The following is a 72,089-nucleotide window of genomic DNA, read 5'->3' on the forward strand; positions in this document are numbered from 1 at the left end:
CTCAATCTATTCAGTCCTTTGGATTTATTTCTCAGTATATGTGTTTGCTGCTAATGGTGGCATTACATGCCAGAGTGACCTAGTTTAGTAATTGATGTTTGTCATAAATTTCAGTATCTGGTAAGACATATCTTCTCATATTTGCTGATTAGATTTTAGACTTGATTAAATAATATCTAAATTTCAGATCATATTTTCAATATCTGGGAAATGAACTTAAAGATATGTTAGCCATGGATTTAGTTTAAAATATAATTCATGATCACTTACTTGTTAGATTATGAATCTTTAAGCCACATGTCTTTGAAATTGTTCAATTCTTTTGTTTGCATATGAAACACCATTCAAATACAGTCTAACACTTATTTTGCATAGTTACTAGAAATTATTGCATAATTTACTGATATATTGAGTTTTCTATATAAAAAAGCAAAGTAATCTGTTATATTCACTTCATTATTTTTATGTCACATAGTGATTTTAAAAAATAGGGTTACTTGTGGGTTTCTGATTTTTAATTGCATCAATTTGTTGGTGTGCTAGTGATTCCACAACTTTTCTCAACAAAAGTTTGCTATTATAATATCCTTAATATGTAGTATATCAGAAAAAATATGTTTTATAAGTTATTCTTTTAAGTTTCATTTTGCATTTCATCCACAGTTCTCCCTCCTATCCCTCCTCCAACCCATCTCCCCTTTCGTCCAACCCACCCCAGTCCACTCCACCTCAAGGAGTAAACAAAGTCTGGTACAATAGGTTGGAGTAGGGTCAAGCTCCTTTCCCATGCATTGAGAATGAGCATGATATCCCACCGTAGAGAATGGGCTCCAAATAGCTAGTTCATCTACCATGTTTGTATTGTGGCCCTACTGTCAGGGCCCCCTCTGATAGCCCATGCTTCACAACTGTCTCCCACATACAAAGGACATAATTCTGTCTCCAGGAGTCTCCACAGTTGTAGGTCTAGAGTCCATGAGTTTCCATGAGCTTGGTTCAGCTGTCTGTAGATTTTTCCATCACGCCCATAGCCTCCCTTGCTCATATGTTGTCTCTTCCCTATCTTCACCTGGATTCTCAGACCTCAGCTTGGTACATGTTTGCTCTTAACAAATATTTGTTATTATATAATATGCTTAATATGTAGTACATCAGAAAAAATATCTTATATTATTCTTTTAAGTTTCATTTTGCATTTCAGCCACAGTTCTCCCTCCCTCTTCACCTCCCTCTCCATCTCTCCTTTTCCCCCAACCTACCCTCAGGTCACTGCTCAGTGTTGATTAAGATTTTTAAAAATAAGTATTTCAGCTAACCATTAAGCCTCGTGCTTTAACTGGTATTAAGTTTGTGCTCAAAGTGTTTATGGGTATCATTAATTACCTAGTTATTTGCATTTAAGATGAATGTTTAATTACAAGTAGAAGTTAACTAATGGAAACAGAATCTAGACACATTTCTGAATGTTTTACACTAATTTTCCCTCTTTAGTAATTGACCATGTTGTTTAATTAGTGATGTATTTGAGTATTATAATAAATAACTCAAGGCCAGTATCAGGAAGTAGAAACATGAATGTATGTCACTTACTGCCTTGTTACCATGACTTGTTATCTTTCTTATAATCCCAGTAACCACCTGCACACAAGGGCAATACCATCAACAGATCATCCCATCATCCTTCAATATCAAGAATTATTCAAGAAAATACCCTACAAGGCATAGAATTGAGGATAGTCCTCAACTTAGGTTCCATGTCTCAGTTAACTGTGGTTGGGTCATCAAACAAGGTGCATAGTTTGTATTTGTTTGCAATTACAAAGACATTGGTAATGTGTTTTAATTTTTTAAATATTTGGTTGTGAGCCTAGCTTTTAACGGCTGAGGCATCTCTTCAGCCCAAAATTTTTCCAAAAGAAAATTTTCTCCACAATTTGTTACTTACACTTGGATTTCAAAATCTGTTCCCTATTTCTGACTCATGAATCACTTTAAAACTTAAAGGGGGAAAGGGGAACAAAATGAACTCATGACAGAATAACTAGTGTTTGTAGGTGGAAATTTCCATCCCACTCTGTCTTGCAGCCATTCAGTCCCAAATAAACACAAAGAGGCTTATATTAATTATAAACTGTCTGGCCCATTTCTCAGGCTTATTACTAACAAAGTCTTACAAATTAAATTAACCCATAATTCTTATCTATATTTAGCTATGTGATTTGGTATTTTTCCTCAGTGAGGCACTTGCATTTTGCTTCCCCTGTGTTTGGCTGACAACCTCATGTGTTCTTTCCTCTTGCCAGAAATTTCCAAGCATGGAAGCATCACCTATAATCCTTGCCTGGTTATTGGAAAATCATCATGTTATTAAAACAGCATGAGTGACAAATCTTTACAGTGAACAAGAGCATTACCCCACATCAAGTATTAAAGAGCTCTGTGACCCAATCTCTGTTCCCTCCTTTGTCTTTAGTTATAGTTTTGTTTTTGTTTCTCCTCCACTGATTTACAATAAAACAGAATGTCATGGGCTGGAGACAGTTTATTGGTTAAGATTGCTTACTTTCCTTGCTGAGGGTCTGGGCTTCATTCCCAACACCCACATGCTTGTTCAAAATTGCTTACAACTCTAGTTTTACTGGAGATGATACTCCTTTCTGACTTCTAAGGGCTACACCATGTCCATAAAATCTCACATAGGAATACATACATATAAATAAAACAGTAAGCAAATTACTAGAAAGTAGCTTCAAAAGTAACATAATTTTACATTACGTTATTCACTTTCCCCCAACACTGAAAATATCTGACAAGACAAATATATATTTGTTTTATTATTTCATTTTACATAAAAGCAAATAATTTATCTCCTTTTTGATACTGAATGGAAAGGAGACAGTTATGTTTATTAAAATAATAGATATATAATTTGACATTTTCCATTGCTAAATGTTTCAATTAAGCTTTTAAGTAGTCATAGCAATAATTCTGAAGGATTAAATAACTTCTTTCCTTTCTTCCATTGCCCAGTTATTTCCTATTACATTTGTTTACCACTTATACAAAGCCTTTTATTCTTGGAACATCAAAAAGTTCATGCTTTCATGAACCATCTTAGTTCAATAGGTAAAGCTTCCTAAAAATTCATCATAGCCACAACAATTTTACTTTCATAATTGCATGTCAGTTGTCATAGAGACAAACTGCCTACAATTCCACAGCCATCTTTCCTGTTCATTATTTTGTTTTCTTCTAAATGACTAAGAAACTTCTATGGTTATAACTCCAAACTGATTTACAAGAAAATGATCTTCCAAATTCAGAAATTATTTTACACATGGACCCAAGTGGTGGAACTTGGAGAAAAAAGTCCACACCTGTTTTGCTGCCTGTTTGTCAGCTGGCCAGTGTGCTGATCTTCACATTTGAAACTGATATGTCTGGAATTATGTCATATGATTATTCTGGGGTTTGGGATAGTTTGTAAAAGGGTACAAGATATGATTTGATCAAGAAACCTGTAGCTATATCTAGATAGATGTGTATCTGGGGTCAGAATTCCATTTTGTCATTAAGCCACCTCCAAGTTGCTGATAGTACTTTCCACTGTCCAAAAACAAAAGTGTCACTGAATTTCTTCAAATATTGAAAGACCACAGATTCATTATAATGGCATTTGACAGTACAAAACCATTTGTTAATGGGCTTGCGGAATTTCCTACAGAGTCACGAGCAGAGCCATCCTTAAAACAGAAGCTATATATCTTGATTTGAGATCATGAATGTGTCTTATAACTCATGAATATACGTAAAACTTCTTTAATATGATGATGCGGACTCCACTTTATTGTTCCTCTTTGGAGGGTAGTCAATTATAATCTGGCTTTGGAGTGCTTTCTCTGTTCAGCTAAGTAAACCTCTACTTTAAGAATCTGTACTTTTTATTTAATTCTTTCCTTCAAGGAAACATAGCCACAATTTCTTCCATAATGCTGAAAACCTGCTCCATCAATTTGAGTTGTGGTTTCAGAATTGTCACGTCTTAAAAATGAGCCATCTCCTTCTTTCACGGGACAGTGTTCTCATTTACAAGTTGGTAGACATTAAAGGGTCTGGTAAGCTGCAGTAATTTCAAAGTAGGCTGCATCCAAGCAGTAATTACACTCACTTCTTTGACATTCGAACGAGGTCAACTTCCTCCAGAGCTGCTTAAGGAACATACCACTGCTGTGTATGGCTGTGCACCCCCAATAATTCGTCATTTATTTTTCTCATTAACTTCCTAGGGTCTCCTATACACCACTTGTAAGGAAATGGCTACATATCTATCTATAAGAGGAAAGGAACAATATGGTGGGCTTGAGGGGTAAAACACAACATGGAATTGATGGGAAAACATTATAATCTCAAAAGTCAAAGGCACTACTTAATAATAATAGTAATAATAATAGAGGTAGTAAATTTGTAGAGTCCTTTCATGCCCTGTAGAACCTGGTCTACTGAGAATATTGATTAAACCTCAAGGGGGCAGTGTTGCTTTATACCTTTAACTCAAGGTTCTGACCCTAGCAGAACGTTCTGTATAGGAGAGTTGTCTCATGAGGAGACATGTGTTTCATAACTTCAAAGACACTTTTATGTCAATGAGGTCAGATATAAGATTCATACCTTAGTGTTGACTAATATCTCTTGTTTTTATATAATAACTCTTAGGTACATTAACTCAGGGAAATGTGAATTAACAACCTGTATTTCATTTATAGTTTTCAAATTCTGAATACATGACAACAAGCCTATCCCTAAATTTAACCTAAAGTAATTGATTTTATGAACTGAAATTTTACTTCCTACATATTTTATTGACCATAGGATATTTATTATAGGGATATTTCAAAAATTTAATTTTATGTTCTATTTACATAAGGTTTTTGGAACAGAAATTCTTTCAATATTTTCAACGTTTTAGTGATAAAATCCTTGGTATAACTCTATTTAGGAAATAAAGGAATTTGAAGATGTTTAATTGATCAACTATTTCCTCTTATACTAAGACAGAATAGCTTACTTCAAAAATAATTAAAATGTCTTTCAAATGAAATGCACAATGAATTAAGAAAATTGTGCTTTTAACCCATTTATATTTTCATTTGTTTACTTTTGACAGTTTACAAAGTTGCGGAATAGCACTAGCTACAGAGGCATAATTTAAATAAAATAAAAACAAATTAAAATATTCTAAGTATATGCCTTATAAACGAAAGGAGGAAATGATAGTTGACTTTGCATAGAATTGGGAGTAGAAATACTCTTAAAAAGGACCTATCTAGATTTATGATCACGTATGTGCTTTACAATATGACTTCTAATTCAATTAGAATCATGCCGGTCTTGATAGCCTAGCTCCTGACTATTTATCTGTCTTCCTTTTCTACATCCTGCAGAGAAATGAAACCAAATAAAACAGTAGTTAATTTCCTCCCTCCTCCAAATTCTTCAGTTAACACATTTCTGTTGCTTATCTCAGTCTGTTCTTTTCAGAATAAATGTGGACCATGCCAACAAATGTCAGGAAAAGCATCTATGTTCAATGAGGTAAAGGGACCACATGCACACTCAGGGAATCAGTCCATGAACTTAGACATAAGTAAGAAGGAAAGCTGTCTCCGTGGTCTTCTGTACACAGAGACTTTAATCCCACTGCGTGCTGTTCTGATGGTGACTTGTCCAGAAACAAAATCACAGTAACAACTGAAGAGTCAGTTTCAGATTAGCTCCAGTATCTTACTGTGTATCAAATGATAATGTAAACAGGTTTTTATGTCTCATGTTTTTTATGAGAAACACTAAAGCTTATATATTAATTATAGGAAGGCATACATTAACTTGTAGGTGATTTGTTAAATGGATAAAACAGTCACCCTAGCTACTGTAAACTCTGATCACTGATAACTTGCAACCAAGTATGTTTTGTTTTCTTATGATAAACCACCACCACCACTCCCACCATACCAACAAATCCCAACAGAGACTGAAGAGACTTTGTGCTAAAATCTTCATGTTGTGACATGCTTCCCATGGGTGTTTTGCATGTTTCTACACATTGTGTTTCCTGAAGAGGTGGGTCCTATTTAGAGGAAAAGGTTATTTTGAAGTCTTGGAAGATGAGAATGCAACCTCTTTTTAGTAGCAAGTGCAATCATGAATGCTGCTATTTGAATGAAGCTTCATCATGAATAACGGCCAATTGCAAGTAACATTTAATGTCCTATCTTTCCTCTCTGTTTTTTCAGGGAATTTAACGGCAAGCAGGACAGACAGCCTTGTGCTTTAACTGGTATTAAGTTTGTGCTCAAAATGCCCACTATGCATGAATAAAGATAGAAAGAAAGGAATTTAAAAACAACAACTATTCCTTTTACTCAAATGTCTAATATCTTCTTCTAGCAGTAGTATTATTATGATAGATGAGCTTTTCACCCCGAAGGCAGGGCAAATAACCAGTTTCTTTGCCGTTCTTGATATCTGATCACTTGCAGGAGCAATCTCAAACTCACTGGAGGATAAGTTCCTGTTGCATTCTTATTGCATGAAGTCTGTTTTCCCTGCTCAACCATGATTTTCTTATTTACACGCAATGATGACCCAAAAAATACTTTTGAGTTATGTTGTCACAACCAAAAATCTTCACAGTGAATTTATACTTGACAGAGTTCAAGAGCTTATGATGGATGGTACAGGTTCTGTGGGTCAGGGTGGAACTAGACATCTCCTCTTTACGGAATTTAAAGGTTAATCCCCAATATTCTAGAGCACATTCTAAGAGCAAAAATATTAAAGACATTAACAAGGTAAGTATAAGTGTTACAATGTAGTAGTGGGTAGTTTTATAAATCATAGTTTCATCCAGTTGAAACTTCTATAAAATATGAATGAAAATGTGATAGGGTACTTGACTTAATACATTTGTGTCCAGAAGCTCTTTTCATTATATTTGACATGGAAGTTTAAATTCATAAGACAAGATGTTTGGAAGAATGTAAATAAAGTTTGTCAATCAGGAGAATATTCTGGGATGTGTAGCCATTATCTCTTTTTGCCCTCAGCATGGGCTCTCTACAGAAGCCCTTTGATCCCTTCGTTAAGAGAATATACTCATACATGCCTCAGATGTGCAAAGCTGTGATGCAGGTCATAATTCTGCAAGAACAATATTCACAGCTTTGTTTTGTGACAGGCCAGGGAGGTAGACTGTAAATGGCACATGTGAACCTCAAATGCAGGTTCTAAAAGAAAAAAATGCTGACAGCACATTTCTGGGGGTGTGGAAATTGCTCAATGCGTAGGGCAAGTGTCTGTGACTGAGTTTGGAACTCCAATACCAAGTGTGAGTAAGATATGGTGTTGCACATCCATAATTATCAGGCTTGATGGACAGAAATGGACAATTATAGTTAAAAGGGTGGCCTCAAAATTCCTTGAAAGATTGCCTTCTAAAGAGATAAGATAGAGACAGAGAAAAAAAGGGAAGCTCAACATTGCCTACTGGCCTCACTCACACACAGAGATATATACACATGCATAAACATGTGTACAACACACAAACATAGGCATATATACTAATAAACAACTAAATGCATTCTTTTCAGTATAGGCCTCCAACTGTAATACCATTTGGCCCTAGCTCATTCTTAGAAGTATCCAGGAAAAAGATTTCTGGGGAAAAGAGGCTAGCTTCTGCAAGTTGATACATTATGAAGAGACCATAGGTGAAATGTCCAGGTCATGTTCAAGATTCAGACAAATGTCATTTAATATCAAGGGAGCAGAGTAACACTGACTGCTTTGGTGTTGGTGGGTACTGTTGATTCACGGGAAAGAGACTAAATGTCTGAGCATGATTAATCACCAAATTAAAGCCAAATGGGAGAGTTAGAGAGTTTCCTTTGACACATTTAATGAAATTTTCATCTCAATTAGCTAGAGGGCAACGTAAATAAACTGAGTTTTAGACCTAGGAATTAATTATATGAATAGGGAAGTAAGAATGAAGGTTGAATTTTTAGTAGGTCATGGCCCTGGCTAGGAGAGATGGTCCTTGGACTTAGGTTGGAACTCATGATTTCCTGTATTCTCTCTGTGTGTAGACATACCCCTCTGACTAAGCTTCTGATCTTAGTTTCAGTATGTGCCCTGATCAAAATCCTCCTTAGCCCTGTTTACTGCCAGATTCATGATTCATGTCAGGCCAAAAAATTAGAGTGAACCAAGTATATCTTAGGAAGAAATAGATTTGTGTCAATGTTGAAGAACTTATCCTACAGTAGTAAGGGAAATGTTTGAATTCCAAGACCAAAGAGAGCACATGAAATGAAACAGAAAGTTGTGATGGAATGACTTTGAAAATGTGGCCACTGCTTCCTGATGCATGAACCAGACATGCGGGAAGAACTTGTGCCCCACACCTCTTGCTGTAGACCCCGAAGACTGATGGGTTAGGACTGACTGCCTGACTGGGAAGAGCCGATTGTTAGCTAAAACTAATCTTAGTTTTGTCATCTGAGGTTCTGTACTTTAAGATGACTATATTATGTCAATGTAAGAAGAAAATCTAGGCACAAAGCAGACAAAACCACTCTATTTCTTAGTCGACCACTAGTTTTTTTGTTTTGTTTTGTTTGTTTTTTTAATGAATCAAAAGTTTAAAAAGTCATTAAGTAGTATCTAAACCGTGCAGTGGTTTTTCCCAATTTGTTGTAACCTGCCTTTCAGTTTTCCTCATCAACATATTCGATACATGCCTTAACATACATGTCCTTTTATTCTGTACCTACAAATGCACATTTAAATATTTCACCATGCAATGTGCCATTCAGGACAATCTCAGTCCATGTTTCCGAGTCAGTTTTGTCCAAGTCTGTCTCACAATAAGTTATCTTATGCTCTTTTGAATTGGAGTTATGATTTGAACTAATAGAGTCTTAGAAAAATACTAGCATCATTGATAAAATAGAAATGTCTGTCTTAGCCATTTTAGTTTATGCTAACAACAAATTTGTAGTCTATTTTAGTATTATAGCAAATGGCAAACAGGGTGAAAAACAGGTATAGAGAAGTCATTATGTGATGAGTGACTAACCAGATAGATAGTTTGGGATGTAACTATAGAGTTTGGGATGTAACTCAGTGGTAGATGACTTACCCTTTTGTGTGGATTCCTTGTGTTACATACAGAATTATATCAGTTCTCACCATGAGGATAATTTAGAACACTAACTTGATGTCATATAAAGGAACATACTAGGGAGCCAATGTACTGGCTGCTGAGTATCTGACATGTAGCTATCACCTATCAAGCAAGGCAGAGGAAATAAGATACCATATAGTGCATCGAATCATACATCTAACTAAGAATAAAGATATTTTACTATAGCTAGCATGTAGAAATTTTTCTAAATAATGTGTGAATGCATCAGGCTTTTTTAACATAAAATATTTTAGGAATTTTTAAAAATATTTCTTTTATTATTTTTTAATTAAATGCAATTATATTATTTTAATCTTTGTGATTAATTCCTCCCTACAGCCACAGATATGTGACCCTTTGCTTCCTCTTAAATATGTTATAGACATATTTTTTTTCCTTTGGCTTTCCTGGCTGTCCTTTAACTAACTCTGTAGACCATGCTGGCCTTGAACTCACATGGATTCAACCTTCTCTGAGTCCTGAGTTTTGTGATAAAAGGCATGCCCCACCACTGCCCAGCTACAGTTTATATTTTTTCTTTGACTATTATTGCCATTCCCAAAAACATACATAAGAAACATAGGCACATACACATATATTATGTGTTGAGTCACTGTGTTAGTACAGACACATACACACACACACACACACACACACACACACACACACACACACACTCATGATTTTAGGACTGACCTCTTGTTATTAGATATATTATTAGAGGACTCATAACTGGGAAAGACTATTCTCCCTCTCTCAGCATTTCTTAATTGCCTGTAGTCTCTGTCTTTGTGTGGGGTCCTATAAGACTTCTCCCTTTTCAGGATTGCGAGCCTATTGGTGTCTTCGTTAAATCCTTGCTTACGCAGCCATATTGTTGAGGTAAGAGGAGTATAGCTTCCCAGTCATGGGATAGGACACACTATCTCACAGCAGGCTCGCTGGTCTTCTGGGTGTTAAAATCTGTCCACTACTTCTTTGATGTGTATCTGAGCCTTTTGTGCAGTAGCTGTAGTCGTGTCAAATGGAGCTGGATGGTCCATCCCCAGTTGATTTCTTCTTTGCAAATAGCTGCGATTTTCTGTATTGGTCTCTGTCTGCTTCAAAGAGAGGCATTTTTGGTAAGGGTTTGTAAATATAAGGATGAAGTTTAGGATGCAGTTACAAATTATGCTGCCCCACTAAAGTAGCAATACTAGGTCCTCCTCTAAGATCTATCATCTCACTAACCCAAGGTATTTGGCTAGGTTTCATTTACAGGCAAGCTCTCCTCCAGTCGGGTAGGCATTAAGTTCCATTATTCAACTGCTGGGTACTGCCGAGGTCTGAGTGCCACTACAGCACCTTTAGGGATATCTTGCCATTCTGGTCACTGTTGTGATTTATAGGTGGTACAGCTGGCTAGGATTATTTGTTGCTTCTCTCCGTTGGCAGCTTACATAAATCATTCTGCTACCACAAAAAGCTAGCCCTGACGAAGGAGACTTAAGTGTCAGATCAAGCTGACTCCATGGAATACTGCTATTTCTAAAATAATAATTAAAATATAATTGAGTCATTTGCCTCTGCCTCTTCTCCATCCTAGTCCTCCCACGCTAGCCCTACATTTCTAAATTCAAGGTCTGCACTTTTTAACCATTGCCATATGTGTATATATTAATAAATATATAAATACGATCTGCCCAGCTCAGTGTTGCCTACATAATATATAATTCTAGGTCTAGCCACTTGGTATTTCATAATCAATTAGAGGCTCATTTCCCGGGAAGAAAATTATCCCTCTCAGCTCTGTATAATTCTTTGTAATTCTTTCACAATGAATTGTCTTTGTTCTTTGATATTTCTGTTTAATTGTAAGTTACAGATATCTTGCACTGTTTTGTATTAATCTAAATTTATTTTATGGTGACATAAGCAACAATTATATTTAAATTGTTGATAATTTTATTATTGTAATATGTAAATTTTGGTGTCTAGTCTGCCATTTCTTTGCTTACATTTGCTCTTTTCTTGTCTTTATATGCATGGGTTAAGATATTTTTCAAATCCTATTTTACAGTTATAAATTTCAGAGTATATGCAATTTATTTTGTAATATATATGTTTCACTGACATTATAATGTTATTTTTATTCTCATACTTTCTGGTTGGAGAAGCTTTGTATTTTATAATTTACAAGCTTTCAATCAACTTAATACTTAAAATATATGTGTAATATATGTCTTTTTTATTTTCTTAATATACATTCCTACATATGTCCATTTATATTCAGGATAATTTAGTTCTTAAATAATTTAGTTTTAGATAAATTTTGGTGTAGGTAGCAAACTGAAAATATATGTCTTTTTGTTTTCAGAGTCTATATGATTTCTATATGAATTTTTTCTGAAAATTTTAGGCACTATTCTCAAGTCCCACTGCCCCTTCAAGTCCCTCATTTTTCTCCCTGAAATCTTCTTCTTCCTCCCATTCTGTTTGTCTCTTTATCTGTTCTATACAACTACTTCAAAAGATGCATTACTATCTAATGACAGAGTAGATTGTATTTGTGTTTATGTACGGCAAAACTGATATTGTATCACAAAAATCAAATGAATGAAAAATACAGGTACTAATGGCTTTCTGTGAAGGCATGTCTACTTCAAGTTGTTCTGTGTTTAGGGACCAGGATGACATTCTTTATTGTAAAGCTGGAGACATTGGCCTCTTCTACTCAGTGAAATTTGTTTTCATTTTACTTGGCAATGTGCCATGATGCTTCTTTTTGTGTTCTCATAATTATTTTATTTTAAATCTTCAAAAATTATAATATTCAAAGTCTTGGTGATTTCATTTCATGGGAATTGCTTTCACGAGGGCTTCGTTCTTTGTCCTTAGTAACATTTCAATACAAGTCATTTTATTTAATTAGATTTTTAATTGTAAGGTTAATTTGAGTCTGTCACATGTTATGTGTCTCCACAAGGAATTCATCATAAAATATACTATTCATCCACAAAGCATTCTGAAGAATGAATTTCTAGTATTTTTCCATTATTTTGAACTACAGCAAATCCTTGCTTAGATTACTTCATACATATAATTTGCTATTGACCCTCTGCATACTTTATAATCTTCATTAAGTCTTTATAATATTTAGAATTTATTCTTTCATGTATAATTTTAAATTTAATCTTAATCTTATTAGTCATTTCAAGGATATAAATCTTCTTTAAACACAAGGACCAATGGAAACAGAAATTCTTTTACTAACCTTAGGCTCTATGAATTATTAATATTGATGACTAAGTTTTTAAAAACTTTTTTTTGTCTTTTTCTAGAACTTTTTTCACGGGTACTGTATTTACAACATTTCTACCCCTATCCTTCTTCTTTCAGGTCCTCAAGTTTTCTTGTTTTTTCTCAAATTCATAGTATGTTGTCTTTTAATTATTCTTGTTATATACAAATATACATACATAGATGCACACATACAACATTGTCCAACCAAAAATATTTCTCAGCATTCTGATTATTTTTCTTAATTTTTATAAGTTTTCTATGATAATTCAAACATTTTTGTTACATCATTGGTATCATAGGCTGTCCTTATAGGAAACTTGATTACTTTTCTTTGTTGATAATAGTAACGCCATGTTGTGGGTACAAATGCGAAGCATACCTGGAACTAATTCTTGCAATTGCTGAATAGCCTGGTTGGTAGGTATCTGTTATCTGTTACTGTGTGAGGAGTCTGGCAGAAGGCTTGAACCTTTGATACTCTAAAAAGATATAGGTATACACAGACGTGGGGCTTCCTGTCAAATACTGATTTCATGGAAGTAAATTCTGTTACAATTGCAATAGGTATGCGTGTGTGAAATAGAAGGCAGGGAAAACCTATAACACTGAGACTGACACAATCAATACATGGATTTAATAATAAATTATGTAAGTTCCAGTTATATGTAAATGCAAAACTCTTGGGACAAACAAGCTTTGGGTTTGGTTCTATGCTGGGTGGGGGTAGTTTACCAACTCCTGTGATCAGTAGGACACAGCTTAAGTTTCTACTATGCTCAAAGCTCTGTATTAATTCCTGTGTATTTAGCAAATAGTAAGATACATCATAGAATTTATTCAGCTAAAATTTTTTTAGTGTTTATTTGAGTTAGTATGATGTAAATAAATTTAATCTAAAGGCAGGATATAATTGAAAGAATATGAGTTATGTTATTCACAAGGGAAATATGTTGTATTAGTGTTGGCAAAACAATCAAAATTAAATCATCAAAGGTGTTCAGGTTACCACATCCAACAGGAAGGAAAAAACAGCAAGATTATCTAAAAACTAAACATTAAAATATATTGATTTAATGATGATTATTAGCTGAGGTTCACCAGAATCCCTGGTTTAAACAGAAAATAATGCAGGAAGGTCTTTGAGCCAACAATAATTATGAGCAGATGCTAATACCTGAGACAAGATCATCAGAGCGCTTCTAGAAGAGGCAGACATGATGGCACAGTCAAGCACAGCGCCTAAGGGTTTCTAGCCAGGGTGTGAGTCTGGAGGGAACATATGAAGAAGATGTATATTGATGACAAATATTTGCAGTTATAACTGAACCTTCTTGAACACAGGAGTTGGTGTATATGTCAATAAGTGAGAGATAGAAAGTCAGAAAAAAAAGGTTTTCGTACAATGGAAAATAACAAACTTCTTTCAGATTTTATTACACTTCACTGCTGTGCAACACACATACACACACACACACACACACACACACACACACACACACACACTTCTCTTTCAAAGTGCCTGGAGAGAAATCCAGAAAGAACTGATATTTGGGATCTTTCCATTTCTGGGCTGGCAACGAATGAAAGTTTTATTTAATGGGCAACTGGGTAGGAAAAGCTGCCAGTTTCCCATGACTATTGGCATGATTTCATTGCTGGGAGCCTCCTGCCACACAAAGGCCTCTTATTACTATTTTTTTCAGCCATGAACATTGGCCAGTTCTCTTGAATTCTGCCTCTTGAATTCTGCATATGGTTGTATCTTTACTAATGCATCAAGGAAACATACGGAAAAAAAGTAGATGCTACCATATGAACAAAAGAGTATTATGTGATAATCTGCCTTCTGACTGCTCAGTTTTAGAATTCATGCCAGCATTTTAAAATATTCATTTTAGTAGCATTTCTCTGCTTCCCCTCTGCCTCTTTGTCTGTTTCTTTGTCTCTGTCTCTGTTTTTCTGTCTGTCTGTCTGTCTCTCTCCTTTGTCCTGTGTGTGTGTGTGTGTGTGTGTGTGTGTGTGTGTGTGTGTGTGTGTGTGTGTGTGTGTGTGTGTGTGTGTGTAGGAGAGAGTGAGGGATGAGGTTTACCAGGTGGAGGAATGCATTGATTTCTTTTTCTTTTTCTTTTTGGTTTTTCGAGACAGGGTTTCTTTGTTCTGCTTTGGAGGTTGTTCTGGAACTGGCTCTGTAGACCAGGCTGGCCTGGAAATCACAGAGATCCGCCTGCCTCTGCTTCTGCCTCCCGAGTGCTGGGATTAAAGGCGTGAGCCACCAACATCCAGCTTGAATGCACTGATTTCTAAGAAGATTCTCTACATAATATATTCAAAGTTAATAATATGTTTTGTATAAAAACACCACAGACCAAACATAAAGAGTTATGTTTATATGTGTGTGTTTTATAAAGTTTGTTTAAGAATAAATTAGGTTGAAAAAGAAAACAATAATTGCAGAAAGGAATATATAAAATGAAGGAATGCATAAAACTGCAAAGCAAGGTTTAAAAACGAAATATAACTTAACAGTAGCAAATCAACATGCACTTTTTTCATATTGAATTATTTGTTACTTTAAAACATTGATTCAAATAAAAATCAAAGACAATAAATACAAATTTGTCATTTATTAGACAGTTAACTGGCTGTGAGTGCAGGTTTCCACTTACTGAAGTTTAGACAGACAGTTAAAGGTTATAGAAGGTTCATTTAAATAAATAATTTAAATAGAATGAAACCAAGAAGAAAATTTATTTTTCTGATTTTGACCAGTTATTGCTTCCACATTTGCAGCTGATGTAAGTAACATAATTGTCACGTACATAATTGTTCTTTGCAAATGAGGTTCAATATTTGAAATGACATTTGTGAAGGCTCTGTTCAAGATTTACTCTAGGAATCTGCAATGAAAGATATCTTGACTTCATTTGAATAATGGCTAACTTTGAGAGAGGTAAACCCTTAAGAAACGTAAGGATAGCAGAAGATTTTAAGGAAGCTTATCGAGATGTTGTCTTTTAAGGGACCGAAGACACTGTCCTCATGACCAAAGACGTTTGTGAGCTGCCTGCGAACCCTGTTGATGGACAGTTCTAGGAGAGGGTGCAGGGATCCTTTCTCGACCCTGACAAAGGCTGACGCTTTGCCACATCACCTCTTCCCTGCTTCTAGATTCCTCTTGCTTCCAGGAACCCTCCAGTTGGGAACCACTTCCACGAGATAGTGAAAGATGGATGCTGTGCAACCGTGTCTGACTTCTGTGAGGACAATGGAAGAGTGCGAAGCCCAGACATAGGCCGATTCTTCCTCCAGAAGTTTCTCTCTCTGCACCATTGCCACTCCTCCAGGATGCTTCAAACACTGTGAAACTGTCCCATTGTTTAACTCCGTACGTGGTCAGCTTTTGAGCCCACTGTGCTGCTTTGAGGGCACTGTCTAAGTTCTGCATCAGAGGTTCTCGGTTCTGTCTGCGAAATAAACCAAAGTGCGCAAAGGGACAGGCCTTTCACTGAGATTGTAGAAGTGAGCCTTGTGTATATTGTGCTAACAGTAACACGGGGACGTTCGTGGGTGCAGCCGATTTACTACTTTCCCATGTCTTTCATCCTGGATTAAGGTGAAATCTTAGGAAGGCTTTTTAACTCTGGTCTGTCAGAAAAGAGATTAAATTTGTGCTTTAATTTTAAAGATGTGAAACAGGCACCCACAGCTGAGCACTGAGCCACACTCCCGGAATCCAGTTGCAAAGAGGGAGGAGGGATGAGCAAATGGATCAAGACAGAACTGGAGATACCCGCAGAAACAGTTGACCTGACCTAATTGACAGCACACAGACCCTAGTCTTACAGCTGGAGAACGAGCCTTGGACTCAACAAAGCTCTCTGAGTTGGGTACCAGCTAGGAGGCCAACACCGTCTATGGAACCTCTAACAGTGGAGCCAGCGTTTACTGCAAGACCACAAATGGACTTGGGGAGCCCTTTCCCAATAGAGGGACACTATTGCAGTCCAGATACAGAGAGGAGGGCCTAGGCCCTCCCACAAATGATGCGATGGACATTGATGATCCACCCGTTTAGGGTCTCATTATCCCTTAGGAGTGGGTGGTGGGTGGTTGGGGGATTGGTGGGAAGCATGGGAGGGTGGAAGAGCAAGGGAATGTGGGAACAGATATGCAATTTTCTATAAAATAAATAAAAGGAAAAAAACTACAGAAAAAAGTCATTTTTTGGTGTAGAATTAAAGCCAAACTCTTCTGTTCTTGCTATTTCACTATTTTTATAAATAAATATTTTATAAGTAAAAAATGAATTGTTGAAATTTTAGCAAGTATATTTTTCATCAGAATAAAAGCCATTTTAATTCAGTAGTCTTCATTTGTTGTCCCAGTTTCTATTTCCATTGTCATATCTTCTCTTCCCTCCCTTTGTTGGTACAAAAAGCAACTACATAATAAAGTAAATATGATGCTGAGTCTTACAAACCCTGAATTCCTTAATTGGTAATGAGTAGCCCAGTCTTTTGGAAGCAAAATTTTAACTATTGAGAAAACTCATTTAAAGAGACTGTAATATCCAAAAAAAAAAAAAAACAGTAAAACTGTCATAGCAATTGGGTCTTTTACAAATTGGGAAAACACCCAGTATTCATGTAGAGAATTATGTGTATCTGACTAATGGCTTTACAAGTTTAAAGAAATGTGTAAACATTGAATATTCAATATATTTTTATTAATCACATCCAATGTCATCATATGAAACATTATACAGCGTCACAGAATTAGGTACATATTAGATATTCAGTGCAATTTTTATCAACATGTGACTGGAATTCAATGTAACAATATGTAAAATTATTCTTTTATTTATAAATGTGAACAAATTGAAATAATAGATGAATCTCAATATGTTTCAACAAGTGAATTGTTTTTCACTCAAGCATGTTTAGGGGATGAGTCACTGTTTGGTCAAACATGACAAACAAATTGTTAAGGAGAATTCACTTTCCTATATTAATCATAAGTTTTACTTTCAAGAAAATACTTATAGTTGTCCTTTGATTTTTCAGGAAAGCTTGTATTTTCACATAATTTATATTTAAAGGACTTTTGACTTAGTGCCTAGAAAGCAATTTAGCAAGCAATTTCATTTTTGAAGGAAGTACTAAAACTCTCCTATCATTTTAGTTCTTGAGAAAGAAAAAGCCTGAAATAAATAGATTGCTGCCAAATTCACTGAAAGTTTTTTTTATTAAGGTGGCATGAGAATTACATTCCAAGATGTTTGTTCTTTTGAAAATGTCATTTTCAAGGGTCTGTTTTCAAATGAGAAGACAAAGATGATACATTTCTGTAGCTATATGCCTAATCCAGGGAACTAAGAGAGCAGAACTATTTGCTAAACTTTTATATTCAATATGAATAATTTTATCCAAATACAGTCCTACTGTCAGAAAGTTTGGGTAAATACTTGTATGTCTTTGTCACCTGAACATATAGTTTCAAGTTTTATTTATTTAATATTAAGTTTCATGTATATTGAGCACTGTTTTCCCTTCCCCATTCCTTTCCAGATCCCCCAATCTTCTCACATACCCATTTTGCCACATCCCCCAATCTTCTTACATACCCATTTTCAAACCCCTTTTCTTAAAACAGAAACAAACACAACCAAACAAAACTACAATAAGCCATAAATTCCAAAACAAAAGACAATTAAATGAAAAGAACCTTCACAGACAAAAATTAGTTTTATTTTGGATGCTCCAACTACTCCTGGGCATTGGTCCTGCCTTGGAATGTTGTTGGTATTCTCAGGGAGATATGATTGGAGAAAATTGATTTTCCCTTTGCCACCAGGCATCACTTGCAGATAGCTTCTTGGTTAGTGTGGGATCCGGTATTGACTTCCTCCTCTCAGCACTGGATCTCCGTCTATCTTGAGAATGCACGGATCTCATCCATAGACTCTGTGAGTTCATATGTGCATCATTCCTGCTTTTTTTCTGGAAGACACTGTTTCCTAGGAATCATCCATCACTTCTGTAGGCATTTGTTCTGTGGATCTGAAACTTCAGCCACACCCCTTTGGGTGTGGCTTCAGGAGGACAGAAGCAGAAATAGAGGGACCTTAAGGCATGACTTTCCTTTGCATACTCATTCTGGTGGGTCAGCAGACCCTGTAGGAAGAGTAGGGAAACATTCCTGCGGTTCTTTGTATTTGTCTGTGTAATTGCCCCAAATAAACACCCATTTATCATTTATCTTAGGTCTAGTGATATAATTCCATCCTCACCTTCAATTAACACCCAACGTTTGCTTGGGTAATTCCCTGTGCCTGCCTGTACAGCCAGCAGCTTTTGCATTTTGCTCCAGCTGCTGAGTTGGCTGCACAGTTTCTGCAGCCTGTCCAGGGAAAAGCCAATACTTCACTGTGCCTTTTGAGTGCCTTGGATTTGCAGGCATGTGCCTGTGGAAAGTAGCCCAAAACTTTGAATCATAGTAGTTTTTCTTCTGCTCAATTTGACTGCCTGGCTGCAAGGCTCCCTATGAGCTAACACTCAACCAGATCTCCAAGTTTCAGGAATCTACTTAAAGTAAATTGACTACCCATAGCAATGGCAGATAATATTACAGTACAGGAAGGAAAAAACCCTTTTAACTTCTAATATGGTTGGGATTTTAGAAGAGAGTTGTGACCTACCTGGGATATGCATATTATTCTAGTAGTAATTGGCTTCATAATCCATATAATATCCTTAAAGTAATACTTTGACAATAGAGCCAAGAATGAGGAACTTATAGAAACCATACAAACTTTGCAGAATAATAATGAGAGCTCAGAAAAAAAGGATCAGAAAATTGAAAACGGCAATGGTAATTTGACAAATAGAATGCAAGATATGGTACATAAAATTGACCACCTAACAGAAAAAAATTGTTCCATGTCTGATGATACAAAAACAGAATGAAAAAAAAATGGAACATAAGTTTGAAATACTAAAAGAAAAATGTGTTGTGTGTGAGACTAATGACAAGCTAACAGATAGAACATAGTTTTTGGAAGGCAATTTGCGTGTCATTCAAATAATCTCTAAGGATGAGAATATTAAATCTTTAGAATCATATATAAATGAAGAGAATAAGAAACTGACTGATTTAATGAAGTCCCTAGAAACTCATACTATCCTGTAGATTCAAACACTCAGAGAAACAAGGATGACTAGATTACAGGCCATGGAACACCTTTAGGCAGATACACCAGAAGCAGAGGTACAAATCATGGAGAGTCAAATTGATTTAACATTATCAGTATCATTTAGAGTCAGGGATGATCTAACTAGGATTGTTACATCATCTCCTGTGATTTATCCCATTATGATCACTGAAAACCAGCAAGTAAAAACACCCAAAAGGATTTGTTGAATGTCATTGGGAGTCAATACGTATACAAGGTATAATCGAAGAAGTAAACTCTTATGTCATGCATTCTCCATATGTGAGGCAATTAATAGAGTCATGGGCAACAATAATTAGGGTTACCCCTAAGGGCTGGGGTCAATTAATCTCAGTTGTCCTTGAACCTGCACCTCAAACTGAATGGCAGTTTGAACTTCCAAGTCAAAAGAAAGGTGTTAAGGCTCCCTGAGACAAAATTCTTGCTGAGGGTCTTTATGCTGATTCAGAGACTCAGTCTGAATGTGATGAACACATCTTGTCCCTATACTGTAGAATGGTTCTGAATGCTTAGGATAAGATTGAAGATCCAGTAGAAAGAATTGAGTCCTATATTAAAGGGTTACATTTTTGTAAAGATTGACTAGAGTGGTTCAAATAGGGTTAGCAGATCCAGAGGCTAGGTGAATACTCACAGAATTTCTAGCTTGTAAGAATGCCAATAACCAATGCTGAATTATGTAGAAGATGCAGCAAAGGCTGACACTGGACCAATGAATGTAGATCCACCAGGGTTAAGCAAGGAAATCCTTTACTATCTAAAAACTCTTTAAGGTGCCTATCGAAGGCTCTTGTGTTGAAAGTGGTCCAGTCATTTCCTGTCACTCTGGAGGACAATTCTCCCCAGAACAATTAAAAACCCAATGTCTATTGTATAAATCATACCTGTCTGGATGGTAGATTAGCTTTGGAGAATGAATCAAACATACATGGAGGAAACAAAAAAATGTATATTTGGCAGACATCTATAAATGATAAAAGATCGAGAAAAAATAGTATTATTCTAATAGACTTGGTGGACATAGGGAAGTGTTACCACTGTAGCTCAAGAATCTTGGCCTCCAAGATGGCCTCTGTATGAGAGAAACAATCAGTTTTTAGAAACTGGAACGCTATGTCAGGTAAAATAGAGCACAAGATGGATTGAATATGTGGGGCCAGAAGGACAAAGAGGAAGGCTGAGGCCACATGTGACTAATATAACAATAATCTAAGAGTGTTGTAAACTATTTCATCAATGGAATACTCAGATTAACATTCCTCCAGTATTAGACATGAGTCATAAACAAACTCACGGTTGTGGAAAAAACATTGTAAGGTATTACAGAAAACAGACACCAACTATCCAGGCTGCACAAAATAGAATACAAGTGCCAAACTAACAGAGGAACCAAAAGTCCTATCCTTCAGGTGGCTAATTAATCAACCTGTCTGGATAGGATAAAGGCTTATGTCCTCTGAGAAGCTAAAGCCTGTAGAAATGCTGCTTCAAGAACAGCTAAATGCTGGACACATTAAAGAATCTACCAGCACTTGGAATTCTTCTGTATTTGTTACTAAAAAGAAATCTGGAAAATGTAGAATGCTTGCAGATCAGAGAGCCATCAGTAAAGTAATTCGACAATTGACTCTCTACAGCCTGGAATGCCCTTATCTTCTCTGATACTAAAGAATGGCCTGTTGTACTTATTGATTTAAATGATTGTTTCTTCACTAAGCCATTATAAGAACAGGATAAGGAAAAAATGTATATTCACGGTGCTAAATTACCATAATTCTCAACAAGTCAAGAGATAGCAATGGAAGATCTTGACGCAGGCAATGTGAATCAGCCTCACCATGTGCCAATATGTTGTGTAAAACCACTGCAAATAATTTGTAAACAGTTTCCACAATCAATAATTTATCACTATATGGATGATATATTGTTAACTGATTCTAAGGCAGAGAAGTTAGAAAAAATGTTTGACAAAGTTTTACCTCACAAGGGTTTAGAAATTGTCCCCACCAATGCAAACAGGAGATTCTATCAATTACTTGGATATAAAATAGGTCTTCAGAAAATTAGCCCACAAAAATTACAGATCAGGAGGGATTCATATCAGATGCTTAATGATCTTCAAAAATTGCTAGGAGACATTTGTCAGCTACAGACTATTATTGGACTAGAAGGGCATGATCTAAAAAAATGGAAAATGAAACTACAAGGGGACAAGGACTTAAATCATCCAATAATATTATCATCTGAAGCTGAAACAGAATTAGAATGGGTACAAAAAATACTAGAGTCACACGTAGACTGTGTGGATTCAAAGGTAGATTGTATTCTGGTTATATTGCCGGCTATGAAATACCCTTCAGGAATTTTTATGCAGAGAGAATACATCATATTAGAATGGATATTTCTACCACATAAACAGAGTGAAAACATTAAAAACATATATACAAAAGATTTCTGATTTGATTTTAAGAGGAAAATAAAGACTTTGTCAACTGACAGGAATGGACCCAGCAGAAATCATAGTACCTTCAACTAATGAGGAAATTTCCTCCTTATGGAAAGACAATGAATATTGGCAAAGAACTTGCAGTAACTTTTTTTGAATGGTTAGCAACAATTATCCCAAAAGTGAGAGAATAAAATTCATAAGGAAAACCATGCATTGTAAGGACAACACCAATCTCTGGAGTACTACATTGTACACTGATGCTAACAAATCAAGGGAGCAACAATATAAATCAGGAGAAATAAGGAAAGTTTTTCAAAACCCTTATAACTCTGTACAAAAGGCAGAATTGTATGCCATTCTCATGGTACTTATGGATTTTACAGAACCCCTCAATACAGTTACTGACTGTCAATATGCAGAGAGAGTCATCTTGCACATGATACAGAATTAATTCATTGTTTACACAATCACAAGATATAATCAGGAATAGAACTCATCATATATATATTTATTTTTTTCCTTTTTTAAAAATTTGATGAGATACAAGCTTATTTTACACGTCACTCCCAGTTTTCTCTCCCTCCCCTCCTCCTTTACCCCTACTGACCCACTATCCCATCCTCTTTCTGCTCCCTAGAGAGAGTGAAGCCTTCCATGGCAATCTTCAAAGTTTGTCATATTATTTGGAGCAGGGCCTATACCCTCCCCCTTGTGTCTAGGCTGAGAGTGTATCCCTCTATGTGGATTGGGCTCCCAAAATCCATTTGTGCACTAAGGATAAATACTGATCCACTACCAGAGGCCATATAGATTACCCAGACCTAAAAAAATAAAGAAGGATGATTTTCCATCAGTTGGCAACAAGCTAAGGAAATAGAAAAAAAAATGTTCCACTTGTTCCTTCTATAACCAAACTCTTTTACCAGCAGGTAGTAACACTAAAGGTATACATAGAAATGAAATTTGGTAAATGGATAAATGGATGTGTTTCACTTTCAGAATTTGGAAAATAAAAATATGTGCACCATACAGTAGACACATTTTCAGGGTTTCAATGGGCAACTGTTTTGAAATGGGTTATTCTGTTATTACACACCTATTAGAGTTAAGGGCTACTATGGGTATACCTGCACAAATAAAAGTTGACAATGCTCCAGCATGTCTCCAGTAAATTGAAACAGTTTTTGAAATATTATAACATAATGCATGTTACTGATATACCACACAATCATATAGGACAAGCAGTTGTTGAGAGATGTAATGGCTTTTTAAAGGAAATGCTCTATAAACAGGCATGGTGAACCAAGACCCCACCAAAACAGATTACATAATGCTTTCCTAACCTTAAACTTTCTTAATGCTAACGAAAAAGGAAAATAGCTGCGGAAATACATTAGACAATAGAAAAAAAACTTCTGAGCTAAATCAGCCAGTACATTCCAAGAATGTATTGATCTCAGTATGGTAACCAGGATATGTTACTTTTGGGTAAGGGTTTCATCTTCGTTTCTAAAGAAGTAAAGCTTTGGATACCATCAAAGTTGATCAAGATCTTATTTGGACAGGAGAAACTTATTGATGAAGAGAGATGATAGGTCATCCACCAAGATATATTCCAAGAGTTGTATGGAGTCCTCATAATGATAAGGTGCGTTTTTTGTTCTTGTCATTACAGGAGAACAGAAAACACCCGGCTTTAAGAAGCCAAAGGACATTGGACATGTAGAAGCATAAAGATGAAAGGATAGCTATCCAGGAAGAACCATCAAACAAACAAGAATCTAACTTATAGTAACAATATCTATTCTTGTTGAAAGATTTCTATACAAAGTTTTTATATTCTTATTTCATAGTACTCTTAGTCCCAATTCATGTAAAATCAATGCTGCAGTATATGGCATTTAAATGTGCTAATATTAGTACTCCATTGACATGAGACACAATTGTTCCTGACAGCACCGAGCTGTTCCCGAGGGTATGTTGGGCACTGATGACAATCTGGAGTTCATTCGCTCTTCAGCTACTGGCCTCTTGGGCAAAGAACTGCCCAAACTTGGCTGCTGACCTTGGACATGCTCTCCTAACTGAGCTTCCAGGAGATAAACTTAAAGAAGACTGCTGGAATCCTGCCAAGTCAGAGTGATACAGTTTCTCAATTTGTGCACTTCTGAGATGGTCCAACTGATACTTTAGACCTCATGCAACATTGGCTGCCCCAGTGTTGCTGTGAGACCTTGGGACTGTCCAGGTAGTCTGCTGTTTCTATGCTGGCACCTTTGGAAGTTACATGCTTGCACTTCTAACCTACCCTAGTATTTTTATTTTCCTTCTCAGGTCTTTGATGAGGTTGAAGACAAGACAGTCATATCAATAATCTCTCTTATCTTAGATAGACAAGATTTAGACCTTCCAGATTAGAACTGCTATCAGAGTAATCTCTGTCATGCTTTAACCTGAAACTGGACATGTATACTGAACGTGGAATATATCTCTTACATATATTGCTTGATGTTGCTCTTGCGGACAGTAGGTTTTAATTTGTGTATGTTTACCTTTCCTTTTCCCAGAGTACACTTGACATTTTTTTATCATTTTATATGATTTTTGCATCAGGCTTAAAACCTTCTTCTTTAAACTAAAAGGGGAATTGTAGGCATTTGGTCTGTGGACCTGAAACAGCGGCCACACCCCTTTTGCTGTGGCTTCAGGTGGACAGGAGAGGAGCTTGAGGGATGGCTTTCCTTTGTGAGTTCTTTCTGGTGGGTCAGCTGATCCAGTAGGAGGATCAGGGAAATGCCCCAGCAGTTCGTTGCATTTTTCTGTGTAAATGTCCCTAATAAATACACACTTATCTTGAGTCTAGTGACATAATGACATCCTCGCCTTCATACCTCTGGCTCCTACACTTTTCTTGCCTCTTCTTCAGCGTGGGGAGGAGGAATTGATGAAATATCCCATTTACACTGAATACTCCAAAATCTCTGACCCTCTGCACATTTTCCAATGTTGGTCTCTGGGGATTATAATAAACTCCAATCTATTGCAAAAAGATGCTTTTCTAATGAGGCTTGAGTGATTCACTGATCTTTGCTAACATCCACATGATGGGGAAGCCCTGTGTATATGTCAATAAAGCACTGTTGGCCAATAGGGAACCAAGATAGGTGGGACTAGGAATTCAGGAGGACTCTGGGTAGGAGAAACACAAGAGAAACACAGGGAGTCAAGATGTAAAGCCATGGGGTAGGAAGCCCGGGAACCTCTCCGGTAAGAGAAATAATTAGATTAGCAATTATGGGATAAATACTTAAGCAGAGCTAGCCAGTAAGAAACAAGCAAGGCCAACAGCTTCATAATTAATATAGCCTCCTTTGTGTTCATTTGGGACTGATGCAGCTCTGGAGCCAGGCTGGCGGGAAGGCTTCCCTTTACATAATGGTGTCAAAAGTGGGATCATGAATTTCCACGTAAAATAACAAAAGCTTTAAAGGAATTTTAGAAACAAAAGAACGGAGAAAAGCATGTGTTTTTGGTAGTAGCATTTTCTCAGGTGGGCTCTGTTTTGTTAGCAACAAGCAGAGACTCATGCAATTTGCTTAAGGGAGTCTTCCTGACTCAGCATAAGTAAGCAAAACAAACAAACAAATAAACGAAAAACCCAACAATGTTCTTTTAAGAGGTTCTATTAACAACTGAAAGGTGTGTAAGCACAGCTGGAAGTGGCAGTGACCACATCTCCAAGCCAGCAGCCCGCCCACAATCTTGGAAAAACGTCAGTTTAAACAGCCGCCGTTTTAACAGGTAAGACACGTGGCCAGAAAAACATAAATATTTTCAGTAAAGTCAGTCTTTGATGAAGAAAAACCTCTAAAGGTTTACAGTGTGTTTAGAAATATACGTAAGATTGACAAAGAAAAAAAAATGACATAGTGGAAAATAAATAGAGAAGCCAGCTGTGATGGCGCACACAGGTAGGATTTGCTGCAGAGGTAGAGGCAGGTGGATTTCCAAAGAGAAACTCTGTCTCATAGAAAAATAAAAAAAGTAAAAGAAATATAGTAATAATAGATAAATAAATAAGCCACATAAAGATGGAAAATACACAAAGTCTGGATACTGTATGCTATTGTGTTTTTCAGTTTTTTGATTGCTCAGGAAGGAACAACTGCTAAAGTGCAATTGATTATAAATGCTGCTGAATTAATTCACCTTATATATTTGACAACGCCTTGACTTCAAAATTTAAGTATAAGGATATGTTACTTGGGAAAGGAGTTTTTGTTTTTGTTTCCATAGAAAATAAAAAGCTGAGGATTCTTTCTGGGCTTCTGTGGTTTGATGAACCAAGACCCCCAGAAGCAGTGGGCTATGTGATTCAACAATTGAAACAGCTAAGATGATACAGCTTTACAGACCCTGAAAATAAGGACTTATATGGATTTCTGAGTTTTGTCATGATCCCCATGGTATGAACAGCGCCTTTTTCCAGCATGAAGCAGTTTGGAATGAGTGATGTCCTAATTCCCATATTTTTTTATAAATCTTTGTTTTCTATTAAATGGTTGTTTATAATTGGTTAATGATCACAACCAATCTCTTTTTAAAGGAAAAAGGGGATTACGGTATGGAAATGAGTATTTTGTATTGGTATGGTTTATCATTTATTGACAAATTCAAGGTCAATTTTGTGATGTGTATTTCTCCTCTTGATTAAGTATTGTGCTTATACTGATCTTTTAAAATGCAATGCATAATTAAATACAGACTATAGATACTCATAATAGTCAGAACTTATAGTTAGGTTTTCTAGATATACAGAAATATATTTGAGATAGATAGGCAGTCTTCAAACCTTTCAAAAACCTTCAGAAAATGGCATTTAAAATGGTTTAGGGCTTTTCTTGACAATGAGAAATGTCTGAAAAACAAAAATCACATGATCATCTCACTAGATGCTGAAAAAGCCTTTGACAAAATCCAACACCCCTTCATGATAAAGGTCTTGGAGAGATCTGGGATAACAGGGACATACTTAAACATAATAAAAGCTATATACAGTAAACCAGCAGCCAACATCAAACTAAATGGAAAGAAACTCAACGCAATTCCTCTAAAATCAGGAACAAAACAAGGCTTTCCACTCTCTCCATATCTTTTCAACATGGTACTTGAAGTTCTAGCCATTGCCATACGACAACAAAGGGGGTTCAAGTAGATACAAATTGGGAAGGAAGAGGTCAAACTTTCATGTTTCCAGATGATATGATAGTTTACATCAATGACCCAAAGAACTCTACCAGGGAACTCTTACAGCTGATTAACACCTTCAGCAAAGTGGCAGGCTACAAGGTCAACTCAAGAAAACCAGTAGCCCTACTATATACAGATGATAAAAGGGCTGAAAAAGAAATCAGAGAAACATCACCCTTTACAATTGCCACAAACAACCTAAAATACCTTGGGGTAACACTAAACAAACAAGTGAAAGACCTGTATCATAAGAACTTTGAATCTTTAAAGAAAGAAATTAAAGAAGCCCTCAGAAAATGGAAAGATCTCCCATGCTCTTGGATAGGTAGGATCAATGTAGTAAAAATGGCAATCCTGCCAAAAGCAATCTACAGATTCAATGCAATCCCCATTAAAATCCCAGCTCAATTCTTCACAGACCTTGAAAGAACAATAATCAATTTTGTATGGAAAAACAAAAGACCCAGGATAGCCAAAACAACCATGTTCAACAAGGCAACCTCCGGAGGCATCACCATCCCTGACCTCAAGCTCTATTATAGAGCTATAGTCCTGAAAACAGCTTGGTATTGGCACAAAAAAGACAGGTAGACCAATGGAATCTAATTGAAAACCCACATATTAACCCACAAACCTATGAACATCTGATCTTTGACAAAGAAACTAAAAATATACAATGGAATAAAGAAAGCATCTTCAACAAATGGTGCTGGCATAACTGGAGGCTGGCATGTAGAAGAATGCGGATTGATCCATGTTTATTGCCATGCACAAAACTCAAGTCTAAATGGATCAAAGACCTCAACATAAATCCAGCCACACTGAACCTCTTAGAAGAGAAAGTGGGTGGTACCCTTGAACGAATTGGTACAGGAGACAGCTTCCTGAACATAACACCACTAGCACAGACAGTGAGATCAACAATTAATAAATGGGACCTCCTGAAACTGAGAACCTTCTGTAAGGCAAAGGAAACAGTCAGCAAGATAAAAAGGCAGCCCACAGAATGGGAAAAAATATTCACATGGAGGGCCTCACCCTCCCTGGGGAAATGAAGGGGTAATTGGAGGGGTTGGGGAGAGGGAACGGGAAGAGGGGAGGGAAAGGAAGAGGGACCTGGAACTGACTTGTGAAGCAACCTTGTTTCTTATCTAAATTTAAACTGAAAAATAAATTTAAAAAATGGTTTAGGGTTTTTCTTGACAATGAGAAATGTCTTCTCCTGGCAGCACCAATTATGTCTGAGTGGAAGATGGGCATTGAAGAGACTCGATATGGAGTTTGCTTTCAACATGGCAAGATTAGCCATTTGGGCAAGAAACTGCTTTTGCCTAGACTGCTTGACTGTTGCTGTATACTCTGGATATGCAGGACCCACAGGAAAGTGACTGCTGAACTCAAACTCTGCTACTGGTTTCCTGATTCATGGAAGAGTCTATGAGAATTTCTGCAGGACACAGAAAAATGACTGACAGATTGCTAATGCACATGGACAGTTTTGAAATTTCCTGCTTTGCTGAGAAGTCTTCCAGACACACTGTGGTCTATAGGCTGAAGATGGATGCCCCTACATTACAGAAAAATTTCAGGTGACTGTCCAGTCAGCAAGATGTCTCTGTCAATCCTAGTGTTTATATATTATCCTTCTGTGGTCTTTGATGGAGTTGAACACAGATAGTTATAGTTATAGTTTTCCTTAGTTATGACAAAAGATAAGCTACATATAGAACTTTGGATTCACAAGGGTGGGATGGATATTTTCTTTAATTCTTGCTAAAATATTGTAACTGTGTTCTTACTTGATAACTGTTCTGTTATATATAATTTGACTATGTTAAAGTTAAGACCTTTCTTTTTGTTTAGACAGAAAAGAGAAGATGGGGGAAGTCCTGTGTATATGTCAATAAAGCACTGTTGGCCAATAGGGAACCAAGATAAGTGGGACTAGGATTCCAGGAGGCCACTGGGTAGGAGAAACACAAGAGAAACACAGGGAGTCAAGATGTAACGCCATGGGGTAGGAAACCCGGAAACCTCTCTGGTAAGAGAAATACTTAGATTAGCAATTATGGGATAAATACTTAAGTTAGAGCAAACCAGTAATAAACTAGCAAGGCCAACAGCTTCATAATTAATATAGCCTCATGTGTGTTCATTTGGGACTGATGCGGCTCTGGAACCAGGCTGGCAGGAAGGCTTCCCTTTACATCCACATATCCTTAGGAATAAGTCTATTGCTGTGTTCCTTTAGCAGAATGACAATATTACGTTTTCTCTCGGGATTAAAACCTAGAATCTCATGGTCTTGGTCACTTTACCAGATAAAGATGTGGCCTTTATCTCATAGAGTGGATCTTAAATCCAAATGGTAGTTGATTTTTCTTTGTTTATGAATCATTATTGAATAATAAAATAACACTGTACATTTTAACATTCTTTAATATGAAAACTAATGAGAGTATTTGACTTTCTAATTTACTATTATATGTGTCTTTTCTTGAAAAGATGTCATCCGGTTTACAGGACTTTTTGATACTTAGAATATGAACTATTATGATACCACCTAGGAAGCATTGACATTTTTCAAATTATTTTGAATGTGCTATAGTGTAAAGTGGATTACATGTTTCCCCAGTGTTGCGATTTAAGAAAAGCAGCACACGAGAGAAAGATGCTGTGAGACAGGGCTCGAGCAGAGATTTTTTATTTAAAAAATATTAGAGAAAGGGATCATAAATAAAGGGAAATGGAGGAGGGGACACATGTCTCCACAGACAGGAGCAGCAGGAGAGAGGAGAGAGGAAAGAGTGTGTGAGAGAGGAAAGAGGAGGAGAGACACAGGAGATCAGAGAGGGAGAGAGAGAAAGAGAGGGGCATGGGAAGTGAACAGGGTCTTTTTAAATGGAAACTGAGTGAATGTGCACCAGTGGTGCTCTTAGTGGCTGCAGCTGAGGGGGTATCCTGTCAGAACCCCAAGGACAAGCCAGTACAGATGCCTGAATACTAACCTCCAGTATCAGAGGCCTAGGAAGAATTGAGTCTCTGCCTGACTTCCAAGTTAGTGTAGCAACACCTGATGTTGCTCACAGCTCAAAGGACAAAGGAGACTTGCTGTGAGTTTGCGTACAGCCTGACACACAAAGTGGCTTCATATCTAATCTGGAATACAGATGGAGGCTTTGAGGGGAGAATGTGTATCTGGAAACCTGTGCATAAACATAGGCCAGGAAGGTCTGTGTAGAGAAACACAGGCAGCTGGAGAACAGCATCCTAGAGGAAGGCGGGGCAGTAAAGACTGAGGCCCCTGGTCACAGTGCACCAGCAGAAAAAAAGCAGAGTAAGTCAAACAGTGCTGCTCAGCTGGCTCTTCTTTTTGGCCAGTCTGGGAGCAGTGCCGATTGGATGGTACTGGCCACATTCTTATGTCGTTTTCTCAGCTGTGTCTCTCTAAGGGTCATTGGAGACATAATCTGGTCTTTCCTAGGTGATTCTAAATGCTTTCAAGTTAAAGTTTAACATTAATCAACAGAATGTTATTTGTGGTACTCCACTCCTATTAAGGAAGATTGAATACACATTTTCACTAGGTAGTACTTTGAGATGAAAGTCATGCCACATATATAAGAAAATGTAAGACATATCTGCTATCAGCTTAGAACCCAATGTTAAGAGAAGCTTTTTCCTTGCTTGCCGATTTGGTATATCCCCCACCAGTCGCCTGGGCTCTGCCGCGCCAGCCTGGTTCTAGATCCGCATGAGTCCCAAATAAACACACAGGAGGCTATATTAATTATGAAGCTATTGGCCTTGTTCGTCTCTTACTGGCTAGCTCTGCCTTAAGTAATTACCCCATAATTGTTAATCTAAGTATGTTTCTTACCGGAGAATAGTTCCCGGTGTCCTACTCCCATGGCGTCACATGTTGACTCTCCTGTGTTTCTCCTACCCAGAATCCTCCTGGATTCCTAGCCCCACCTATCTAGATTCCTATTGGCCAGACAGTGCTTTATTAGCATAAGACTTCCCCAACATCTCCTCTTTTCTGTTTAAACAAAAAGAAAGGTCTTAACTTTAACACAGTCAAATTGTATATAACAGAACAGTTATCAAATAAGAACATAGTTACAATATTTTTGCAAGATTTAAAGAAAATATACATCCCATCCTTGTGAGTACAAAGTCCTATATGTAGCTTATCTTTTATCATAACTAAGGAAAACTATAATTATAACTATCTGTCTTCAACTCCATCAAAGACCACAGAAGGATAATATATAATCACTAGGATTGACAGAGACATCTTACTGCCTGGACAGTCACCTGAAGTTCCTCTGTATTGTCGGGGCATCCATCTTCAGCCCATAGGCCACAATGTGTCTGGAACACTTCTCAGCAAAGCAGGAAATTTCAAATTGTCCATCTGCGTTGGCAGTCTGTCAGTCATTTTTCTTTGTCCTGCAGCAAGTCTTGTAGACTCTTCATCAAGCAGGAACCCTGTAAGACTGAGTTCAGTAGTCACTTTCCTGTGGGTCCTGCATGTCCAGATGATACAACAACAGTCTAGGCAAGAGCAGATTCTTGCCCAAATGGCTAATCTTGCCATGTTGAAAGCAAACTCCATAACAAGTTTCTTCGATGCCCATCTTCCTCTCAGATATAATTGGTGCTGCCAGGAGCAGACATTTCTCATTGTCAAAAAAAACCCTAGACCATTTTAAATGCCATGTTCTGAAGGTCTTTCAGAGGTTTGAAGACTGTCTATCTGTCTCAAATATATTTCTGTATATCTAGAAAACCTAACTTACCTAACTATAAATTCTATTATAAGTAACTATCTATAGTCTGTATTCAATTATGCATTACATTTTAGAAGATCAGTATAAGCACAATGCTTAATCAAGAGGAGAAATATAAACATCACAAAATTGACCTTGAATTTGTATCAATAAATGAAAAGCAATACCCATACCATAATTCCCCTTTTTACCATTAAAAAAATTGGCTGTGATCATTAGCCAATTATAAACAATCCCATTTAAATGAAAACAAATATTTATAAACAAGATGGGAATTGGGACGTCGCTCATTCCAAACTGCTTCCTGCTGGAAGGGGGCGCTGTTTATACCATGGGGATCATGACAAAACTCAGAAACCTGTATAAGTCCGTATTTTCGGGGTCTGTAAAGCTCCATCATCTTAACTGTCTCAGTCGTTGGAACACCTGGTCCACTGCTTCCGGGGGTCTTGGTTCGTGAAACCACAGAAGCCTGGAAGGAATTCTCAGCTTTTCATTTTCTGTAGAAACATAAGCAAAAACTCCTTTTCCGAGTAACATATCCTTATACTTAAATTTTGAAATCAAGTCATTTTCAAAAGATAGAAGTTGGATTAATTTAGCAGCATTTATAATCAAGTGTACTTTAGCAGCTGTTCCTTCCTTAGCAAGCAAAAAACTGAAAAACATAATAGCGTACAGTATCCAGACTCTCTGTGTATTTTCCATCTTTACGTGGCTTATTTATTTATTTATTATTACTTTATTTATTTTTCTTTGAGACAGGATTTCTCTTTGGAAATCTGCCTGCCTCTGCCTCTGCCTGTGGAGTAAATCCTACCAGCGTGCGCCACCACAACGCTGGCTTTTGTATTTATTTACCACTTTGCCATTTCATTTTCTCTCTCAGTCTCACGTATATTTTTAAACACACTGTAAACCTTTAAAGGTTTTGTTCATCCAAGTCTGACTTTACTGTAAATCTTTATGTTTTTCTGGCCACGTGTCTTATCTGTTAAAACCGCGGCAGTTTAAACTGCCTCTTTTTTTTTTTCCAAGATGGCGGGCGTAAGCATGATTCCAGCTTACCGCCTCAGTCCATGCTGACCTCCAGCAAAAGCTGCCACTTCCAGCTGTACGTACACACCTTTCAATCGTTAGCAGAGTCTCTTAAAACAACCTTGTTAGTTTTTTTTTTCTTTTTCTTTTTATGCTGAGTTAGGAAGACTCCAGTAACCGAGCCACGTGAATCTCGGCTTGTCTCTAGCAAAACAGAGCACACCTGAGAAAATGCTGCTACCAAAATCTGTGCTTCTCGCCGTTCTTCTGTTTCTAAAATTCCTTTAAAGCTTTTGTTGTTTTGCGTGGAAATTCATCATCCCACTCCTGATCACCATTATGTTAAGAGAAGCTTTTTCCTTGCTTGCCGATTTGGTATATCCCCCACCAGTCGCCTGGGCTCTGCCGCGCCAGCCTGGTTCTAGATCTGCATGAGTCCCAAATAAACACACAGGAGGCTATATTAATTATGAAGCTGTTGGCCTTGTTCGTCTCTTACTGGCTAGCTCTGCCTTAAGTAATTACCCCATAATTGTTAATCTAAGTATGTTTCTTACCGGAGAATAGTTCCCGGTGTCCTACTCCCATGGCGTCACATGTTGACTCTCCTGTGTTTCTCCTACCCAGAATCCTCCTGGATTCCTAGCCCCACCTATCTAGATTCCTATTGGCCAGACAGTGCTTTATTAGCATAAGACTTCCCCAACACCCAAGACTTTGAAGAATTTTGGAGGGAAGTGATACTGGACACAAGTGAACTATAATGAATTCTAGAAGCCAGGTGGTGGTGGCCCACACCTTTAGTCTAAGCACTTGGGAGGCATAGGCTGGCAGATCTCTGTGAGTTTGAGGCTAGCCTGGTCTACAGAGCTAGTTCCAGAACAGCCTTCAAAGCCACAGATAGGGAAATCCTGCCTTGAAAAACCAAAAAAAAAAGAACATTAATAAATTCTAGATTACTAATATAAAAATGCAGAGATGTTTAACCTTTTCCCTTGACACACAGTTTCTGTTCTGGCTATTGATGCATTATTGTACTGTGTCTATTGCCAGCAGAGACATTTCAAGGATGTAATGTGACTGTTTATGATAATTAAAGTGTGCTTATTTGAAGATTGCTATATGAGTCCTATTAAACGGTGTCTAAATGAAGAGTTCATGGTGATAGCAATAGAGAAGCAAACTTTAAAAATGATATTTTTATGAAGACAAACTATGTTTATCAGTCAACTCAAAGACTGAGAATATCAGGTATATATTATATCCTATGTGACAATACTTTAAATTGAATTCTATATTTTGAAAATATCTTAAAGACACAGAAGTTGAATTTTGAGATTTAATCTTTAATGACCTTTAGTATTATATTTTTAAAACTTATTTTTATCAATATTAGAAAAATCATCTGTCTTCCACTATATATATTCTAGCATTACCTTAAACAAAGAGTATTTCCAGCTGTAACCCACAAGACACACTTTGTCATTCCATTATTCTTTGCTTCTGCAAGATTCACTTTGAAACTGAAACTTGTAAATTATCTGAAGTTAGGGGTGCTGATAGCTGATAAATTTGAATTACCTTATTGATAACTACATTATCAATAAATTCATTAAGCTACCTTGATTTATACTTCATGACTTTAAAAAGCAAAAACAAAACAAAAAACAACAACAAATAAAACAATGGAAGATATGATCCATTCTAATGGAACATAAAACTAAGCAGTTCAACAGTCACAAATTCTATCACCGTTTTCTATTTCAGTGGTATACCTTAAAGTTTCCCAAAGTCAATACATTGTAAATGTTTTGGTCTATGATGTGGTTGAATAAATGACAGCATAGCATTTATATAATTATTGCATATGATAAGAATGCTTCTAACAATGACTAGAGCATTGTTTAAAAAGAGAAATAAAGATTCTTGACATTGAAGCAGAGAGAATTTTCAGTAGCTCTAGTCATTTTAGTGAAATTATTTTTTCCAACCTGAATTTTCCTGTAAGAAAATAACTGAAGAATTCCAGAATTAAAGTGTGCCTATGACCATTGGCTTGCTTCTAACCAGTAGAAGTGTTCCCTTCCCATAGCTAAAATATCATTAGCAGGACATCTGGCATATACACAGCTCCCATTATACTATTGACACATTTTTCCCCTTGTCTCCATCATCTTCCTGTGAAGTAATCTTTGCTCTCTCCTCGAATAATTTCAAGTTTTGATGTTTGAAAGTCTCGGGGTTTGTAGTTAACTATATCACAGAGACCATAAAGAGTGTGGCCTGCTCTCAAGGAAGTTTCATTGACCCATAAGTCAAGATACTAAGTTCTTTACTCTTGACTATAAATCCAAATTTTGTGATCTGGCAAGTGAGTTTTTACTGAGAATTGATGAATTGCTTTTTTCTCAATTAAATATTTTCTCATAATTGTAGTAGACTCCTGTATATTAAAACAGGAGTCTTTCCACTTAGATTGTTTTCTAAAAATCCTGCTATGCTCCAAAAGAATAAAAAGACCAAAATTCAACCCCACTGTGTTTTATTACCATTACTTAACTTGAAAAAAAATGAGTATTTTTCTTAGCGTCTTTCATTGAGGTTATTGCGTAGGTATTATTTATTTTCTTCATTTAAAACTTAACAAAAATTCATTTCATTTGTTAAGTAGTCAATGTTTAGAAAAATAGGACATCACAAAAACAAATTTTATGTTAATAATAACCTCTAAATAGTGCACTCTACACCCATCTGTTAGATTACTTGCTAAGGATATTTTTCTCATAATAGTTATTTCCTATCCCCCCAGTCTCCTGTTTTTTGAGGCAGGGAATCTTTGTTTAGCCCTGGCTGTTCTGGAATTCACTTTGTAGATGAGGTTGGCCTACAACTTAGATCCACCTGCCTTTGTCTGCCAGATAAAAGCAATGTGCCACCACTGCCCAGCAAGTCTTTTTTTAATTTATAACTGTTGAAAAATATTAATGGACATGGTGGATTGCTATGTTTCCTCAGATTATTTTTTACTTCATTTTTATTTGTAAATGTTGATATTGTCGCATCAGTAGCTTGAAACATAGACAACTGTGTTTCTATCATGCTTGGTGTTGCTATTTCATCTCTCTTTTCTTTGTTTTTTACTCGAAATGGCCATGGTTTCATATTTATATTTCTTGCTGGACACACATAGTATATTTAATTTTCAAGGAAAACTATACACAAATCCCACAAATCCAGAATTTCTGTTTATTTGATTTGTATATCTACATACTTTATACTAATTTAGAATAATGGCCATGTTTATATCTTGCTGTATTAGAAAGTACATTTTACATTCTCTTCATTCTTTAGAAGTCTCCAATATTACTACATGTTTATATTAATCCTCAAGGCAATGGCAAATATACTTTCATATGGAAGCTTTGGTGCTTCTATTCACACATGTTTCATCATTTTTCTTACTATTGTGCATGTTATTACCAATTATTTGATGTGTTCTTTTACCTACAGCTCTGCTTATGCTTCATAGAAATATAAACATTTTCCCTGAAGCTTCATTAGTATCATATGTTTTAATTTTCATTGCAAATTTCACTTTAGGTTCCATTTTCAATGATAATGCTTTCAGGAATTCTGGTTGCCTAATGCCAAGATCAGGATCATGCCATTTTTACAATGTGTTATGTTGCTCATGATTATGTGTATTAATCTGGAATCTTTTTTAAAGTAACTTTTACATGCATCTCAGTATTGAATGTATATAACAGCAACTTTAAAAAAATAATGTTTTCAACTTCTTTGGACATGGTAAGATAATATTCTGTCTGAACCTGTTATATGTGTGAAAGTCTGTATGAATCTTACATTCTTGCATTCAAAATGTGCATCTCATAGGCAAAGGTACATTTCTGTTTCATTGCAGTTTCAACTAACTTTATCCATATTTAGGAAAAATTAGTTACTACTGTTATTATAGTAGGTAGATATACTAATCTTAGTTTTTTATTTTTTGTATACTTCTAAGAGTGGAACCTTTAAATAAATATTTTCTCACCATCCTGAATTTTTTTCATTAACTCTGTCTGTAAAAATACAAAATTCCATTATTGAGTTATAATTATTCCTGTTTTGCTGCCATGTATGTTATATTGTGGCCTTCTTAATATTATTTTCATGAAATTCCACCCATATTCACTCTTCCTAAATTTCTATTCAGAAAAGGGTAAGCCTTCCACGAATATCAAGAAATCATGTCATACCAAGTTGTAGTTAGATTAGGCAACTCCCATCATATTAAGGCTGTACAAGTCAACCCAGTATGAGTAATAGGGTCCCAGAAGTCACCAAAAGAGTCTGAGACAGCCCTTGCTCTCACTATTTGGAGTCCCACAAGAAGACCAAGTTGCACACTGTAACAAGTATTCAAAGGTTCTAGATCAGTTCCATGCAGGCTCCCTGATTGTCCAAAAAGATGGAACTAAGAAAATCAGCCTCTGTCATCACTTATGATCCTGGGTTAGTTGATTCTGTGGGTTTTCTTGTGGTGTCTTTGGGACCTCTGGCACCAGCAACCATTCCTCACCTTCCAAAACTCTGCCCAATGTTTGGCTGTGGGTTTCTCTATATCAGTTTCCCTCAGTTGCTGAATGTAGTCTCTCCTGTGACATTTGGACTAGGCACTATTTTATATAGCAGAATATTGTTACGTATCATTAACTTGACTTTTTTTTTGTTTTCTTCTTTCTTCCTTTCTTTCTTTCTTCCGTCCTTCCTTCCTTCTCCTTTCTTTTTTTTCTTTCTTTCTGCATTCACATTTGTTCTATTCAAGGTCTCGTTGGTTGGGCACTGCTATATTTTTTGTGCTTCTATACCCCAGCACAACTTGCAGGCAGAACAAATTATAGGTTGAAAGTTACATGATTGGGTTGGTTTCCCAGTCCCTCTGTTGGATGACTTGTCTTGTTACAGAGATTCCCAGTTAAGGTTTATGCATACCCCATTGCTAGAAGTCTTAACTATGATCACCCCTGTAGATTTCTGAAAGTTTTTATTGCACTAGCTTTCTATATTTTTCAGATATCTACACCACTTTCCCCAGTCAGTTATCTCTAAATTCCACCCCTGACCTGATCCCTCCTGATCCCATCTACACCCCTCCTCCAATCCATCTGCAAATCTGTTTTATTTCTCCTTCCCAGCAAGATACAAGGTCTGCCTTTGAGCTTGACATGTTCCTTAGTTTCTGGGTCTGTGGATTTTTAGCATGGTTATCCTTTATGGCTAATATCCACGTAAAAAATAGTGAATACTGTGTTTGTCTTTCTGGGTCTGGGTGATGTAACTAATATTTGGGCATATGCCCAAAGGATGCCCCATCCTATCACAAGGACACTTGTTCAGCTATGTTCACAACGGACTTAATTGTAATAGCCAGATCCTAGAAGCAACCTGGATGTCCCTCCATGGAGGAAGGGATAAAGAAAATTTTGGAAGCATGATAGAACTAAGCTTGTTGGGATACACTCCATTGAGTCCCAAAATAAACTGAGAACTATTTTCACACAAAAGTCAAGCTATTTCTAAAGCCAGATTTCCAACACTGTTTTTTTGAAATTGCCTGAAAACTAGATAATCTTCCCTTATGCCCAAGCTCCTACTGTTTGTTTCATGTCATATATATTATTTCACTCTAAGAAAAAAGTAGGATTTATAGTGGGCTACCCAGTAAGGCAATCTAAAAACTAAAAATAGTTCACTGATAAAAACTCATCAAATATTTATAAACCATTTACAGAAGACAATACTTTAAAACTAGCAGGAAAAATAATTGAAGCAAAGAACACACTAGGAGAATGTTTGAATTAGGGAAATGTCTACCTTGGATTATAAATATCAAAATATTCCTTTCTCCATCGATCATTCTTCATAAAACATATGACATGAGACAGCTTACTTAGATGGTGACGAATATATTCTCCCTTATCTAAATTTATGCTTCACAACTCTGCTTCAGTCATCCAGATAAGGAATATAGATGGATTTGTGGCAGAGCAAGGAGGCAAACTATTTCTTTAAGGACATCAGCCACAATGCAAAATGAGAGGCATTCCAGAAAGAGATTAGAAATGCCAATAAACAGATGAACTTGGAAATTCAAGAGGAAGTTTCTGAATGTTTTCTAACCTGTATGTTTGTATGTATGTATGTATGTATGTATATATATATATGTATGCATGTATGTAACCTGGATGTGTCAAAGTGCTTCAATTGTGAACTGTTTTGAAGCACATACCAGATTTCTTATCTACTCTTTGTCACCAAAGAAAATATTATGTGCCTTGAACCATTAAGTCACCTTCTTATCCCTTTTCTCTCCATGTGTGCATTCATTTAGCACCATATGATGCATGTGATGTCTTTCCCCTGCTATGGCCAATGTGCTCTTATGACAGCATTGGCCGCATGGTTATGCCTGCCTCTGTGCTTTCAATAATCTTTCCCTCATGAATATGACAACATCTGTTTCATCTTTCCACCATTGTGATTCATCATGCTAGACTCTCTACTACAAGTAAACCCAGTCAGGCCTATGGGACTCTCACAGCTTTTACTTCTACACCATGTGCTGTCACTTCTTAAACTCTCTGCTGCAGTATTTCTGTTCAGAGACACATTTCATGTCTAAGATAACATCATGTACTAATTTCATAGATATCTATATCTAACTTCATGTCTGTGCATTTCTCTGGTACCTTGATGTAAATTATGTGTATGCATTTTTTTTTACCGTTTGACTCCTGAGTGTACAAATATGTTTAATAAATGCCTTTATTTTTTAAATACATGTGTGAGAATTAGGAAATAGATAAATTAAAGCCATTATAAGGAAAATTCTTTGCCAGTTTCATAGTTATAATAATCAGTGATTATGGCACTCTATCAGACACCTTCCTGGATGGTAGGCATGAGTAAAATTTCCTTATACTTAAAAGAATAGCAATAGATTATATGACGAAATTGTGGGACATTTTCTCAATCATGTACTTTATAACATAAGCAACAATAAGGAAATTTTGACGACTTATCTTCATCCTATCTGTGGATATGATATTATTCTTAGTATTATCAAGAGTGGTAGACAATCCTTTACAAAGAGAGTCTAGAGATAAGATATGTGCTGCTGCCAAAACTGAGCATTCACAAGACCAAGACTAGTTTAAAAATGGAATCCAGCAACAAACAGAAGGTCCTTCAAGTTCTTTACCAGACTGTAGACCAAGACATATGCTTTTTATAATAGAGACCCTAATAAAAAACATTTTAATGAAACCCCTTATTTTCAGACTACATTATCAGAAATATATTTGTTATAAATGCACCAAAGGGACCCTACAGGGATGGATCAGCCATTAAGAACACTTGCTGTTCTTCTATAGGACACAGATCCCATTTCCAGAACATACATGTGTGCCTACAACAGTCTTTAAACTCCTGTTCTAGGGGACATGATGTTCTCTTCTGGCCTTTGAGGGCACCATGGACGTAAATGGTACACGAGTAGGAATGCAGACAAAAAACTCAATTCACATTATTAAAACAATAACAAAAAACTTGGTTAATTAAATATACTAATCTTTTTATTCAGAATTTAATAACTAATGTAATCATACATATCTAGATGTAAACATGAATCCATACTTCATCAGACACTTTGGCAAGAATAAGTCACAAAACAAGAGGAAAAACAAGTAAAAATAATTTTGTGAATTAAGATAAGGAACCATTTTGAACAAACAAAGATGCTGGCCAGCTTTTATCTTCAACCTCCTTGGACAGCGAATATCCTGAGAATGACATCAGATTTTCTGGTTAATTTGCATTTCCTCTTTCTTGTACAACAATGAACTAACTTTTAGATATAACAACATAAAACAGTGTTATGCATTCTAAATAACAGAAATTCCATTACCCATTGACACTTGCAAGAAAATGATTAGCATTTGGAAAATTCTAGAAACTTTATAATAAGTGATAAATGCACATTATATTTGTAGGTAGCCAACATAGAATATCCAGGCATTGACTGTCCATTTTCCTAATAAAATTAAGTGATGATGTTAAGTCTAGATTGATTTTTCTCTTGTTACACAACAAAGTTTAAAACAGTATTTACAATGACACCAGTACTGCTCTTCTTAGGTGGCTGGCTTTCCTGCATAGGACAGAATCTAGAGAGGGTTGGTGTTTACTTTCCTGATATTCAGAATTCTTTTGCAAGTTCACCCCTTGTATGCAGAAATATCAGTCATTGAAGATGAAGGACTGAGGGCTGCCCATCTGTTCTCTTCCTGTCTGTCAGATGAGTACCTTTCAGCATGAAAATATAAGAGGGCTACCTTATAGAACTTTTTCTGTGGTTTTCCGGACTTCATTCTCACTGAGTACTTCCTGTGAGGCAGCTTTCTTTTGAATGTTAGGGATTCTTCTGTTGCATTGAACTTAGCAGAGCTCAGCTTTGATTTGTTGAAGCTTACATTGCACATGTCTCTTATAGTGCTCAATAAGTCCACACATGTCCTTTTCTGCAGAACCTCTGCTGCTAACTCAGCTTGCAGAAACATGGGCGTGTTCACAGGGTTTAAAGCCATGAGGATTCTTCCCATCACAGAAGCCAGCCCATCTTAGATGTTAAAAATAAAAGGTGTGTGTTTACTATTGTTATTTACTTCACATATTGATGAAGTTATAACAAAATACCTGAAATGAGTCATTTATAAACAACATTACTTATTTCAGATAGTTTTCAACCTGGAAAGACCAAGATCAAAGCGCAAATGTTCAATGATAGTTTTCTTGCTGCACAACTGATTGCAGAAAGCAGAATACTGCCCAAGATGAGATGCGTGTGACATCTTTTATAAAGTCCTAAAACTCATGCTTGAAAGTCTTCGGGTCTTAATCAGTTTTTCATAGGCAATGCAATTCATTCTATGATGGCGGTAAAAATTAGAATTTTGGAGGCAACAGTTCAAATGGCAGCACCCTCACCTACTGTGAATGATCCGAGTGCTGATTAGCAGTACTGAGTTTATAATGAATGCTAGCATTTGTTTGGATAAAGAGCAACAGATATTTCTTCTTGAGTAAATTGTAGCTTCATAAGTATTAAAAGCAAAAGAACAAATCATATGCCATTATGATCCAAAGATTAATCATTCAATCTTAACATGGTTTTTCCTTATATTAAGAAAGACTCATTTTTCTGATTGTAACACCCTCTTCAAAAGCATCCAAATACAAACCAAGATGGACAAGCTCTAGCACCTACCACAGACTTAGACATAGAAAAAAACGTCTTGCTCTCTGTAGCGTTTTGGTTTGTTGAAGAAAATATTTATTATTTAAGATGGGGAACTGGGAAATAAGTTCATTTGTGTGTTCCAAGCTAAAATATTTTATTAATTTTATTACATAAGCATATTAATTTGCATGGAGGACAAGTTCCCTCTCTTTGGAATAACATTATTTTTTATTTACCCATAGGGGAAAACCATTAAAAGCAATTATGCTTGCAAATACATATGAAAACTGAATCAGAACAGATTAAGTGTACAAGTTAAATAAGCTTGAGACTGACTGAGCAAAGGAAAACTATTGCATTAGTAAGAAATTTACTTTTCGTAAAATGAATCATGATTATGTTTATGCCAAGATTCTTGGAACAGGATTTTACCCATTTTAACTGCATTTGCTGTGAAATAATTGCTTCATTGAAACGTACTTATATTAATAATCCATTTGCTCACTAAGAATTAATTGGAAGCTCAGAAACACATTTTATGTATATAAGCTTTTCATTGTGTTCTCTAGTTAATGAATAACATCCATTCCTGCGTCTTATGGTAAAGAACAGTAGATACTTTTTAAGTAAAATATTCTGAACACAGTATGTAAATAAAAAAACAAATATATTTTATATGTAGTTATAATATATGTAGATGCAGTCATAGAATTACATTGTGTTTTTAAATTAGTTAATCTAGAAAACACAGTTAGAGTCTAATTGTATGTTTATATATGTGTGTGATAATAGACATATGAAGTATTTTATGTTTTGTTTAAAAATTAAGTCATCCAATGAACATTGTAATTGCTTTATGTACTAAATAATTTACTTTATTTTATGTGTATGAGTGCTTGCCATGCTGTACCTGTAGACATCAGAAAAGGTTGTCAAGTTCTCTGGAAGCACAGTTATAAAGTACCAAGAGAACCTGCAGATTTTAAGAGTATTGGCTAAAATCCAGTAATTTGTTATAAATAGAGCTTGTTTACTTGCCTATTAGGACACAGAACAACCACTTCCTCCTTAGTAATTCTTCCTTTCATATGCAATATCTACCTGCTATCACTAGTCTAATATTTCACATCTATGTCTATGGCATCATCTTTGAAATGGAAAAAAAAGAGTGTGCTTATACATACAGTTAATGCTATTGAGGATACATTAATAAAGTAGAAATATGATATCCCCAAAACCCATTCATTTCTACAGATAAAATGGGACATGCATGCTGTTGTCATAACTTTCAGCAACAACAAAGGACTTACAGCATCTACAAAAATAACATAAAGAGAAAAGAGTTTATTGGAAATAACAAGAAAGAGTTTTCTTTTGTTTGCTGTCTGTGACTGCATTCCTTGACATTATAATATCACACATGAAGTCTTTATGGGTTCCTGGGCCCATCTTGATTAGTATATTCTTTATTTCCTTTATTTAACTAAATGTATATAATTATTTAACTAAATGCAGTCCAGTGTCACAGAGATTGTTCATCATGTACAAGACCTTGGGTTCAGCTTCCAGCAGAATATATAAGGACTAAAGTACCGTGTTATCCTGTATGTTGCTAACACAGTATGTCCTATGTGATTGGGGATTTTTACGTTTATGTACTAGGAATAATAAAATGTACACACTAAACCAAATCTCAAGTAAAATACAATATTCTTCACTATAGTCACATCTTAGATATCTAGATGATTTCATTACAAATATATAATACTTGCACATTTTTATTCCAACAAATTTTATCTTTTTCTTTCACACGGATAACAATATTTTATTTTGTGTCTCTGAACATTCAGTATTTGGAGGGAATTTAATGGATTCTACAAATAAGTGAACTTCTGATATCTTTCAGGAAGTAACGTCTTTCACTTAGCATATTGTCACTCAGGTTTCAGAATGTAGTTAAAGCAAGTATTTCCTAAATTGGAATTTTCTAACTATTAACCTATAATATTTATGACTACAAGTATTATTTCTTATCTTGGGTATCAGGAAAAATAAACATATTTATGTTTAGTACGAAAGAGGAGGTGGTATGCCATGGCAAGCTATGCATATATATGGGTATACATTTTCAGTTATTAGGCTTAATCAGAGAACCTTTCTTTCAAAAAGTAAATTAGACAAACAAAACTTAAAACATAACAAAATGAGGAAGCAAATTAAAACTGAATTGGAAATGAGAAGTGCTCCAGTTTACAATGTATCACTCCAGGGCTCATGTCAATGCTCTTGCAAGGGAGTTAATTGAAGAGAAATGTAAATGACCTATGCTCCAGTCACCTGAGTGAAGGATTGCTATTTATAATTGTTGACAATTCCAGTTTCAAATCATCCACGCCTTAATTACTGCCAAGCCTTGTCATTAGCAAATTCTTCATCCCCACTGTGGAAATGTTGCTCGACAAGAAAAGTAAGATTGGCATTTTTGATCACTCAATTAATTTTTTTGCTTGAGTTGACAGGATAAAAAATTGCTTTAGTCTGCTTCTATTTTTTTTTTGCCATACCAAGAGGAAAGTACCAAATTCAAAGTTACACCTATATGATAGGCCCCAAACCCCCACTTCCTAACTAGACCTTCATAATCATTATACGTAGCAGTACTTCAAGAAGATTCAGAGAATACAAAAGAAGATTTACATAAATTTGATAGTCATGCAACCCAGGAATATATTAGTCAAGGGCATTAAAAATAATACAATTATATAACAGTACCTTTCAGGAAAATGAGTGCAACAAGGCTGAAGATAATTTAGTGAAAGGAAGGAAGGACTAGATACCTAATGAAGCTGACTTAGATAAAGTTCAGTCAAGGTTAAAAACGTTTAAAAAGCAAAAAAAAATACAATATTTTAACAAGTTAAAATGAAAATAATGTACTACTATAACATTTTTAAAAAATTTTAACAACCATTGATTTATAAAAAGTTATCTCACAGAAACCAAGAATAAGAGAATTTTAGCATGAGTTAAAAACTAGAGAAAACAAAACAAGATGACTTTCCCCAAATCAGTAGCATAATGAAAACAACTTTTTTCAATATTGTTTGGAAATTAATCCAGTCACTAATTCAAGAAAAAAATACACAGAAAAGAAAATTTAAAAAAATACAAAGTGGTCCTGTTTCACAACTCAACTTTTTGAATACTAGAAATGTTAAGTGACACATAAAGCAAATGTTACAACACTTAACTGGGCTTTTTTTTTCATATTTGCAGAAACGTTTACATTAAAAATCCCATAGAATTACAAAATACTGTCATCAAAATATAAATAAAATAGAAAATTGTATTTAAATTAAATGAGAGAATAACATGCCTCTATGGGAAAAATTCTATATACTACATTTTGGGATGCATAATCCCAAGAAAATAACAAAATGAGAAACTGTAAAATGACTAGCATACATACTATTAAAACTATGTTACTTAAATTTTTTGGTAACCCTACTAAGCATTTCTTCATAACCTTCACCTTATAGCCTTCATGGCTAATACCTCACTATTGCATTTTTTATTCCCACTAGCTGGACATTTTTACATCCCATGCCCTGCAGTCATTATTCATGGTTCAACATCTCTTCTTTTGAAGAAAGTGCTTACTGAGTGTTGATCAGATATCCAGTGGCCATTTCTGTTTTCATTTACAGATAATTGCTTCAAGTATGGAGGTATTTTAGAATTTCTTTTATAGATAATACATGCTGATTATTTGGCATGGGAGTTTTCCACTCAGTAATAAACATTTACCAAATATCTGCTCAATAGGAATGACTTTGTTACTTAAATCCTAGATCTTTCCCTCAAAATTTTGGACCTAAGTGTTGGAAAAATCAGATTGGCATTACAAACAAGGTAATTCAGGGAAAGCATTAGAGCAGAATGAAAAATGATGGTGTGGCAAAAGTCATAGCAAAAAAATTGTTTTTCTTTTTCTTTTCTTAAATTTTGATTTTTTTCCAGTTTTAGGTAAGTGAGATAACATTGAGAAGTTACTCTTTAGGAAAGGTTGAATGTGAACATACTAAACCTTTAGAAGACAATGCCAAAGTTTGTGATTTGAGAATTTACCAGAGTATAGGGATTAAAAAGACAAATATTAAATTAAATAAAAATCTGGAGGCCTCATTTTTTTCTTGGTATTTTATGTTTCTATTTTTTTAATGCATGTGGAACTATATGCTTTTATTTTTATTCCATCTTCATAAGGTCTGTACACTGATGCATTTGCAGACATATTGAAGTGGACAGGTGTGAGGGATGTACTGGTGTGGAGGTCCATGAGAAATAATGGAGCATAATAAACTTAAACTTCGTTTCTGATACAGTAATTGATAGGGGAATTTGCTCTGAGCAAATGCTACTGAATTTTCTATTGTTCTGCAATTTCACAGTTCATTTTGTTTTCCAAGACAGATTTGTCTCAGCAAGAGTACATTTGTGCTGACTCATCCTGCCTTAATTTGTGAATGGCTGGGGAGTGCAGCTCATTTAAATATCACCCTATGCAAATTGTATTAGAATGATAATTTAGCTGTAAATGTGATTTGCATAATAATTCTAAAATCAAGCATAAGAGATTTATGGATTACCTATTGTTTGTGATTAGTTATCCCACTTTCCTATTAAGATGACAAAGCTGTACTTATTTAGCACTTTAATAAGTAATCTTGAATAAGAAATGCACAAAGAATTTGGTATAAAAGAAGATTATACCAAGTTTCTTTGGCTAGTGAATGCTACTTCAATCAGTAAAAGTTATAAGAAATCGGGGTTAGCAAAACTTAAAATTTAGAAGACAAATTCTATAGTTTCACTTTTAATATGATTATATATTATATATATATGCCCCACTGTGAGACTTTTAAAACTATATGTCATAATTGTGGAGATAGGAGATTTGAACATTTTATATTGCTTTTGTGCACTGAATTATATTACCATACTTCAAACATAAGTGTAGATGCTGTATGTTGGTGAAAGTAGCAATAAAAATGAAAATAATGGGATCATTAATGTAGCTGTGTCCTCTCCACTGTCTGCACTGGAATGTCTACTCTGCTGTATTCCAGTTGCCCAACCTGTTTCTGTTTCTAAAATGTAAGTTTGTAGAAACAAATATATCTACAGGTTAGCAAAGAAAAATTAAGCTAAAGTATCTTGTTTGAGTAAGACATAACATAATGAAAAAGCAAAAATAAATAATAAGCATGTCTTACAATTCAATACAGCAATTGATCCTGCATATATGAGGTTGAAAATAAATGTCATTTTCAGGATCTTCTTGTACACTACCTTCTTAAAACCATCTCCCTGCTATGTATATGACAATGACCTGCATACACTGTGCAAATGTTCTATCATCTATGTCACAGATACACTAGATAAACTCTGAAATTAAATTAGATGCCCATCAGTAGATGAGTAGCAAAGAGAAAATGGAGTATTCACACAAGGAGGTATCTTAACTCTAAGGAAGAAAGATTGTGTTTACGGGAAATTAGTAGAAATCGATATATTCACATTAAGCAAAATGCCATACTCCTTTGCACAATCCAAATCTTGTCAATATATAGACATAAGGGATGAAAAGAAGCTGTTTGTTAAATTACAGGAGCCTCTAGGAAAGAGGCAGAGAAAAATATATGCTGGGTCAATTTGACCAAAGTATGTGGTACAATGTGTAGCGATGTCAATTGAAAATGATCATATGCCAAAATTACTTAATTGCAAATAATCAACCAATATATGCAAGACAGCTAGGTGATATAAGCTTTGAATGTGTAGTTTTCTCATTTCCATTGGCAAGTCTGGACAACCTGTACCCCTGCTGCAGCCCAGCCAGCTGTTTGAAAATGTACAGGATCCTGGGGAAGAGGGTGAATATTGCAGAAGATATAGACACAGGGGAAAAGAAAAAAGTCAGCATTGTATGCACAGTCAATTATTTCTTAAAGATGACAGACTTCAGTTATAAACTACAAAGTGTTTTTGTTTTTCCTTTGTTTTCAATATATCCTGTTTATTGTTCCCTCTACTCTGCCTCCTGTCCCCTCCCCTCTGGCTTCACTCATTAGAAAAGATGTTTCTATGAGATAACAAGAAAAAATAAGATAAAAAAGAAAACCATCCCATTAACTATGCACAAGGCAGGACGCCAGAAAGAAAAGAGCCTCAAGAGAAGTCAACAGAGACCTACTTGCTCACCCACTCAGGAGTCCCATAAAAACATTGAAGTGGAAACTATAATATGTACACAAGTTCCTAGTGAAGACCAGGGTCACCCTGTACTTGCTGCTTCACCGTCTGTGGGTTCACACCAGCTTAGCTCAGTTCAATCAGAGAAAAATTGGTGCCGGCAAGGAACGTGGTTCCTACTTGCATGACGTTACAATGAGATTTTGTTCTGCCGCAATGACATCATGGTTGCTGCTTTCGTCACATATACTCCAGAGTCCTGTTCTTTAAGCAGCTTTCTCCATGCTTCTATGACTCTCACCAACTCCTGAGAAAGTCTGCTGTATGTGAGCTCATGGGAATCTAAATAATGTGACTTCTGTAAATTTTCTCTGGGAGAGTTTCCTTCCATTGGTGCTATATTTAAAATCCTTATGGTAGGGAGAGGTCTAAGTACCCCAGTGCTGACAATGCCCGTTTGGTGTGCTCACAGGTACATAGAAAGTACAAGGGATAAAAAGAGCAATGGGGAGGAGACTCTTTCTCTTTGGGTTCTGTTTTCTGCCTGGAGAACAGCGGACCTTTGGTTCTTGGCCCTCTTGGATTCTCACTTAAGTGATTTCTTCCTCAACTAATATCATAGGACATCCCTATTTGGTGTAGCTTAATATTCCCTCATTATTTTGTAAGATGCTATTCAATCCACGAAACAGAACACTATTTTTAAACACGATGTTTATATCAATATTATTGAATAAAACCTCACAATTCAGTACATTGGCTTGACCTGTCGTTCACAGTTCTTAGAAATTTACTCAAGAGAGCCTTGGGTGTAATATTTAATATTGACTATGATAAGCAGGTTGTATGAACTCCCTAGGCTGATGATAAGCTGTATCATGTGTAAGAAATAATATGGCTCATTCTGAAGGAGAAGCTGTGATTGGGCTGGTCTAGTTCATTCCAACAATCCATCTAGGATTTCCTACCAGTAGATGTAGGAAATTTATTACTCAGCTTTTATGTGTATCAGGTTTTCTGTATTTGTAACAAAGCAATATATATAATAAAGTCTTTTAACAAAACCATACTAAGTATTACAATAAATAACAGTATTGACACAAATTAGAACAGATTAAATGTGCAATGCATAAATAACTGGAATGTCCAATGATAACAGCTACACTGTTTAAAACTTACTATGTACATATTGGAAGACTAGAAATACAATACATTGCTTAATGCTTTTCTGTTCTCCAGAATAGAGTCAATACTGACACTGATGAACAAAATCCTGTCATTGTTGTGTAACATCTAATGACTCACATCACAAAATACAGACACTGTCTTAAAATAAAAAAATGAGTACTCCAGCAAAATATAAAATACTTTTAAAAAATTCACTTAGTTGACATACAAAGCCCCTCTGAAGGTAAGTACATAGTATTGTCACATTTAAACTTAATTAGTATTAACATAATTCATGTAAATTAAGTATTCATATGTTAAGACAATTTGGAAGGCTCAGATGAAATGACACTAGTTTATGATGGAAAGTGTTGTGACAATATTAGAAATTAAAATTTTATCTTCATACTTAAAGTACAACATATATTGAAACAATTTCATTTTAACAATCAATTAACTTTTGTGTGTATGTTTGATTTATACTATCATAGTTGAATTACTTCTTCCCTCATTACTATGAATATAATAGTGGCCAATCTTCTGTTTGTTAACACTTCTATTCACTTTTCAACCTTGTTAGAAGATATGTATTTATTAATTTATTCATTAACAATAACCAATTTAGTTATTAGCTTCAAGCATGATGCGCTGTACCTCCCATCTTCTGTGACAAATAAAATGATAGAATATGTATTTATAAGATTTGTATTTTCCTGTTATTTACAGTGATATTGAATTCACAAAGGTAAGCTGAAAATGATAAAACCTTTGCCCATGTGAAATGTTAACTTACCCCAAGAAATCAAAGACATTTGGGAGTTCAAAACATATGTGTACATGTCTGTATACATATGTACTTATAAATATATCATACACATATATACATAATCACATAAACAAAAACAGTTCAAATAATTTAGCTATAAAAATTAATAATTGGGGGCTAGAAAGATACCACACAAGATAAGAGAACTAGCTTTTCTTCGAGAGGTTCTGGGTTCAATTCCAAGCAACAATATGTTGTCTTAAAACCTTTTATTAAAATATCTGGCACACACTTATGGCCCACAGGCATAAATGAAGGTAGAACACCATCTACAAAATACATAAATAAATCTTTAAAAAATTAATAATTATAAAGAAAAACAATATTTAATTTTGCTGACAATTGCCATCAAGTTTTTATCACCTTCATGAAAGTTTGAAACTTAAGATGTAAACACAGCAAATTGGGGAAATTCTCTGATATTCATTGATATTTAAGTCTGTTTTATAAACTCTTACTAAGAATGAAATAAGCATCAGAATTTGAGAGATAATTTGACCACATAGCCTGCCTTCAATATGTTTAATTTACAAGATTCAAAGTGATAAGATAATATCAGGCAAGTTGTCCATAATATATGACTATACTATTTGATTTATTTAACTTGGTATTAATATTACAGTATTTAAACATTACATCTATTACTTGTGTATGTTAATATTATAATTCATTTAAAAAACTATAAGAATCAATAAAGGTTCAATAAAGAAAGAAGAGCATTTTGAATACTTTTTGAAGAGGAAAATAGACAGCACCTCCTCTTCAGAGGAATCTTTCCTGACTTTTCTCCTGTTCTTTCTCCCCTTTTTTTCTCTTTCTTTCTACAGAGATGTGGGTGGGCACAAGGGTGCTCTGTGATTTATTGTATAACTGTAAAAAGAGGACTTTTTGCAGAGTAAAATTGCACAACTCTCCAAAGAACAGCATTAAAGAGCTGATGGGTTACACAGATTTTACAAGGACACAATTGTTATAACAGGTGAAAATGTAAAGTTGGTTTATACTGAACCTACACAAAAATGGGTCTGTCAGCAGCTAAAAATGGATGGACCAGAGGCTTAAGTATTCCACATGAATATGACTAAATGAAAACACTGAGAAATATATGCCTTTATTCTTCTTTAAGAAACAACTTTGAGAGTCGGGCGGTGATCGTACATGCCTTCAATCCCAGCACTCGTGAGGTAAAGGCAGGCAGAACTCTGTGAGTTCAAGACCAGCCTGGTCTAAAGAGATAGTACCAAAACAGCCTCCAAAGCCACATAGAAATACTGTCTCAAAAAACCAAAATGAAAAAAAAAGCAATTTTGATATCCTAAGAGTAGTAGTCATGCTTCAGGAATCTATCATTAAAAGTGGTTCATTAATTTGACTTCCACAAAGTCTCAATTTCTATGCAACTTCCAGTGAATTTGGAATCTTACAGGTTGAGGTTTATTATCATTATTATTATTATTATTATTATTATTATTATTATTATTACTTTCTTCAGTTGATGATTTACTGTGAGGTAAATGCTAAATCCACATTCCTCTGCGCATGTTCATTACACAATTTTGATAACAATAAAAGTTTTACACAAAAGGTAGGATCTAGGCAACATGAATTACTTGCTGATTGGTTTAAGGACCTCTTAACTTATAATGATATACTGTCCTTAATGTAAATGCTGCCTCATTTTGCACTCAGTACTTGACTATTGGTGTTCTGTAATTATAATCATGAGAGATTCCCTTTCATCATATTTGCTCCTGTCTCCCTGTCTTTTACACATTGGATTATCTCATAAAATAGGAAGCTTGTTATGTTGTGATATTTGCCACACTGTTAATTGAAACTCACATACAGTCGCCAACAATTCTGAAAATAAAGTTTAGAAGTAGTCACAAAGAGTTGAATGCCTAGATCTTGGTGTATAATTAAAAAATGCATGAACCTAAATTCTAAATTCAGAGTTACAGTGAATAATGATCATCTGAAACACTACAATTTGCTGATAATCTATAAAGACTTTGAGACATTTCACCTTGTTAGTGTGGAAATGTAAGGTCTCTTTGAATTATATTCTCATTATGTTTATTCTTTAGCCATGTCCTTGGGCATGTGACTTGTGTAACTTGAGAGAGGTAGTTTCTTTTGTATCATTTAAATCTGAACAGTCCAAATTCAGGCATTTGCCTTGTTCTGACAATGTAAAAGCCAAGTTCCTACAAGTAGAGGATTTACTTCTACAGTAAAAGGATAGCTCTGGGAGATAATGTGCAGGCATGCAGCTATAGTATAGAAGGCAGAAGTTAAGATCCTCCTGTCACCCAGTTTGATGCTAAACAGGCTGCCAGGGTAAGTTGAGTATGCCAACCTATGTTAGGACCTGCGCAGCAAGCACAGGAAATATTTCTGTTCTCCTCACTTGAAGAGAAAATAAGTATTTCTTTTTATAGAATTCTGAAGTTCAAATTTTACAATATATTTCATAATTACAAAAATTATCTAATATAGGAATCCACGCAAGCACAGTGTAATAATAATAATAATAATAATAATAATAATAATAATAATTACGTTGGATAGCAGAGATTTGAATCATTATGCTTACAGTTTTGTTCAAGATAAACTAATAGCATGTGCCAGGTATACAGGAATACTTACTACATACATATTTGGTTTTCTGTAAGATAAAATGTGAAACAAAGCATACTATGAGTATGGAAAAATAGCTATTCTGCATAAACATTGGAAGTAGCAGTTGAATTCTTTTAATTGAATGCTACAAGATACTAAAAGAAAAAATAAACAATTTTAAGAGGAGTCTGGGCTTGCTGGGTCAGAAAATAGCACTGTTTCTTACCCTGGGCCAGTATAATACTACCTAATGATATATAACCCCAGAGTGTGGGTCATAAAAACACAGAGTTGTGAAGCTCTGTCAAGACTTTAAAGAATTGAGCCAGTGCCTCCTAAACACTCCCAGCTCTCTCAGTAGATCTCCTAGGAAGCTTTATATCACAGTGCACAGAGCCTGGTCTCAAAATAGCACGAAATACGTCTAGAGAGGGAGGCATAGCACAAAAGCAATTATGAGTGTGGATTTTGCTTTATACCTGGCATTACAATCAGGGAGTAATACACTTCACAATGGTTTTCCGGAAACACTAATGAAACACAGTGCTGAAGACTAATGTATGTGTTGTGTCTTCCCTAATTACTAAAATAAAATCAAGGATTTGAAAATTTGATGTAGATCAGGTTCAGAAATGCTGCAACGTTATCCAGGATCTTGTATTTGAGCTCCTAAGGAGTTTAGAGGAAATAAAATGATATCAAAGGCAAATGCAAAGAAAATGAATGCAAGCAGAGTTAGTATCCCTTCCAAGAGTATACTCAAAATGCATTCTGGTATTCTTTCTACTCCTGGATTAAGAAACTCATAAAAGACCCCAGCTGTATTATGAAAAAGCTGATGGGCCTATTCTACTGGACCTTACATTCATCATTTCTCTTTAGAATAATTATCAAGGATATGATATGAACTCTTTCAACATTTTGTTCCATTTCTGTGTGAGTTGGGCTTGTACTTCATACTTCCACATGTTAAGGTAAGACTCAGTTTTTAGATTTGAAAGCTGGTGTTATTAAATAAAGCCTGCTTCACAGAAAAGAAATCATTCAACATCATAAAAATGTAGCTAACGAACTGAGGCTCGTGAAATCATGGTTCTTACAGAAGAATCCAATACTGTCATTTAATAAAACAAGCATAATTCCTAACTGCATTCTAAAACATATTCTTACACCTCTGGATAAGTGTAGCTTCTTAATATGCCTCAAATAAGTTTTTTGCAGAAAATGGAGATTAGTAGAGAAAACCACAATTAGTCATATAGCAGAGATAAAATGTCCATGGGTTGTCCCGCCCCAGTGGATATATCTGCAACACAACTCTTGCAGCTAAGACTCAGGGAATATTATGGAAAAGTAAGCATAAAGGATATAAGAGCCAGGGGATAAGGGAATTTACAGTAATACTTGGTCTCCTAGAATTGACAGGGAAACAACATAAATAGTATATCAACATATATGACTTCTTGAACAAGACATGAAGAATGACACATGAAAAGATACTCTAAATTTAGAGAAAAAATATCATGAGGTCCAAGCACTAGACAAAGAACTAATGAGGTATAATTAATCTCTTTTATAAGATGAGACTATTATTAGTTAAAATGAAATCATAAGTATACGAATTCACAAATGTACATATATACGGTGTGCTGTGTATGTATAACAATAGTGATTTTTGAAATGCCACAAATTTGCAAATTGGTTGTGGTACTGTAAGGGTTGGATGTGGGAATGAAACAAAGTTATAGGATGCAAGGGAAAAGAGGGAAGTGATAAAATTTCAATTTAATTAAAATTTTAAAAGTAAAAAACATACATACTGACACATTGATGTAGTTTTACCTCGAAGAAATCAGAGAACTGTTGGTAGGATGGCTGAATGTTTAAATGTTGTAGGTGCTCTTCCAGAGGACCTGGGTTCAGTTCTCAGCACCACATAGAAGCACACAAGCATCTCCAACTCCAGTTTCAGGAAACTGGATACCCTCTTCTAGTTTCTGTAGACAGGAAACATGTACATGATATGCAAATATACAAACAACATAAACACACACATGCATATATATAACAAAGAAAGAAGGAAAAATTAAAAATTAGTAGAAAAAGTGAAAATTAGACGATATATCCCAGAAATCTTAAAGAAATTGCAAAGGCCATTCTAAGGGAGGAAAATTAAATGCATAGATATTTAACATCAAATATACATCATATAAATAATTTATGTACCTCTATATCTTAGACAAAAGAACAAGGAAACACAAAATCAGTAGACAAAGCAATTAATGTTATATCAGATATCAATTAAGTAAAGTTAAACTAAATATACAGATCAACACTGAAAAAAAAAGATGTTAAATAAAACAGGCTCCTGTTTCCTCAGCTTCAGGTGAGCTAGGGTCTACCTAGGGCCACTCCCCATCCCCCGCCCATCACCAAAAACCCTCAATCTTCCAGGGGCCAGCTCTGGGCATGCAGATGATCCACCCACACAGGAAAGGCATCACTCCTTTCAGACCCCAACCTCTTGTAACCCCAGCTTCAGAGGACCTGCCCACACAGGAAAGGCATCAGTCCTTCTAAACCCCAACCAAATACTCAATAAAATACTAGCAAATCGGATTCGAGAACACATCAGAAAAATCATCCACCATGGTAAAGTAAGCTTCATCCCAGGAATGCAGGAATGGTTCTGTTAAGAGAATCTTTTTCTTTGCTAGCCACTTTGGTTTATCCCCCGCCAGCCGCCTGGGCTATGCCGCTCTGAAGTCCCCAAATAAACACACAAGATGCTGTATTAATTATGAAGCTGTTGGCCTTGCTTGTCTCTTACTGGCTAGCTCTGCCTTAAGTAATTACCCCATAATTGTTAATCTAAGTATGTTTCTTACCGGAGAATAGTTCCCGGCATCCTACCCCCATGGCGTCACATGTTGAATCTCTTGTCTTTCTCCTTCCCAGAATCCTCCTGGACTCCTAGCCCCGCCTATCTGGATTCCTATTGGCCAGCAGTAATTTATTGGCATATACACAGGACTTCCCCAACATGGTTCAACATCAGAAAATCTATCAATGTAATCAACCATATAAACTACTAAAGAAAAACCACATGGTCATCTCACTAGATGCTGAAAAAGTCTTTGACAAACCCAGCACCCCTTCATGATAAAGGTCCTAGAGAGATCAGGGATAACAGGAACATACCTGAACATAATAAAAGCAATATACAGTAAACCAACAGCTAACATCAAACTAAATGGAGAGAAACACAACGAAATTCCTCTAAAATCAGGCTGTCCACTCTCTCCATATCTCTTCAATATTGTACTTGAAGTTCTAGCTAGAGCAATAAGACAACACAAGGAGATCAAAGGGATATAAATAGGAAAATAAGTCAAGCTTTCACTGTTTGCCGATGATATGATAGTTTACATAAGTGATCCGGAAAACTCTACAAGGGATCTCTGAGAGCTGATAAACAACTTTAGATAAGTGTCAGGATACAAGGTTAACTAAGAAAAATCTGTGGCCCTATTATATACAGATGATAGAGTGGCTAAGAAAGAAATCAGAGAAACATCACCCTTTACAATAGCAATAAACAGCATCGTATATCTGGGGATAGTGTTAACCAAAGAAGTGAAAGTCTGGTATATCAAGAACTTTGAGTCTTTAAAGAAAGAAATCAAAGAGGATACCAGAAAATGCAAAGATCTTCTATGCTCTTGGATTGGTAGGATCAACATAATAAAAATGGCAATCTTGCCAAAAGCAGTCTACAGATTCAATGCAATCCTATCAAAATTCTGGCACAATTCTTCACAGACCTTGAAAGAACATTAATCAACTTTATATGGAAAAACAAAAGACCCAGGATAGCTAAAACAAACCAATACAATAAAGGAGTTTCAAGAGGCATCACCATACCTGCCTTCAAGCTCTATTATAGAGCTTTAGTCCTGAAAATAGCTTGGTATTGGCACAAAAATAAGGCAGGTAGACCAATGGAACTGAATTGAAAACCCTGATTTTAACCAACACACCTATGAACATGTGATTTTTGACAAAGAAGCTAAAATTACACAATGGAAAAAAGAAAGCATCTTCAACAAATGGTGCTGACATAACTGGGTATTGGCATGCAGAAGACTGCAGATAGATCCATGTCTATCACCTTGCACAAAACGTAAGTCCAAATGGATCAATGATCTCAACATAAATCCAACCATACTGAAACTCTTAGAAGAGAAAGTGGGAGATACTCTTCAACGAATTAGTACAGGACACTGCTTCCTGAACATAACACAAGTAGCACAGACACTGAGATTGAATATTAACAAATGTGACCCCCTGAAACTAAGAAGCTTTTGTAAGGCAAAGGACACCTTCAAAAAGACAAAAAGGCAGGCCACAGAATGGGAAAAGATATTCACTAACCCCACATCTGACAGAGGGCTGATCTTGGAAATTTACAAAGAACTCAAGAAGCCAGTCTCCAAAACACCAAAGGATCCAATTAAAAAGTGTGGTACACAGCCGGGCGTTAGTGGCACATGCCTTTAACCCTAGCACTCAGGAGGCAGAGGCAGGTGGATCTATGTGAGTTGGAGGCTAGCCTGGTCTACAGAGCGAGTTCCAGGTCAGCCTCCAAGACAATACAGAGAAACCCTGTCTCGAAAAACCAAAATAAATGAATAATGAAACAAAATAAAATAAAAAATAAAATTTAGGGTTCAGAACTAAATAGAGAATTCTTAATATGGGAATCTAAAATGGCTGATAGACACTTGAGAAAGTGCTCAACATCCTTAGCCATTAGGGAAATGCAAATCAAAACAACTCTGAGATGAACATCTTACTCCTGTCAGAATGGCTAACATCAAAAACCCCGAAGACAATTTATGCTGGAAAGGATGTGCAGAGAGGGGAACATTCCTCCACTGCTGGTGGGAGTGCCAACTCGTACACCCACTTTGGAAATCAGTATGGAGATTCCTCAGGAAAATGGGAATCAATCTACCACAAGACCCAGCAATTCCACTCTTAGGCATATATCCAAAAATGCAAATTCATACATCTGCTCCACTATGTTCATAGCAGCATTATTTGTAAGAGCCAGAACCTGGAAGCAACCTCAACCGAAGACTGGATTGAGAAAATGTGGTACATTTACACAATGGAGTACTGCTCAGCAAAAAATAAAAATAAAAAAATAAGAAAAAAAAAGCAAAAACCAATGGAATCTTGACATTCGCAGGTAAATGGATGGCACTACAAGAAACCATCCTGAGTGAGGTAACCCAGTCACAAAAAGACAAACATTGTATGTACTCATTCATATATGGATTTTAGACATGGATCATGATAATGCCAGTGTGCACTTTTCCTGATAGAGAGTCTGGGAAACAGGAAAGAACCTAAGAGAGATATGCATGGTACCCCAGAGAAGAGGAATGAGTCAAGATCTTCTGAACACGGCGAGGGTTCGGTGGGGGGGAGTGGAAGCTGGGAAGAAGAGAGGGGAAGAAGAGGAAGAGAGAGTAGTTCATGTCGGAACCGGAAGGTTGAGTGGGGGGGGGGGGGGGTAGAATAGGTGGAGAACAGGATGAGAAATACCATAAAAGAGGGAGTCATAAGTTAGAAGACAGTTCTGGCAACAGTGAGACCTCTTATGATCTAAAGAGATGATACCAACTGGAAAGCTAAGCAATAGTGTAGAGACCACCTTAAATGCCCATTCCTGATAATGAACTTGACATCTACACTATATGCCATCCTAGAACCTTCATCCAGTGACTGATGGAAGCAAAGGCAAACACCCACAGTTGAACACTGAACTGAACCCATGGAACCAGTGACAGAGAGAGAGGAGCGAAGAGCAAATTGGCAAAGAATGGGCTGGCAAACCAGCAGAGACAGCTGATCCGAACAGGGGAGAGCTCTTGGACCCCAGACCGACAGCTGGGAGGCCAGCATGGGACTGATCCAGACCCCCTGAATGTGAGAGTCATTGAGGAAGCCTGGGCAACCTATGGGGCCCTGGGAAGTAGATCAGGGTTTATCCCTGGCATACAAACGGACTCCGTGTTTCCATAACACAAAGAGATTCTCTCTCAGCGGAGTGCCGGGACCCTGCCCTGAGTGAAATGACAGACTCTAGATATCCCCTATGGAAGGAAGTGGAGATAGGGTGGGAATCTGAGGGGACAGTGGGGGGGTGGAGGAGGAGGGGAAGGAGAGGGACCTGGGATTGACATGTGAGGCAAGCTATTTAAAATTAAAGTAATAAAAAAGAATAACTATTAAAAAATAAAACAGATAAGCCAGATCCACAAATTCTCATCTAAACCAAAACAAAGCAAACAAGCCACAGATTAAGTGAAGATGTTCACTGATATTGCTAAATATGTAAAGGGGCTGGTAGTGAAGTCTATGAAATATTAAATCCAGATGACTAAGGATATATTTAATAATTTTGTTTCTGTATGGTTTTTTGAGATGGGAATATTTCTTACCATGAAACTTTATGACCTAAGTTTCATTCTTAGCAGGTCCATTTTAGAAGGTAAGGGCAGAGTAGCCAGTAGATAATATGTATTCATCTAGTTGAAGATTATTAGATAAAATATCTCAGTAAAATAATTACAAAATTAACTTCAATAGCAGTTTAAAAAGTTATTTACCATGGTTAATATGGTTGCTTAGGGGTACTGGTTTTCAACTTATGGGGGTCAACACTTTTGCGGGTTGAATGACCATTCCACAGGTGTTACCTAAGATCAATAGAAAACACAGATTTTAAATTATGATTCACAATATAAGGTACTTTATTGAAGGTTCATAGCTTTAGGAATTTTGAGAACATCTGAAAGGAAAACACATGGCAGAATAAAGGAATAAAAGAAGGAGAGGACCAGTCTCTATTTTTCTTTCCTAGTATGAGAGACTAAGGCATAGTAATATAAGTAGGAGAAAGGTTTAGATTACTAAAACTGAGTGCTTTCTACTTTTGAAATAGAATGATTTGCTTTTTGTGTTAACTTCAATCTATCCAAAACAGTCATACAACATGTAAAAATCTTCCTAGAATCTTTTGCCTTGATAGTAGTACCTATTTTGGAGTGCATACTCAATAATTGGCCCAAATGACTCAGTCTTGCACTAATTGTACTGTTTAATGTCTTTGGGGTGGCAAGTGTTCCATTTTGGGAAGGTTAAGGAGCTTGTACAGAGCAGAACAGAGGCGCTGCTCATTGGTATTTAGTAAGTAAAGGGCTTTGTTTTAGTTGAAGTTTAATTATGTTTCTTTACACTTGGTTGCAACTTAAATAATCTGAAAATACTGACTTTGGCTCCACTGAATAGAACTGAAACATGTCTTTAGATGTAAAATACCATTTTGTCCTTCTCTCATTTCTTTCTTTGACTCCAGTATTGATTTTAAGTCACAATTTCACACCCATGATAAACAATTCTGGTCAGTTTAATTTTGTGGCTTGGCTCTTTTTACAAAAGCATTTAATCAATTCTACTTCCTTTGCTTTCTTTTCAAATACTCTACGCCCATCTGATCTGGCAAGCAAGATATGATTTAGTGCTCACAAGGGTAGCTATAACCAGGTTGTAAGGTCTGTATGTTACATATGAGGAAATAAGTTTGAACCTATGGTAATAGTAACTGTGAGTGTTTCCTGTTACCTCATTAGCAAATGATACAGACAAATTTATGCAGTTTAGTAACATTTTCATTTTAGTGGATCATAGGCACACAATATATTAATGAGTACAAATAAATTGTATTCATCATATTTCAAATTGTTCTACTCTTTAGAATAAAATAGGAAAGTTGTGTGAAATAATGAATTTTGAAGTGATGCTAGCATGCTAAAAGGTAGTGCTGTGTTTAAAAATAGAAATAAAATTTTTCATAAAAGTAAAGATTTTCCTTTTAAATAAAAGACAAACTCAATGAAAGAAGAAAAAATAACCAATGTAATTAATTGAAAGTTTTCCCGTTCCTCCCATCAGTTTCCCCAGCCACTTATGAAATAACACACTGAGGATTAATAAAAATTATAATTGTTTGGCTGATGGCTCACACAAATTGCTGGCTAGCTGTCTCTTATAAAATAACCCATTTCTACTAATTTCTACAACGTTGTGGCTTACTGGTAGTTCTCTGACACGTCTATTCCTTTAGCAAGTACACGGTGTCTCTTACTCTCCACCATCCTTCACTCTGCATCTTTGTTTGGATTTTCCTGCCTAGGTTTACTTTTTCTGGCCATTGGCTGAAACATCTTTCTGCATCAAGCTATAACAACAACACATATTCACAACATACAAAAGGACATTCCTCACCAAGGAAGTTAAAATTTGTATTGGCCAAGCATATATTTTTCAACAATAAGCAAAATAATCAGATTCGAGGGTAGCTCAATGGTATGATACATGCCTAGCATGTGGGTGGACATCTTAATATCTTTTCCTGTTACTGTAATAAAATGCTATAATAAAAAAATTTAAGGAAATTGCACTTGACTATCAAGTCAGGTCTAAAAGATAATGAGGCAGCTGATTACATGATAACAGAAGAGAATAATGAATTCAGGCAGTATAGTTGGTGCTCACTCTGCTCTCTCCATATTATGAATTCCAGGATCCTCTGGCAGGGTGTGGTTCCACTGAGTCTTTCCCCTTTAGTTAAGACGGTTCTCAGGAGGCATATGAAGAGGCTGTTCTTTCATTTCATTCTGGATGCTGGAAACCTGAGAATTAACAGGACTTATTCTAGTGATCTTGAAGTTAACCTGAAGAATCACACACACACACACACACACACACACACACAAACACACACAAACACACATGCACACATGTAGTCACAGGATATTTTAAACCTATGAATCAGGAGTATTTGCAAATCTAACTTAGAAGGGATTAGTTAGAGAGCTAATTGACCTTCTCACTGAATGAAATATGTAGTGTTATTTAATTTTGGAAAGAGTAGCTTACTTTGGTTTATTTGAAGATCAAGTATGTGTGCATATCTGTGTATGAATACATATATACATATGCATATATGAATATTTGCATATGAAGTCTCGCTACCTATTGGGAATAGGGAAAAATAACATAAAGTAAAGGCAGTCCACTTTTTCAGGAAATAACTAATAATATTTGCTGTCTTTCATGCAGTAAACAGGGTAAGGGGAAGAATGAAATAATTGATTCTTCCTATGTGAAAAATAGAGGCAAGGGTAATAAGACTTAAACATAACATAGAAATAGCTCCAAAGCTTTGGTTTGTTGGTACTATTTCATCTTTTCAAAATTTAGCTTAGAAACAAGGAACCCATGTCAATCCCAGCTCCCTTTCCCTTCCCTCCTCTCCCCTCCAATCCCACCAACCCACCCAGCTCTCCACCCAATCCCCACTCGCTCCCTAGAGAGGTCAAGGCCCTCCATGGGGGGTGTTCAGAGTCTGTCATTTCATTCAGGGCCTAGGACCTCCCCTATATGTCCAGGCTGAGAGAGCATCTCTCAATATGGGATGGGCACACAAAATCCATTTGTATGCCAGGGATAAATACTGATTTATTATCCAAGGTCCCATAGATTGCCAAGGTATCCTCACTGACACCCAAGTTCCCATGCTGTCCTCCCAGCCATCAGTCTGGGGTCCAAGAGCTCCCCCTTTTTCAGGTCAGCTGTTTCTGTGGGTTTCACCAGCCCATCTTGATCCCTTTGCTCATCACTCCTTCCTCTCTGGCCCTGGGTTCCAGGAGTTCAGTTCAGTGTTTTGCTGTGGGTGTCTGTCATTGCTTCCATCAGGGTATTTTGTTTTTACTTCAACAAATGATGGACAATAGTCATTAATTGAAATTAATATGTTGTTATGTTAGAAAGAGTTGTCACAATTTGTTTTACGCTTTGATATATGTGATATATCCATATACTCTGTTAATTACAATTAAAAAGTAGCAATGAAAATAATTTTATGACTGGGGATACCACAACATGAGATGTGTGAAAGTATCTCCATTAAATGGTCACAGCATTGGGATGGCTGGAAACCTCTGGACTAGATTTTAGTGAGTAATTTTAGTTAGAGATAAAATGTTCGAGTATCAGAAAACAATGTAAACTGCAATAAGTGTAATTTCATCAAGAAATGTATAAATAAGACTAGAAGAAAAAGAGGGACCGAGTCTCAGAAAATCCATAATTAGGAAGTCAGGATGAAAAGAGACACATCAAAAGGGAGTTAAGCAGAAAGTTCTTGTTTGCGAGTAGATAAAACCTGTGGGTGGAAAGAAATACTTCATGGATGAGGGAAGTGTGAGCACCTTGGGGAAGTCAGTGACAAATCCTCTCCAGTGTTGCTGACCATCAAAGGAACTCAGGTCTACAAAGATCAGCTTTTGTAGACTAATGCCACACAAGTATTCAGTTATACCATCACTTTTAAAAGCTAATGAAAATGACAAACTAGGAGACAATATTTTCAATATTTTCAAATGATAACTTCCTGCATCTAGAATATATAGAAATGTTGAATCTGTACATTAAAGTCCGTTTTACTCTGGCATAGTCATTTTGGGAAAATATTTGGCATTTCTTCAAATTAAGTTTGGAATTATTACATGATCCATTAATTTCACCTATAGATATACCCAGCAAAAAAAGTAATGTTCACACACAAATTTTTATATGAAATCTCATATTGATATTATTATTAATGATGACAAGTAGAAGCAGCCAAATTGTGAAAGAAGTAGTAATTAGTAAATAAAGTATAATATACATTTTTAGTCATTTTTGCCTGCATGTGCATGACTCTGGGACTATTCATTACAGAACAGTTAAGCTATGAGTAGCCCCATCTTAAAAAACAATATTGATTTTCCCTCTCATTGTACTATCTACTCACTGTTACTACAACATCAGTAACAAGTGAATTTTGGAGATCTTGCAAGCCATCTTTTTTTGGGTTTGGCCTGTATAGGGTTGAATGATAATCACAGCTGCTGTGAATTCATGATTTCAATAACAATGACCTGTCTAGAAGACAGAATTTCACCACAGTTCTTCTTATGGTCTGGCATTGCAATTTTCCATTTCTCCAAAGATGATTTACCTGAGCCTTGATTCATAGAGTTAATACAGATATTTCTTTAAAGGCTGAGGACATTTTCTCTTTATTTATTTATGTTTTATGTTAATTCAATATACAATAATTTCTTTATTTTGGTTTTCAAGACAGGATTTTTCCGTGTAGCTTTGTAGATCTCTAATTCACATAGTTCTACCTGCCTCTGCCTCTAGAATGCTGGGATTAAATGTGTGCCACCACCGCCTGGGACAAATACTTTATTTTTATAAATAGAAAAAAAAGTGTGCCTAAGATCAGAGTGCAAAGCTGGCCATGCAAGTCAGCCTTACAAGCCAGGTAGTAGTGATGCACACCTTTAATCCCAGCACTAGAGAGGAATGAGGTGGGTAGAGACAGGAGTGCAGTGTATTCAGTCTGCAGTCACACTGTAGACAAAGGATCACACCAACTTGGAAGAGGTAAGATTTTTCTAGTGGTTGACTGCTTTGCTTTTCTGTCTCTGGGTTTTTATTGTTCATATTATAATAAAATATAGTTGTATGCATTTTTAAGAGTGAAATTAGATCCCTTAATAAGTGGGAATTACAGAGTGCTCAACAAGAAATTTCAGTTTAAGTGGGTTGGTGACAGAAGTTGTTCAGAGTTTGATTTGTACAAAGAATTCAAAATGGAGGAGAGTTCTGAGTAAGGAGAGAACATGTCTCTTAATCTCATCACTCTGAACAGTAGCACATCTTTGAAGATACTGCCACCCTCTTCAAAAAGGTAATTCTCTAACCATGATTGAAAGTAGCATGAATGATCAGGAAGCAATTTGTTAGCATTACCATGACCACAGGAATAGCCTCTTCTCCCTACCTAACGGCATTTGACCATAATTGCAGTACCTGACATGAAATTCTCACCTGTAGGGCATGCCTCAAATGCAACCAAAACGCATTTGTTTTCGTCATCAAAACTGCCACTATTGTTCCAAAGCAAACAGAGCCTGGCATTTTGGTATTCAAGCATATATAGTCCAATGATAGGTAAGATCATTGAAGCTTTCTTTCGGTAGTAGCCTCCACAGTCCCTTCCAGCACTACTAAAACTAGGCTTTTCTTTATGCAGCAGACAAATATATTGTTGTCAGTAACAGAGCCCTAGCAAGTGGTTATAATAAGCACAGAACAATGGCATTGTCCTATGTGATTTTGGAGACAACTGTAGGTTCTTTGACTAATAACTTGCAGGATAATATCTAATGCTTTCTAGTACAATTTTTGATGAATATGCTATTTCTTCCAGGAAAGACACTATACACTAATGTATGAAAATTTCATTCAAATTAAAAAAATAAGCTGAATTATGAAATTGACCTATAACTTATAGGCTTCCATAAGACTTTATTATAGATACATATTTCTATTTAACACAAAAACTGACCCATCCCCTGCTTCTTTGACCCCTTAATCCTCAAACACCAGGTATTTTCCTCCTGTGTTTCAGTTCTTTTATTTTCTACTTTTATTTCACATAGAAATTAACTGTGATTCAGTATGCTTACATATGGCTATTCATAACCTCTTAATTTGAATTAACTTTCCTCTTTATTCCTCAGTTCCCCCACACTCCCATACCCCTCCCAGTTTTATTCTTCCAACCCTAATATTCATTTCAGTTTTCCAATTTCATTTCACCTACAAACTACCATCTGTGGTTTGAAAGAATATGACCCCCATAGGAAGTGATGCTATTAGGATGTATTGGATTGGGTGTGTCCTTTTTGGAGGAAGTGTGTCACCGTAGAGGTAGGCTTTGAGATCTCCTATGCTCAAGGCATATCCAGTGTCACAGCTCCTTCTGCTACCGGTGGATCAAGATGAAAAACTATCAGCTCCTTCTCCAGCACCATGTCTGCTTTCATGCCACAATTTCTCACAATGAAAATAGTGGTGGAAACCTCTGAAACTGTATGGCAACCCAATTAAATGTGTTTTTCTTACGAGTTGCTGCAGTCACTGTGTCTCTTCAGAGCAGTAGAAACTCCAAGACACGACTTGAAGTTCGCTTTCTAGTTTCCCAGTTCCCACCTGTGCTCCTCCTTTAAACCAAAGAGAATATTTGAAGGTTGTATCCACATGTAAGGGAGAACTAAGAGTGTCTTTCTGAGTCTTAGCTCACTAATTCAGTGTGTGGTTTTTCATTCGCATCCATTGATTTGCAAAGTTTGCTCACTTCACTTTTCCTTACAAATGAGTAATGTTGCATTATGGAGGGAGAGAGGACAGGGTAAGATGCATGGAATTAGGGAGCACTTTGGCCTATGTGGAAACCTTTGACTCCCTGGAGTCTAAAAGGGCAAACCCTGGCGAGGACTTCTAATAATGAAGGATGGGGAGCCTGAACCATTCAACTTCTATAAGCAAACAAGGCATCCAGCAGTGGGACTGAAACACCACCTGAGCCATAAAAACCCTTCTGTTACAATCTGCTCTGCCTGCAAATGGAGCAACGCTTGCACGGAACTTGTGGGAGCGGCCAATAAATGAATTAATTGTCTTATTTAAGGTCGAGATCACAAGAGAGAGCCCATGTTGGACACTGCCTGGATGGTGAGGAACCGGAGGCCAGATAGAACAAAGACCTAGAGTAAAAACAAACGTGACTTGGAAAAACAACAGAAATAAATCAAGGAAATGATTCCTAATAATGTTTTGTTATACTGATACCTGTATCCTTTTGTGTCCAGTTGTCATTGGAAAGGCTGTTTGAAGCAACTAATGGGAGGGCATGAAAAGACTCACAGCCAAACAGGTAGAAGACACTAGGAGAACACAGTCCACAGAGTCAACTAAGCAAGGATCCTAGAGCCTCTCGCAAGGAATGAAGCAACAGTCACAGAGCCTGTATGGGTCTGTGCTTGGGGGTCTGCCTATATGTTACAGTGGTATAACTTGGTGTCCTTGTGGAACAGTGGAAGTGGGGGTTGTCCATGACTCTTTTAGCTTCTATTGAGACCCTTTAGTCCTGTTGCTTTGCCTTGCCCAGCCCTGATGTGAGGGTTGGTGCTTGGTCTTATTGTATCTTCTTGGGATGCATTTCGTTGATATTCTTGAGAGACCTGATATTTTCTGGGGAGAGGTGAGGGTGGATCTGGGGAAGAAAGGAGGCAGCAGGAGGACTAAGAAGAGTGGAGGGAGGGGAAGCAATTGTTTGGATATTTTATTTTTTAAATAAGTTTTATTTAAATTAGGAACAATCTTATTTTGCATATCAATCTCAGTTTGCTATCCCGCCCATGCTCCCATGTCCCCACCCATCATCCATTCCATCCCCTGTCCAATCCCCAGGGAGGGTGAGGCCTTCCATGAGGGATCATAAATATATGTGAAGACATTTGGGGCAAGGCATAGCTTTCCTCTGTGTAAATAGGTTAAGAGAATATCCCTCCATGGGAAATGGGCTCCCAAAGTCCGTTCGTGCACTAGGGATACATCCTGGTTCCTCTGCCAGAGGCTCCACAGACTGCCCAATGCTCCTAACTGGCACCCATGTTCAGGGGGTCTGGTTTGGTCCTTTGTTGGTTTCCCAGCTGTCAGACTGGTGTCCATGAGTTCCCAATTGCTCAGGTCAACTGTTTCTGTGGGCTTTCCCAGCATGGTCTTTACCCCTTTGTTCATCACTCCTCCCTGTCTGAAACTGGATTCAAAGAGTTTGGGTCAGTACTTCACTTGTGGATTTCTGCTTCTGCTTCCATCAGCTACTTGATGAAGGTTCTAGGATGACATTTAAGGTAGTCATCATTATCATTATAGGGGAAGTGTATTTAATGTAGCCTCTCCACTTTTCCTTAATGTCCTAGTTGGGGGTCATCCTTGTGGATCTCTGTATAATTCCCTAGTGCCAGATTTCTCTTTAAACCTATAGTGGCTCCCTCTATTGGCATGTCTCTTTTCTTGCTCTCCTCTATTTCTCTACCCACTCAATCTTCCTGATCCCTCATATTCTCCTACCCCCTCCTCTTCTCTCCTCCTCTTTCTCTTCCCTCTCTTTCCTTCCCCCCATGCTCACCGTTTGTTCAGGGGCTCTTGTCCCTTTATGCTTCACTGGGGGGCCGCGTATGTCTCTCGTATGGTCTTCCTTGTTTCCTACCTTCTCTGGAGGTGTGGATTGTAGGCTGATAATACTTTCCTCTATGTCTAATATCCATATATATATATATATGTATGTATATATATATATATATGTGTGTGTGTGTGTGTGTGTGTGTGTGTGTGTGTGTGTGTGTGTACATACCATGTTTGTCTTTCTGTGACTGGGTTACTTAGGTTGGGATATACTATATGAGAGAAGAATAAATAAAAATTATAAATAAACGATAAAAAGGAAAGAATACCACATTTTTTCTTAGCCATCTATCTATTGATAAATGTCTATGTGAGTTTATTTACTAGCTATAGTGAATACTGCATAAATGTACATAGGTGTACATGTGTCTCTGTCATAGGACCCACTGGTGGGCATATAATAAGCAGTAATACAGTAAGCTTGCCTGCAGTGTGTTCTACTCCATAAAACATTTATTGTCTTTATTTTCTTGATAATGACCATTCATTTCTCATACAATACATCCCAACAGAGCTCACATGCAGCACTTTTCAGCAGGTGCATTAAAGTTTGATGTTTTATGACCATTCTATTCTAATAAATGTACAAACAATATCTTCTTAAGAATGTATTTAAAATTATCTGATAGTTCTGTTTTATTTTACTGTTGCTTTTTTTTCATTTAAAGGATGAATTAATTAAAACGAACTTAGTAGACCACAATAATGGTTAGTTTACCAAATATAAAACACTTTTTGCAGATGATGAAAAATTGTCTTCATTTCATTAGATCATAATCTAAGTGTGTATTTGCTAAATCTAAGTTTAAGCTTTTAAGCTTTTGATAAAGATACACCAAAATATGATATCCTTTAAAGAAATGGCACACTTTATTTCATCATCCAGAATGATCTCTCCTGTGATAAATATTTGAGGATGCAGAAATGTTTAATACTATGATTGTATGTTTTATGAATGTGTCAGACTATTATGATAGATACATGACACATGATAGATACAATATTTATCAATATAAAATACAATCATTTTATGGCTTTCTTGTTCAACTTATTATTTTATTTTTGAAATAAAAGTAAACCACTCCTCCATTTTTCTCCCTCCAAACTCTACAATGAAACTCTCCTCGATTTTTCAAATTCATAATCACTTCTCTTATTAATTGTTATATGCATATGTGAATATGTATCACGTTACATGCATATATCTCTTCATTCTTCTTCTTATTATTATTATTGCTACCATGCAACACAAGATGGAAAGCAAGTTGGAGAGGAAAGGGTTTATTTGACTTGAACTCCCACATCACAGTTCATCATCAAAGAAAGTCAGAAAGGAACTCAAACAGGGCCTGAAATGGAGGTAGGAGATTATGCAGAGGCCACACAGGAGTGCTGCTTACTTGCTTGCTCTTCCTGGCTTGCTTAGCCTGCTTTCTTATAGAACTCATAACAACCAGTCCAGGGATGGCATTACCCACAATGGACTTTTCACTCCTACATCAATCACTAATTGTAAAAATGCACCACATGCTTGTCTCAGCCTGGTATTATGAATGTAATTTCTCAAATGAAGTTCCTTACTCTCAGTTGATTCCAGGTCATGTCAAGTTAATATTAAATTAACCAAAGCATTCATATTCCTAAATATAGCAGGTAGGTATGTACAATATTACCTGTATGTGCATTTTTACTGCTGATCATTTATTCCTGGACATCAGTGTAGTGTGCTGCTCCATGGCAAAGACTGTGTTCTGTCTTCTTTCTTTCACAGTATTCCTCAGCCACCTGGAGTTCCTTCTGCATGCTACGTGGCATGTCTGTCAACTTTGGCATTTTATTGGTGTAGGCAGGCCATGCTTATCTAGAATTTATAATGAGAGTCTGCAGCTTTAGCTACCCAGATTCGAGGTTGCCTCAATAATTATTGGTGCTTTGGTTTGTAAAATAACTGAGAGTTTATTTTGAAATATTTACATTTCCAAGAGAAATAGTATAAATGTATTTTTTAATTATACCAAAAAGTATTATACAGCATGGAAGCGAGTGGTAAGGCTGTCACCGTAACTACAGGCAGGAGGATACTTAAAGACAGGTGATAACTCTGAGAAAGTATCTTGATCGTCCTCGCCAGGACGCATACTATGCATTGTATGCATAGCACTTTTCTTTGTAACTTATGGTAAAACTGTATAGTCCTTCAAACACTTAGATGAACACCAGAGATTTCAAAGGATCGTAGATGATCTACAAGGCCAGTTATAATAAATCAAAGCTTACAACAGCTAGTCTAAATAAAAATCATACTTTCCATGCTAAACGTTTGCATCATTATAAAACATTCTCTCATGAATGTCTGGGCTTCTGTTTTCTATTTTCTATGTCATCAGAAGTAAAAGTAAGAAAGAATCCAAGAGAAAAGACATTAATTGACTCTAAAATGCTGTACCCGTTTCAACAGAGATTGGAAAGGTTAGGGATCAAAGGCCTCATGTTTTGAAATTGCACATTATCTATGCTGAATAATTAAACTAATGAGCTTCCACTGCAGAGTTCACATTTAGAGAAAGAACTTTTCATGGAATAAATGTGGAGTCAAGTTTTACAAATGCATTGATTTTTTTCCCCTCTGGAAGTACTCTAAGATGGAAACCATGAGGATATTATTTATTAAGACTGGGAATCTATGAATTGATTACTAAGATTGTCTAGGAAGGAAATATAGTGAAATATGAAATGATTTGCATGTAAACATGTTTTTCCACCAGCTCTTCATCATGACCTATTTGACAGCCTTGAAGACATGCTTCTCCTTTCCTACGTATGCATCACTCCAATGACATTCTCTTTTAACACGAAGGAATGATATCCAACCAGGGTGATTCTACTCTTGTGAGTGATGCTAATAATTAAAGCTTCCCCAAAATCATCATATCACTTTTTATTACTCTATAATAATTACACACAGCAATGGTTGTTATTATGTTATTTTTATTTTTGTATATATTTGGCATATCTATACTGATAATTCTCTCTTGTCCCTGTTAATGATGTTGATGAAGTCCTCTTGACAGCTACTTTTCTGTTTGCTTCTGTGTCTTTCTGTGTTTATTGTTATGTTTGTGCTTCTCAGTGTGTGTCATTATGTTTTTTTGTTTTTTACGAGACAGGATTTCTCTGTTTTGGAGGCTGTTGGTCCAGCCTGGCCTCAAACTCACAGAGATATGCCTGCCTCTGCCTCCCGAGTGCTGGGATTAAAGGCATGCGCCACCAACGCCCAGCCGTCATTATGATTGTTAAATGACATGTGTGAGGAGGTTATTTATCATAGAATGAACAGCTTCCTCATGTTACCAAGCGAGAGGAAAGATCTTTCCCTTCCCCAGTTACCAGAGAGAACCAGTTGATC

This window comes from Mesocricetus auratus, unplaced genomic scaffold, assembly GCF_017639785.1.
Source record: "Mesocricetus auratus isolate SY011 unplaced genomic scaffold, BCM_Maur_2.0 Super-Scaffold_2245, whole genome shotgun sequence".
In the NCBI taxonomy this organism is placed as follows: domain Eukaryota; kingdom Metazoa; phylum Chordata; class Mammalia; order Rodentia; family Cricetidae; genus Mesocricetus; species Mesocricetus auratus.